This window comes from Pristis pectinata, chromosome 8 (genome assembly GCF_009764475.1).
Source record: "Pristis pectinata isolate sPriPec2 chromosome 8, sPriPec2.1.pri, whole genome shotgun sequence".
Lineage (NCBI taxonomy): Eukaryota > Metazoa > Chordata > Chondrichthyes > Rhinopristiformes > Pristidae > Pristis > Pristis pectinata.
Window position 1 is genome coordinate 69,824,822 of NC_067412.1, and position 72,089 is coordinate 69,896,910.

A 72,089-nucleotide genomic window follows, 5' to 3' on the forward strand; every position below is an offset into this window, starting at 1 on the left:
TCACTAAGCCGCTGCCCCTCCATGTACATTACTTTAATTATTCATTCAAGGGATATGGACTTTGCAGGCTGAGCTAGCATTTAATTGACCATCCCCAATTGCCTATCCATCATCAAAGATCCCCGAACCAACCAGCACAACCTTAATCACTAAAGTTTAGCAACACCATGACCACTTTGATAACTTTGCACTAAAATGGACTTTTTTATTCTAATTGTGTTCTTTCTTGTAAAAATTATATTTAATTTTTGTTTACTTTATGTTTTTCTTGTGAATGCTGCTTATATGATGCTCTGTGTCTGTGATGCTGCTGGTAGTAAGCTTTTCATTGCACCTGTGTGTACATGTACATGACAATAAACTCGACTTTGGCTTTGATTTTAACTTTGACTTTGGAGGAGGTTGTGCTGAGCTGCTTTCTTGAACTGCAGTCTTTGAGGTGAGGGTAAACCCACAATGCTGTTAGTGAGAGTGTTCCAAGATTTTGACCCAGCAATGGTGAAGGAATGGCAATATATTTCCAAGTCAGGAGGGTGTGTGATTAATCAGATTATTCTAATGATTGATACTGAAGCAAGTCCAATTTACAATTGGTTTGTTAATTTACCTCATTCTAATCATTGTCAGGATTGCATCATAGGCAGGATTATGGGATGTATTGATGAATTTAATTCTCTGTTCACAAACAAACTGCTGGTTTGCCCTTGGTCTCTTTCACAATTTTACTCCTTCATTCTAACGTCAAAATCAAATGACTTTCTCATCACAAACCAAACAGCTGGGGAGAAGAGTAAGAAACCTCCTGGATAGCACAATGATATCACCTGTGTGTAAACCTGGAGATACTATCATGGTAACCCATGAGTGTCATCAATTCGGTGAAAGACACTCTTTGGTCTGCCCGAAACTGGTTGGTCTTCCAGCACCGCGAGATGTCCGTAGGGGAATGCTGCCGGCTGGCACATTCCAGGCTGCAGGAGTACGTGCTGAGTGATGCACTGAAGCTGGACGCAGCCAACACAAAGGCTTGGTGGGGAAGGACTACAGTTTAGGGTTCTTCTGCCACTGGAGAGGGAGGGGCAGGGACAGGCGAGAAAGCCCCTAAATATTGTAAATACGGGACTGGGTAGTTTCCAGGGAGCCACACGTGTGGCATCGGTGCTGTTTTCTATATAAAAAGGTAACACTAATGAATGATCTGTACAAGAATGTAAAGGTTTGCACTGTTTTGTAATTGTATATAGTTTGTCTTTTATTATGAATAAAGTTTATTTTGTATATTAAAAAAACCCATGAGATTCTTGTTTAATCATGCAGGCCTGCAGGCAACTCACTATTGTGAAAGGAGTATGGTTTCCTGCTTTCAACAGCAACGTGACTGAATTGAGCACAATGAGATAAACGTGTGAATATATGAATAATTCATTGAATAGTACAGTTATAGAGATACTGAACAGAAGTAGGTCCTTCAGGCCAATGACACTGCTCCAACCTTCAACTACACATTTATGCTAATCCTACATTAACCCTATTTTATGCTCCCCACATTCTCATCGACTTCCCCCAGATTCTACCACTCCTCTATACACTCGGGGCAACAGTGGATAATTAACCTATCAACCAGCACATCTTCAGGGTGTGGGAGGAAAGTGGAGCAGTTGAGAACACCCATGTAATCACAGGGACATCAAGCAAATTCCACACAGACAGCTGGTCTCTGGCACTGAAAGGCAGCAGCTTTACCAACTGTTCCACTGTGCTGAGAAGAAGTTGGGCACTCAACCCCTCAAACACATTCTGTCATTCAACAGATTTACTGCTATCTGCTTGTAACCTGAACTTTGCTTTCCAGTTTTCTCCCATTTGTTATTAAATTACTATCTACCTCTGCCTTTAAAATGTTCAAGGACTCTTAGTCAGCACGACTTTGTGCGTGGGAGATCATGTCCAACGAGTTTGATTGAGTTTTTTGAAAAAGTAACCATGAAGGTCAATGAGGGAAGGGTAGTAGACATGGTTTCTATGGACTTCAGTAAGACCTTTGATAAGGTTCCACATAGTAGGCTGCTATGGAAAGTTAGACCACATGGGATCCAAGGAGAGCAAGATAATTGGATACAGAATTGGCTTGATGCTAGGAAGTAGAGGGTGATGCTGGAAGGTTGTTTTTAAGACTGGAGTCCCGTGACAAGTGGTGTTCCCAAGGGTTTGGTGCTGGGCCCATTGCTATTTGTCATCTATATCAATGGTTTGAATGAGAATGTACAAAGCATAGTTAGTAAGTTTGCAGATGACACTAAAATAGGTGGTGTCATTGACAGTGAGGATAGTTATCAGGATCTACTGAGGGATTTTGATCATCTGGGTAAGTGGGCTGAGGAATGACAAATGGATTTTAATTCGGATAAGTGCGAGATTTTACATTTTGGGAAGACAAATGAGGGTAGGACTTTCACAGTGAACAGTTGTAGAACAGAAGGACCGAGGAGTACAAGTACATGATTCCCTGAAAGTAGTGTCACAGGTATACAGGGGGGTGAAGAAGACTTTTGGAATCCTGGCCTTCATTGGTCAGGATTTTGAATATAGAAGTTAGCATTATATGTGCAGTTATACAAGATGTTTTTGAGGCCACATTTGGAATATTGTGCTCAGTTTTGGCCACCCTGCTATAAGAAATATGCCATTAAGCTGGAAAGAATGCAAAGGAGATTTTTGAGGATGTTGCCGGGACTCAAGGGACAGAGGTATGGAGAGAGGTTGAGTTTTTATTGGAGTGTGGGAGAATGAAGGGTGTTCCTCTAGAGGTGTATAAAATAATGAGGAGCATAGATAGGGTGAATGTGCATAGTCTTTTACCCAGGGTGGGAATCAAGAACTAGAGGGCATAGGTTGAAGGTGAGAGGGGAGAGATTTAATAGGAACCTGAAGGGCAACCTTTTCACCAAGAGAGTAGTCAGTATATGGAAAAGGTACTTTGACAGTACATGGATAGGAAAGTTTAGAGGGCAAATGGGCAAATGGGACTAGCTTAGATGGGAATCTTGGTTGGCATGGAGCAGTTGGGCCAAAGGGCCTGTTTCCATGCTGTATGACTCTATGACTCTTGCCCCACTTCTTTGAGGAAGAGAGTTCCAAAGACTCGTGAACCTCCCAAAGAAAAATATTCACTTCATTTTACATGCAGATTTCCAGGTAGTGAGATCCCAAAGCATCAGGGAAGGATGGACTGAGCACACATGACAAAAAAATCAGAGTATATTATAAATGCTGCAGGACTGAAAGATGTTGGTGTTCAGAAGGATTTTCCATTCAATATTGCTCAGGCATACACAAAGTATTTCAACCAAACAACTATCTGGGGGAATACCTACCTCACTCTTGCTTCACACCAGTCACAATCCAATTTATTTTATTTCAAGCACAGTAGTGTAGTGGTTAGCATTACGCTATAACAGCACCAGCGTCCCAGGTTCAATTCCAGCCGCTGTCTGTAAGGAGTTTGTACATTTTCCCCATGTCTGCGTGGGTTTCCTCCAGGTGCTCCGGTTTCCTCCCACATTCCAAAGATATACAGGTGAGGAACTTGTGGGCATGCTATGTTGGCGCCAGAAGTGTGGCGACACTTGCGGGCTGCCTCCAGAACACTCTACGCAAAAGATGCATTTCGATGTACTTGTGACTAATAAAGATATCTTATCATACCTTACCTTACCTTACTTTACCTTACCTTACCTTACCTTGTTGTTCCTTTAATCCTTAATCCTTTAATAGTTTAATCCTCATGAATTATCAACTCACTGATGACCAGAGTTTGGAATGTACACAAGTAAAATCACTGTCTTTTCCTCTCGCTCCCTATGTAACATTCATAGAACATAGAACATAAAACATAGAACATAGATCATAGAACAGCACAGCACAATACAGGACCTTCGGCCCACAATGTTGTGCCAACCTTTAAACCTCGCCTAAGACTCTCTAACCCCTTCTTCCCACATATCCCTCTATTTTAAATTCCTCCATATGCTTATCTAGTAACCTCTTGAATTTGACCAATGTACCTGCCTCCACCACCGCCCCAGGCAGCGCATTCCAAGCTATTTTACCCAGAGGGTGCCCCAACCACCCTCTGGGTAAAATAGCTTCCTCTGATATCTCCCTTGAACTTTCCACCCATTACTTTAAAGTCATGCCCTCTTGTATTGAGCATTGGTGCCCTGGGAAAGAGGCGCTGGCTGTCAGCTCTATCTATTCCTCTTAATATTTTGTACACCTCTATCATGTCTCCTCTCATCCTCCTTCTCTCCAAAGAGTAAAGCCCTAGCTCCCTTAGTCTCTCCTCATAATGCATACTCTCTAAACCAGGCAGCATCCTGGTAAATCTCCTCTGCACCCTTTCCAATGCTTCCACATCCTTCCTATAATGAGGCGACCAGAAATGGACACTGTACTCTAAGTGTGGTCTAACCAGAGTTTTGTAAAGCTGCATCATTACCTCGTGGCTCTTAAACTCGATCCCACGACTTATGAATGCTAACATCCCATAAGCTTTCTTAATTACCCTATCCACCTGTGAGACAATTTTCAGGGATCTGTGGATATGGACCCCCAGATCCCTCTGCTCCTCCACACTACCCAGAATCCTGCCATTACCTTTGTACTCTGCCTTGGAGTTTGTCCTTCCAAAGTCTACCACCTCACACTTCTCCGGATTGAACTCCATCTGCCACTTCTCAACCCAGCTCTGCATCCTATCAATGTCCTTCTGCAATCTTCGACAGTCCTCCACACTATGCGCAACACCACCAACCTTTGTGTCATCTGCAAACTTACCAACCCACCCTTCTACCCCCTCATCCAAGTCATTAATAAATTCAGTACCCTTACCACCTCAATCTTCTGTTCTTTTATATAAAAGAGAGACAATTCAATTTTTCCTGGAAGTTCTACCATCATTCATGTAAATCCATTTGGCAATTTGTAACAGCATTCATGTATATATTGTGTATTGGAGAACAGAATCATTCTCAGTTATCTTAAGTGCCAGCCAAGGTTCCATGTAAGATTCTATATGTTCAACACAAGCTGTTCACACTCAATTGTATTGCTCAAGAAATGGAGCTGATACTTTTCCATTTTATATTGTTTTGTGAACCTGTGTTGCTACTCTTAATGATTTAAGACTCTGTACCCACAGACCTCTTTGCTCTAAATGATTTAAAATCTTATTGTTCCCATGCTATCTTTTGAAATGCACCACATCACATTAATCTGTCCTTTGTGTTTAAACACACTTATTCAACATATTTTTTTCTAAACACAGCATTTCAAAGCGAAAGTTTTTAAAAAATTTGGTACATTAATCAGACCAGGATAATTATAATTTACTTAAAGGTATAGTTAAAATATTCAAAATTGATTCATTGGGACAAGGCAATAATGAGGACCATGTCACATTCTTTGCATGGATTTAGTACAAGGATGATCAAATAGTGTATTTGACCCAAACCTAAAATAAAGACTTGATTTTAACTTGTGGTGTGAATGAGACTGAAGGGTAAAATGCTTGCAGTATGTCACAATAACATGATGAGGAGATATTATCAACAAAATACATGGAATTCTCTTTGAATTGCGATAGCCATCAGGCAAATAGCCGTTTTCAAGGTAGTATGGTTTCTTGTTTTCAACAGCAATGTTACCAGCACAATGAGAGGAACATGTGAATATATGAATTAAAAGCAGAAATTGGACACTTTACTCCTTGAAACCGCTCTGCTCTTCAACAAAATTATTGGCTGATCTGCTTGTGACTTCAAATCTGCCTTTCAATTTCACCCAATAAACTCTCTGCCTCCTGTTTATCAAGCAACTATCTACATCTGCCTGCAAAATGTTCAAAGGTTCTGCTTCCATAGTCCTTGCAGGAAGAGAGTTCTAAATATTCCAGACCCTCACCTTAAATCTTTGAACCTTTATATTTAAACAGTGATCCCTAATTCACAACAAGGAGCCCTCTCTTCACATCCACCCTGTCAAGACTTAGTTGTATGTTTTATATAATACAATCAAGTCACCTCTTATTCTTACAAATTCCAGCAGGTAGAAGCCTATTTCTTCAAACTTTTCTCATTGAACAATCTGCCCTTTCCAGCTAATAGTCTAGTAAACCTTCTCTTAACTGCCTTCAGTGCATCAACATCCTTACGTCACAAAGGAGACCAATGCAGTACAAAGCAGTCCAGATTTTCCTGGTGTAACTGAAGTATACCCTCTCTCCTGTTGGATTCAATTTCCCTCAAAATAAATGTAACATCCTATTAGACACTATGAACACAGGAAACAGGAGCAGCAGCAGGTCAACTTGGAAGATTGAGCCTGCTCCTCCATTAAACAAGATCATGACCTCTTAATCTGGAATTATGCTGCCTAATTCTAGATTCTCCCACTTGGGGAAACATCTCCTCGGCATCCACCATGTCAATTTGCTTTAGAATCTTATATATTTCAAAAGGATCTCCTCTCATCCTTTGAAACTCCTTTGAGTATAAGCCCAATCTGCTCTTTTTTCTTCATGTGGTACCTCCTTCACCTGTGGTATCAACCTAGTGTCCCTTCTCTGCACTGCCTCCAATTCAAGGATATCCCCCATTAATTATGGAGACCAAAACTGCAGGCTGTACTCCAGATGTGACCTCACCACCTCCCAGAAAAACTGTATGAAATCTTCCCTACTTTTAGACTTTTTGCAGCAATGCCAACATTCCGTCAGCCCTCTTAATTACTTGTTCTATCTGCACCAAGACCTCCAGATGCCTATGTATTACAACATTTTGTAGTCTTACTCCAATTCCTTTCCTAATTCCTGCTGTATTTGTACGCTAGTCCTGTGAACTCAGATACCCAGATCCCTCTGCTCCTCAGGACTCTGCCGTCTCATCTTTTTCATTATTCCTGCCAGTGAACAATTTCACATTTTCCCACCTCACACTCCATTTTCCAGATCTTTGCCCACTCTCTTAATCTATCTATAACCTGAAGGTACCTTCCTTCTGTACTCTTTACAGTTTACTTTCCAACCTATCTTTGTGTCAGTAGCAAAGTTAGCAAATGTCCCTTCACTGCCTCCAACCAAGTTATTTATATAACTGTAAAAGGTTGAGGCCATCACACCCATCCCTATGGCACACAATTCATTTATGTTGTTAACTGAGAAAAGTTTGTTGTTTGTTTTCTCTGTTCATGATTAACCAGCCCAACTTGTATTCACACCAATACATTACCTGAAGGGTGCTCAGGGAGCCACACCTACACTCACGCACCTCATTGCACTGCAGGTGCAAAGCTGGTATCTCCAGAAATACCCTTACAAAGATTATAATTATCCATTCATACTGTAGATGTAATTTCATTATCTGCAGCATACCTAAAATGAATTTACTCTTAATCTGCTAGGTGTAGAATTTACAGGGGCATAAACTTAGTCCACACCAACTTTGAGAGACAGATTGACAATGACGAAAGGAGAAAAACTCCCCGATTTTTTAAACTGCTTTATGGGATATTCCATGAGCACCCAAGGCGACAGATACCCCTCAGCTTAAAACGTTGTTCAACAGATATTGTCCATGGAATTGGATTGTATAATACCATTCAATTTAGCACTACAAGACTCCATTTGTGCACAATTTACTTTGTAAAACACGATAAGGCATTTTTCTTCTGGTATTTATTGCGCATGTCAGACATACATAAAATTTCTAGTGATGATGTTAATCACCTGGAACACCAACTGACACTTGTGCCTCCATGTGATGCAGTGTGTGACCACCAAACACACAATCTATGCAACAGAGGAAGAAGATCTGTGCCACTGGAAGACACCTTATTTATCAACTGACTGCAGCCTTGTTGGGGACTAAATTGGAGGAGACCTCACTGGGATGCCTCTGGATATCTATGAGGGTGAATGATAACATTCATCTCCACTGGTCTGTCCAACAGTGTATCTGTAAGCAAATATTTGCACATGAGTTAATCCCTGAGACCGATGGGCATGGATGTGTGCTTGGACTGTTCTGCCTGTAGGGACGAAACTCACGGTAGTGAGCCTTTTTAGACCATTCATTTGAGTCATTAGTGGCTGATATAGCTATATTTTGTGTTTGCAACAGTCCAGTGGATCTGGGATGTTATAGAAGCTCCCTACTCAAGTGGTGGAGAATCCTCTCCTTTTCTTTGTGCCCAGGGCAGGAGAGGGATGCAAATTTGCCCAGGTAGTGAATTTCCAATGTGTCAGGGAGGGGTGAGCTGTGCGCATGTGATATAAAACAACAGGGTATATTACAAATGTTGAGAAATTGAAAGATGTTAGTTTTCAGAGGGATGTTGTCTGGTACACAACTCACTGCATGTTACCATGTAGGTTCAGCAAGTAGTTAGGACAACACTAATATGTTGGTCTTTATTGCACAATGATTTGAGTACAACTAGAAGGATGTATTTGTCCCTGAAGGGACCACATCTGGAGAATTGAGGACAGATCCAAACTTCCGAACAAGGTGCAACAGATGGAGCGCACATTAAATTCATCAGAGTGTTTCCAGGGACAACTGGTTTGTCGTAAAATGTGAGATTAACCAGATTCAGACGAATGTCTAGAATATGTGATTGCCTGTTCTCTAGAGGTTGCAGGCAATCACATACTCTAGACTGATTTCCAGACAGCAGTTTGTGTTAACGTTTTCCAATGCCTTTGAGGTTATCTGAACTTATGTCAATGATAAAAACAAAATCACACACCTATAGCAATGACACAACAAAATTGTAAAATTAACACTATCTCCCTCCATTAATTCTCCTTTCCTGTGTGCACAGAGATAGCGTGACAGTGGGCATGTTAACTCACTATGCACCTGTTGCACTTGCAGGGCAACATTTGTGATTCATGCACCAGGACTCTAAGATCACTTTGCACTGCAACATTTTGTGGTCTCACTTCATTACCATTTAACTATTGCTTCATCTGCATACCATCCCTTTGCATGAGGAAACCCAGATCCCTCTGCGTTTCAGAGATCAGTTGTCTCTCTTCCTGGGCAGTGTCTTTATTCCTGCCAGGTGACAATATCACATTTTTTAAAATTACACTCCATTTTCCAGATCTTTGCTGAATCACTTAATCTATCTGTACTCTTTCCTAACCACCTCATATCCTTTGCATCATTTATTTTCCTACCTAAAATCAGAAAATGTTGAGGTCACAGCATTCACTTTGTTTTATCTCACCAACCAAAAGAGCTTCCTTATATGTTCTCTCTGGAATAAGATTGTAAAATATCAGTTAATTTCACAATATAACTTTTATTTGCAACACATAATAGCAACTTTTCCTTTTCTGTTTATTGTGCATGACAGACAAATAGAAATCTTGCAGTGATGATGTCAATCTCCTGGACTGCTAATTGACACCTGTCTTTCCAGGTGATGCAGTGTATGGCCATCAATCGCACAATCTGTGCCACACATAGGAAGAAGATCTGTCCCACTGGAAGAAGCCCAACATGTCAAATGGCTGCAGATTTGTTGAGGAATAAGTTGGGGAAGAGCTCATTACATTTAGCTGAATAAGTCTTGCAGCCAGCAAAGGTGAATAGTGAGGTTAAGGTTTCCTTTCCCTGCTGCCAGTACTCATTCCCATCAACCTCCAGCACAACCAGAGCAGGAGGAAGAGGATCTGAAGCCACATCCTCCCTCACAGAGGGGTCTCAAGGAGGAGATTGTGAAGGGCCTTGGCCAGAAGAGACTAACTAAAGAATCTTCCAGAATCAAGCCTTCCATCTCTACTTGTCTGACTGATAGAAACAAATATTTGCAAATGAGTTAATCATTGAGATCTGCCAACTGCCACAGATGGGCATGGATGAGTGAAATAAAAGATGCAGTGTCAAGAACTCCACATGCAAGTATTGTACCTTATTTGCAAACAAATTAGCATATGCTCGCTGAACATGTAAATCCTTTTACCACTATGAAATGATCCTTCTCATGACTGCTTTGTAACTAGGTAGCTTGCAGGTTCACAGTTCTGGACCTTCCACAATCCCTGCCATTGATGCACCATTGGAGCACTTATAATACCACTATTTAAAATAGGAGCAAGAGGCAGAGTAGGCAAGGTTAGCCTGTCATCAGTTGTTGGAAAAATGTTGGAATCTACCGCTATGTGCTGAGACAATAGACTTAGAATATCAAATTACCATTAGACAGAGCCAACATGGTTTATATGCCTACCCGATGTATATTTTCCAGAGCAATCAAATTATTATGCCATTTACTTGCAGAGCACAGCTGCATTGCCTCTTGAACAGGTGCAGATAGAAATTTGCTTTGGGAAAACTCTTGAGTTACCCCCTTCTTGCTAAACCTCTGTCATAATGTATAATGATAACAGTAGAGGATTAGAGGACTTTTCATGGTTCAGGTGATGCCACTTGGGATCTCACTGTTACTGGAAAAAGTTAAAAAGTGAAGTAAATAGTTTATTTACTGAACTACTGCCCCTAATGCATATCAGATCATTTGAGTATTTGATACTTATTCAAGTCAAATCTATGACTGGTATGTTTATTGACCTTTGTCTAATTATTTTCTCTTGGTATCATAAACAGAATTATTGGTGCATTTCTTCTTCCCCTTCCCCTTCCCCTTCCCCTTCCCCTTCCCCTTCCCCTTCCCCTTCCCCTTCCCCTCAGGGATGAGGGTGACTTGCTTTCATTCTGATTTTGTAGATTTTAAAGCAGCTAATGAGCCCAATATGGGAAGAACAGACTCTTCCACAGATAGGGGGGAGGTGGCTGTAAGGGAGGAGGAGGGAGGGAGGAATGGGCGTGAATTAGTTTGTGAGGTGACATGCTCTTTCTGCTGCTTACACAGAGCTTTCATGTGCACCTAATGCATCGCTTTGAGGTCTCAATGCCATCCAGAAGGCTCCTTCTTCAGTTTGGACTGGTCATGGACCAAAGGTTGCAGGAGTCAGTGGAGATGTTGCATTTCTTTGAGAACATCATTGAATATTATTTTCTATCTGTCTGATAATCTTCTCCCCTAAAAGAGCTGAAAACAGGCTGTTTATTGTCAGCCAATAAATTTGTTTGAGATGAAACTTGTCTGTCTCCTATTTCATTTGGGACTCACACTAGTCTCATTCCAGTTTAGTTTATTGCACCTTATCACAAATCCTTTTATTCCTTTTAACATCATGAATTGTGCTGCCTCTGCTTAAATGCATCTCTTCTGAAGGCAGCAGTGATGACCTAGTTTTGGAATCCACACAAATAAAATCATCATCTCCAGATTCATCCTGCCTCATAATCTTAAGGACTTTTGACAGGCCTACCATAGACTCCTTGTTTCTAGGCAACAGAAATACAGAATGGTTTGTCTTTCATAATAGTTCTGGAATATCTTCATAGATCTGTCTTGCATTTTCATGCTGCTATATTTTTGCAAAATTGGTAATAGAACGTTGCTTGATAATCATGTATTTTAAATAGTGAGAGATTGAAAAGTGTTAGTGTTCAAAGTATTCCAGTTGTCTACAAATCACTGAAAGTTAACATGTAGGTTCATCAAACAAATAGGAAGGCAAATGTGTGGTTGGTCTTTTTTGCAAGACGATTTAAGCAGAAAACTGCTTTATTACATGGAGCTTTAGTGTGAATGTGTCTGGAATATTGTGTCCAGTCTCCTTACCTAAGAAAAGATATTCTTGCAATAAAGGGAGTACAATAAAGGATCACTAGATTGATTCCAAGGATGTACAACGTTCTTAACTGGTTTGAACTGGTTGGTATAGACTTAATTTCTCCATTGGTTGGTGTCCAGAACCAAAGATCACAGTCTCAAAGCAAAGGACCAGCCATTCAGGACAGAGCTGAATAGAAATTGCTTCACACAGAGGCTGGTGAATCCTTGGAGTTCTCTACCAAGGAGGTCTCTGGAGGCTCAGTTGATGGATATTATCAATACAGAGTTCAGTAGTTTTTTTTAGTTATTGAGGGAATCAGTGTTAGTAAAAGATCAGCCATGATCTGACCGAACAGAGGAGCAGGCACAGACTCCACTATATTTCTTAAGTTCTATTAAAAACATGTGATGTTAAGAACTCCTCATGTAAATTTTGAATTTATTTGCAAGTAAAATGACTCTTGCTCCCTTAAAGTACAAATACTGTAACCACTGCCAAATGATCCACTCAGGCAGTACTGTAACCAGGAAGCCTGCAGCATTCTGTCATCCTGGGCCATCTGCTGCCTCCACTATATACAAGTTGGTCCACCAGACCGATGCATGGCTCTTGAAATACAATGGCTATGCCCTGAATCCATGGAAACAGTTATAATAACACTATTTAAAATAGGAGAGAAATAATAGGGAAATGTAGAGGAATTAATCCATCATCAGTTCAAGCAAAAATGTTGGAATCCATTTTTCAGAACATGCTAATAAGGTATTTAAAAAAATGTGCCACGATTATAATGAGTTGATTTGGTTTTAACATATCTATTCCAATGCATAGTTTGAAGTGCAATGAAATTCCTCAACCATTTCCTTTTACGTGCAGATGTACTACCACTCAGGTAGGTGCAGGTGAAAGTATTGATTCTTGGGATGTCACCATCTGGCCAGAATCCTTCACACAGTCTTTCTTCAGACTCCTCTCTGAATCCTTTCTCCCTCTGCTATGGGAAAATTTGAGAGCTCTGGGTACTGGCACAGAAGAGGAGATGAGGCCTGAGGCAGATCATATTGAATGGCGGGGTAGGCCTTAGGGGCTAATTGGCTAACTCTTGCTCCCATTTTCTTATGTTGTTATGCTGGAGTTTGGAGAACCACTGATAAAGTTCCTATACTGAGGCTCCCTCCATACACTCTGAAGCTTCAATAGAGATGATGAACTTCAGCAGTAAAATCTGATAGCTCCAGAAATGGGAATTGGGATTTTGCCATGTGCTCATCCCACACTCAATGCTCCTAACACCCTGTCACCGGCTTTTTAACTTGATGTTCTTGAAGCAAAACACTGCTGATGCTGGAATCCTGAAATGGAAATTCTGGATACAATCTGCTGGTCTGCTATAGAGAGAGAAACATAAACCGCTTTTTCTTCTCCACAGATAATGCCAGACCTACTGAAGTTATCGAGCATTTTCTGTTTTATTATTAAATCAAGCTTCATTGGTTATTGATTCAGCTGCAGATAGAAGTTACAGACTGGTTAGCACCCATAGCTAATCCATGCTATTTGAAGTCAGCCTGCATATTTTAAAGGGGAGGTTCATTGTGAATGGACCAAATGATGGAGAGTATCTTGGATCTCTGTCTGCTCTGGGACATATTAAGAAATGGTACTACTGAAAACAGAATGGAATTGATGATTATGTAATGTAAAACCTTTCTTTTATGGTTCCAACACAAGCAGAATTGCTGCATGGGGCCTAAAAGGGCATAGGCCTCTGCTGTCCGATCTGCTCTCCTACCTCTTACAGCCCAGGGCTGCCTGACTTTCTTACAATTCCCGCTCTGGTCTGGTCAACCATCAGTGGTGAAAGCCTGACCCTTCATACAAGAAGGGCCTCTCACTGTCTCTCCCAGAATTTATCTTGTGCCATATCCTTCGCCAGACTTGATGGAAGAGAACTGGTGGACATGAATCTGTTTGCTTTAATTACTTAGATTGTTTACCTGCCAAAGAAAAATAAAATTGCCCAAAGGAACCTTGTCTGATAACTTGACACAATTGGTGTTAGATCTGGAGATGATGTTGTCCAGAAGGTTCTTCAGAAGTCAAGAATGAGGTGAAAATCTTATAGTTTTCAGGACCAGGACCAGAGGGCACAATCTTAGAATTAGAGGGTACAGTTTCAAAACAGAGATGAGGAAAAATTTCTTTAGCCAGAGGGTGGTGAATTTGTGGAACTCCTTGCCACGTACAGCAGTGGAGGCCAGATCAGTGGGGGCGTTCAAGGAGGAGATAGATAGATATCTAAATAGTCAGGATATCAAGGGATATGGGGGTAAGGCGGGAAATTGGGATTAGAATAGTTTTTTTTCCTTCCCCCATTCCCCATTTCTCATTTCTATTTCCCTTTCCTTGGAGCAGACTCGATGGGCCGAATGGCCTGCTTCTGCTCCCTTGTCTTGTGAGTTACAGACATTTTATTAGGTGTTTATCATAGTACAAGTCAGACAGGGTTAGCCTGCACCAGCAAGCAAGGAAAGTCACTGTAACGAGAAGTAACAAAGGAACAAAGTAAAGAAGTAACAATGCTTTCCTTTTCTGGACCAGTTTAGATAAGAAACCTGTTTAGCAGGTACTGGCTGAATCACATTTCAGCTTTGCAGACAAAGAAACAACAGAAGTATAGAACCCAATGTACTATAAAAAATATACAAATATACAAAAGTTTGAGTAACAAAGTTTACAGACAAACAGGTGATTATGCAAACATATAAGCAAGTGTAAAGAAAGCTAAAACTACAGGGATAAACACAATAAAAACAACAATCTGACCCTAATCCAACATTGGTGAAGATTTCTTTACATAAAATCTCAGGTGATTCAATGGAAAGGTAAGAAAAAATCTTAAGAAGTGATGAAGCATCATTAAAAATTTCACAACATATCTGCCAATCTTTTTCTTCGTTGAAAATAAAGTTCTGATTGGCTACCATAAATCCACATTTCCAGCAAAGGCTTAGAAATTGACTCAGGCTGGGATTTTCTTTGGCATTAAAACCGTGCCGTGGGTCAAACGACCTCTGCCATTATCTAAGCCATAAGGAGAGCATCAGATCAAATGGTGGTGTATCTCTTCATTGTCTGTTTGCTCAATGTTTGGGGCTTGTCCATCTGGAAGTTTCTGACTCCATGAAAGAAGTAAGTCATAAGAATAATGTGATGATCTGTGGAGGGAACAAATAAGGAGTGCAAGCTTACTCTATTGGCAGCTTACAATCATGAGTAAACGTGGACTGATAAGGAAATGTGATGTGAGAACATGGGTTAAGTAAGAGCATATCAGAGCCTTCATTGATGTTTGTATTAATGCTGGCCACAGATGTTGTGAAGACAGGTCAAATGATGGCCAGTACTCTCTAATTGATTTTGACCTCTGCCAGTCTACTGGTTGCAGAGATTTCATTTAGGATCTGGGCATTACCAGCAAGGACATAGATGCTGCAGGACCCATTGAGTTCCTCCAACTTTTTGTGTGCTGCTCTCTATTGAAGAAGCAACTGCAATATCACACACAACAAGCATCTATTACATCTCAGTTATTTGGAAACTGATCCCACTAAAGCAAACTGAAGCAACATTGCATTGGAATGTAACTGTTAAACTCTTAACATCTGGAATTTTGTGGAATTTTTAAGAGACCTCTCTGACCTGAAAATAAAAATTCACTTGTTTTATTTTTATTTACATGCATGAGAGTTTTGAAAAAGCATCTAGAACCATAGAACCATAGAACCATACAGCACAAAACAGGCCCTTCGGCCCACCATGTTGTGCCGTCCATCAAACCACCCTCACACTATCTAAACCTTTCCTCCCACATATCCCTCTATCTCACATTGCTCCATGTGCCTATCCAACAAACTCTTGAACCTGTCCAATGTATCTGCCTCCACCACCACCTCAGGTAGTGCATTCCATGCACCAACCACTCTCTGGGGGAAAAACCTCCCCCTGACATCTTCCCTGAACTTCCCACCCATAACCTTAAAGCCATGCCCTCTCGTCTTGAGCATTGGTGCCCTGGGAAGGAGGCGCTGGCTGTCTACTCTATCTATTCCTCTTAATATTTTATATACCTCTATCATGTCTCCTCTCATCCTCCTCCTTTCCAGTGAATAAAGCCCTAGCACCTTAAGCCTCTCCTCATATTCCACACGCTCTAATCCAGGCAGCATCCTGGTAAATCTCCTCTGCACCCTCTCCAACGTTTCCACATCCTTCCTATAATGCGGCGACCAAAACTGAACACAGTACTCTAAGTGTGGTCTAACTAGAGTTTTGTAAAGCTGCATCATCACTTCGTGGCTCTTAAACTCAATCCCACGATTTATGAAAGCTAACATCCCATAGGCCTTCTTAACTGCTCTATCCACCTGTGAGGCAACTTTCAGTGAACTGTGAATATGAACCCCCAGATCCCTCTGCTCCTCTACACTGCCAAGTGCCTTGCCATTTACCTTGTACTCTGCCCTGGAGTTTGTCCTTCCAAGGTGTACCACCTCACACTTCTCCGGATTGAACTCCATCTGCCACTTGTCAACCCAGCTCTGCATCCTATCAATATCCTTCTGTAAGTTCTGACAGCCCTCCACACTATCCACAACACCGCCGATCTTAGTGTCGTCTGCAAACTTACTAAGCCAGCCTTCCACCCCTTCATCTAAATCATCTATAAATATCACAAAAAGTAGAGGTCCCAGAACTGATCCCTGCGGGACACAACTAGTCACTGCCCTCCAATCCGAGGGCACTCCTTCCACCACAACCCTCTGCTTTCTACAGGTAGTTGTGTTCATGTCTGGTTGATAAACTGAGATTCTATTTACATTCTATTTACTTGAAATCAATTGAATCTGTGACCATCTGCTTAAGCATTCACATCTTTGGCAAAGAAAGAAGAACAAGGGACCTTCAAACATTAATAATTATATATGATTATTTATTATTATATGTTATCTAAGTTGTTAATAATTGATTCAGTAATAAATGCTTTCAGGGATGTTTATAAAGCCAAATGATTTTTTTCCCGTGAATGAGCTAAGGTGAACAGATCAGTTGATAATGAAGAGTTTCATTGTTGCCTCATCCTCAAACTTTTCTGGACGTGCGTACACACACACACACACACACACACACACACACACACACACACACACACACACACACACACACACACACACACACACACACACACACCCTGGAAGTCTTACACCTGGGGCTATCCACATTCTTAGCTTATGATTATTTCCTGCAGATTTGCCACATCGGCTGAGGACAGAGCAGCTGTGATGTGGGGGAGCATGGTGGAGCACGATATTGAAGGTAAAGATTAGAAGGGAAATGATCAAGAGGATGAAAACTCAGAGATTGTTGTCAGTGGAGTTAGACATTGTAAAACACCCTCTCCACACATCCACTTGTACTCCTTGTGCCATGTTCGTAGGTGGATGAACCTCATTGTACACCTGTATGAGAAGGGAGTATGTCAGGGCTGCAGAAGATAGCCTGCATCTCTTAGAAGCCAGTTTGCACATATCTTTTTACCCCTTGTGTGTCCAGAGAGACAAACATTCATTGTTTCTGTGCAGAACATAAAGATCACACTGGTGTAATCAATTGCAAGAGGCATTTAAGAGGCATTTAGACAGACACGTGAACAGGCAGGGAATGGAGAGATACAGACCATGTGCAGGCAGACGTGCAGGTTAAATTGGCATCATGGTTGGCGCAGATATCACCGGCTGAAGGGCCTATCCCTATGCTGTACTTTTCTATGCTCTACATTCCATTGAATTATAACAAATACGTATAAAAAGGACTTAATTAACCATTTGGCTCTATGTGGGATGTTTTTAATATAACAGACATAAAAGGGCTATAGGCTTGTTCCTAAAGCAATATACTCTGTGACAGCTTTGGAAAGGCACCTGGCTATGAAAAGAAATGTGGCTATAACTAGTAAGTTGACGACAAGTCACCTGCTGAAGGTATGTGCTGCTGATGGTTGAATCAAAAGGATATTTTCTCATGATCAAATACTGACCAGAGGCGGGGGTCTATTCTCAGATTGGTCAGAAGTTACTTGCCAAATGTCTAAAGTCTAGTCAAGAAAATGCTTGTCTCCGATGTGTAATCTTAGAATTGAATGATACAGATTACATGAGATTATAGAGCCTTGGAATCATAGAAGGATACAGTACGGAAACAGACCTGACTGCCCACTGAGTCCACACCGACCATCAACAACCCATTTACACTAATCCTACATTGCTCCCATTTTTACTCTCCCTACATTCTCATCAACTCTCCCCAGATTCTACCACTCACCTACACACTAAGGACAATTCACAGTGGCCAATTAACCTACCAACCTGCATGTCTTTGGGATGTGGGAGGAAACTGGAACACCCAGAGGGAACCTACATGGTCATAGGGAGAATGTGTAAACTCCACACAGACAGCATCAAGCTCAGGGTTGTGCCTGGGTTTCTGGTGCTGCAAGACAGTGGTTCTACTCGCTGTGTCATTGTGCCACCTACCAAAGATTAATACTCAATGTATGAGTTGTGATTTTAAGTCATCCTGAAACCCTCTGTCCAGGTGACTTCCTTTCGTAAGTTCATAAACAAGTGAAAAATGGATTTGAATGTTACTTGATTATTTCAGGGCATGCAGAGTGATTGAATCTCACAGCAATTGGCTTGGAAACAAGATTTGCTGGACTGACTCCAAAACTCCAAGGGTGCAGTAATGTTCTGGTGAATGGTATTCATTTGATTATAACCTCCAACAAACAGTTCGCATTGGTCTAGAAGGATGGATGTGAAAGGAAATTTGGAAAGAATCAGAGAAACTCAAGTAGGGAAAATCCTGAGGTCTAAGAGCCTGATTGCACAGATAAGCCTAATAAAGGCAAGGAATGTCTTCGGCAGAGAAAGTAGAACTTGATATTATGGGTGATCTAGGGAAATGTTCAAATCACACCTTTGTAACTGGGGAGAAACAGTCTTTGTTAGTTGACTGAATTCAGTGGCATTTATGCTTAACTTTAACACTAAACTTGGGCTGCATGGTAGTGCAGTAGTTAGCAATGATGCCTCACAGCTCCAGAGTTCAATCCTGACTTCAGGCATTGCCTGTATGGAATTTGCAATGTGTCCCCGTGAACCCATGGGTTTCCCCTCAGTAGTTTGTTTCCCTTACAAATCCGAAAAACATGCAGGTAAACTGCCCCTAATGTTGGTAAGTGGCTGGAGAAGCATAGGGAGAAGATGGATGTGTGAGAATGAATAGGTTAGAGAGAAATAAATGGAAAAACGAGTTTGTTGGGAGAGTTAGCATTGACTGAATCCTACATTCCCTCCAGTGTATGAACGAGAGAAAGTCTTCAAGAAATTGTGTGAATGTGAGAGATGCCTGCCACCCTGGCTATTCCCTTTTCTCTCTTCTACCTTCTGGGTGAAGATAGAGGAGCTTGAAAGCATGGTCATTCAGGCTTAAGAACAGTTTCTTCCTCACTGCTATCAGACTTCTGAACCAATCACTTCTTTCACATTGCCTTCCCTGTGCTGCTGCCATGTTCTCGGACTCTTAATTCTACCTGTCTTGGTTTTCTTTTACTGTCACTTTAGCATTTCTTTTTGCACTACTTCAGATTGCACAGCAGTCTTTGCACCATTCTACTGTTATGGGCTTATCACTATTTATTTTTATATTTACTATTACCATGTATACTGTTTACTCTGTCAGCTTCATACGAGCAAGGAATTTCATGTATCCTGGTCTATATGACAATAAACTAATCTGAATATGACTCTGAGATACATGGGGCTTCACTTGTCTGCTGCTTGAGTTCAGTATCTTTTATGCTGAGAGCTGAAGGCTATGCAATGAGAAATATGAATAATATGGAAGTAGGAACAGGAAGGAAAGGGATGATGACTTTTCGCCTTTCTCATGAACATAAGAAAGAACGGTACAGGAGGAGACAGAGGTCGAAACAAAAGTTAGATGAATAACGGCTGTGTCATGGGACAGCTGAAGAAGTGACCCCTATCCCAGAAATAAAAGTTTTCTTGAAGTGTATATGATTGTGTTTTAAACTGTTTTGCTTAACCTTTTGAAAATGAGTCATTTTCTTAACTTATTTGAAGTGCGTGGGTCTGTGAGGTCAAAGGCTGTTGGGAGGAAACTTGAATTAATTCTACATTCTGTATTTTATTTACAGTTGTAAACCCAAAAGAGACTGAAGAAAGAGCATCAACTGGGTTTGCTCACAAGAACATGCTCTGTATCCTTCTGCGTCCGCAGTTCTTTCTTTCTATCTTTCATACCATCTGGTAATAGGTATTTATTAGAATCAACATTGGATGGAATAAGGACAGCATTCCACAATGGCCATGTGCAAGTTAGATTAACGTCGTGAGTTAAACAAGAATCTCTAATTGTGAATATGAGATTTCCATATATTAAAAATTGGTGGCTAATGAACAATTTCAGTTGGAATTTTAGAGACAATTGTGAAGTAGTCTTAAACATTCTTTTCCTTAAAGTGGATGTTTTCTTCCTTTGTGTTACAAAGGTATTGGTTATATTGGTAATTGGTAATTGATTTTATTAATGTTGACTATGTGGGAGTTTTAAAATTCAAAAAGGAATGTAAGTGAATGGGTTAATTTCAATTACACTCACAATCCATAAATTGAAATGCTGCTAAAGTGAATAAACCTACAGAGAGAGTAACTATTTTGATAGGCAACTAATTTGATTTGTTTGATTTTGAATTAAATTCTTTTCTTTTTAGACAGGTGATTATGATTTAGGAGCTACAAGATGACCCAACGGTTTCAGTCATGTCATAAATTTAAGCAATTTTCTGCAAATTTCTTGTGATACTTTGGAGATTTTGTCTGTCAGTAAATTGGACTTGCTATATTCAGGGCTGTTACTGTTTTCTGGAACAAGACGTACAAAGGAAAATTTACTTTCAGTCTAAGCAGATGATCAAACGTTCATTGCAGTTTAAAAAGATGTACATTGGGGTTTTGTTGCATATCAAGGATTAAAGTTTTAATTGGGAAAACAAAGCTGAACCTTGACAAAACCTGTCAGTCAAACCACAAGTTGTTTATTTAGCAGTGGGAAGATGAACAAAGGCACAATTTAGGGATAGATTTGAAGGTGTTTGGATTTAAATAATACAAACACCTCCAAAACTATCACAAGATTGTGCTTGTAACTTAATGTCTTATCAGTTTTATGGAAGTGTTGTAATGAATGGTAAGGACTTGCAGATTTGAATAAGATGAAATGTTATATTTTAGATCAAGAATGGGAATTCACTCCACTGATTGGGAAGTTTTCCCAAAAGGGATATGAATGGGATTAAATGACCTGAATGCCGAAATATAGCTCACTGATGGTTAATTGTTTGATCTTGGAGATGAAGTCAGGCAAGGTGTAATTAAATATAAGTAATTACTCTTTATTTCAGAGAAGTTTCTGTCCTTGTATGTTAACAGCATAAGAGAACTTCATTTGATAACTAGACCACTGCCTGAGATATAGAGAGGTAAACATAGAGAGGCTACCATTCAAGGAGTAGTTCAATCTACAGAAGAAGAAAGTGATAACTGAAACAGAAATGTATTTTTGAGAGGAGATAGGACTAAGATAGGGAAATGATAGCAGGTGACATCTTGAGGATATCAGTTGTTGAGTGAATACCTTGACGAAAACAAATAGCGGCCTCATAAGTCAGGTTAGAGGATTCATGAGGAACGTGAAGAGAAACTCTCCAGTTTCAGAAAGGGAGGGGCAATTTGAATTCAGAATGTACCTGAATTCCTCCAAACAGTGTGCCTGGTCAACACTATGGGACAGAGGTATCAGGATAGCTCTATCAGGTAGGTTTACCTGACCAAGTTGCGAAGTACCTAAAAGAAGGATTATAATGATTTATTTTTGTGGAACAGGATGTGATGCAGATAGCTGATATGTCGGAATTGAGCAAATGTGCTTGCCCTGTTAAGCAAGTTAGACCTGGTTTTGGTAATTGAGCTGGCAGCCTGGGGAATGCAAATATTAGATTTATAAAAAGGATTTGATTAAGCCGCTGGGCAGGCACTGTAGTATAAGGGCAGACACGGTAGTGTAGTGGTTAACGGAACGCTATTACAGCACCAGCGACCCGGGGTCAATTCTGGCCACTGTCTATAAGGAGTTTGTACGTTCTCCAGGAGTCTGCATGGGTTTCCTCCAGGTGCTCCGGTTTCCTCCCACATTCCAAAGACGTACTGGTTAGGAAGTTGTGGGCATGCTATGCTGGCACTGGAAGCATGGCGACACTTGCAGGCTGCCCCCAGAACACTCTACACAAAAATACATTTCACTCTGTGTTTTGATGTACATGTGACTAATAAAGAAATCTTAAATTATATTCCATAATGCTCCTGACTTGTGCCTGGTAGATGTTGGAAAAGCTTTGAGAAGGTGAGTTACACTTCACAGGGTACCCAGCCTCTGATCTGTTATTATGGTCATTGGCTTTATTTGGCTGATCAAGTTGAGTTTCTGGTCAAAGGTGACGACCAGGATGTTGATGGTAGGGGACTTGACAATGGCAATGCTAATGAATACCAAGATAGGTGGTTCAACTCTCTTTTGTTGGATTTGGGCTCCTTGATGCCAAGGTTAATCAAATGCAATCTTGATGCCAAGAGCATCACCTTGTCCACAAGACAAGTATGCCAGTGAATAAGTTGCAGTTTGTGCAGTAGATGTGCCTAACAAGATTGAATAACTTGGGATATGTTTATGGTGTCAGATGTGGATGTTAGTATTAGAGGAATAGTAATTAGATAGATGAGGGTGTTGTGAAGCACATGAATGTTAGGTATGAATCATGATCAACAGAGATTGTTAGAAGAATGACTAGGGTTTAGTATGGAGTGGTGTGTGAGGCTAATAATGTAAAGGCTGGGAGTGCGATTTTGTTAATGTTCATTAACTTTGACCATGTGTTTGATAGTAATTCATTTCCAGCACAGCATCCAGCTTCATGAAAGAAGACATTGACCACACTGGTCACCTCCAGCCATCATAGTGAGTGACATGATCTTCTAGACTCCTAGACATTGAGGAGCTTGCCCCTCCCCTCCGTCTTGTCACCTAAGGCAACCAGAGCCTTAAGAGAATATTCGTGTCTATGCTCCTCTGTATCCTGGTATGACTTTCTCCAACCTTCCCAAAGATTCAGAATATCATCCAGCAATCAGAATATCTTCCAGACATGAGCTGCTCCCCTTTAAGACATGAAACCATTGTTTTAATCAGCTCTAGAGAATTTGCGTGACCCTCAAGGTTGTACTCCATGAGTGGATGGGATTGTGTTTGATTCAGCCCGTTACCCAGATGTACAGCTTGCTGTTCTCCCCACCCCAGTACTAATCCCTGAGACAACTGTGTGGGTCGATCATCCTGGCCTTCCTGGCCCTGGAATTGGGTGGCTTTGAGTAGCAGTGACTTGAGTTCAACTGGCATATCATTGAAGCCCCAGTCAAACAGCCATTGATAGGAATCAAGCTACCAAAATGGGAGAGGCTTTGAGAATTTTTTAATGTCACACATATACAGAGACAGCTAAATGTTACCAAAATTGTTCTGAGTAACAAAAAATTAAAATTAATTTATTAGAAATGATAAACTCAAATAACTAATGGGGATTCCTCTCTTGTTCCATGTCCTCCAGGTTCAGGTGGCACAGAGGCAGATTCCCCAGTGCAATTCTGGGGAATCCCAGTACAACTAAGGCCCACTGCTGAATTTGACACTGACACCTTTCATTCAGCTCACTTTGGACTCACTGCAAGCTGCCTGAGTTCGAGACACAGCTGCATGTGAGTGACTGAATACCAGCAGTTCCCTTTGAAACTGCTCACCACAACCAGCTCATTCCTATATAATATGGAGTAAATAGCACTGGCCTTGTGCTTGATATTTAATAATGGGACAGGAGCAGAAACCTTCAGCGCAATCTGTATCCAGTTATTGTGATGAACAAGGACTAAAACTGGCACTTAAAGTGCATTCTGTTCAAGCTATGGGTTCTATGCTGAAATACTTTTCTGTGTTTAATTATTTGGTGTCATTTATCTGCATATACTGTATGTGACAGTATATTCAGGGTTAGCTAGTTTAGTTTTTTCCAGATTTTCGCTCCATCGGACAATTAATTAAGCTATTCAATAGAAAGTAAAGACCAAGTCTAGTTAGAAAGATGAGACTTTGTCATAAATAATGCAAGGCAGAACATATAACATTAAAACAAGGAATGGATAGAGTATTTTCCTTTCATTTTGACATTTGATTATTTTTGTAGTTTTTTTGAGAATTATTAATTTGTAGCGGTTGCTACCGCGGAATAAAACAAGACTCTACTCGGAGGATTGCCAAACAGAACTGGTTTATTTTCCCGCCTTGCGTGGGCCCTTTAAGGGAGAATGTTTCCGCCCAAAACAACCGGCAATGACGTAAGTCCTACGTCATCAGGACTTTCCCGCGCGCGGGTTCTCCCCGTCGCTCGGAAAGACGAGGCCTGCCGCCATCTTGGGCCTCGTCGCTCCAACGCAGCGCGACCCGACTGCCGAGCCGGTTCGCCTGACTAGACGGTGAGTCGCCACACAACCCCCCCCAGAACCGGCGAGACAGTCCCCAAGGTCCGTGGGCTGTGCCAGCTGCCGCTTAGGGGGGCGGCCTCTGCGTCGCGGCGTGGCAACCTTGACAGGCTGTTGCAGATCCAAATGGGCCGGTTTGAGGCGGTCCGCCGTGAAAACCTGTTCCCTGCCTCCAATGTCCAAAATAAAAGTGGATCCGTTATTCCATATGACTCGGAACGGTCCCTCATATGGTTGTTGCAATGGCGCCCGAGGTGTGCCCCTGCGAACGAAAACAAACTTACAGTCCCGTAGTTCCTTGGGCTGGCAGGATGGGGCTTGACCGTGCCGTGAGGTGGGAATCGGGGCCAAGGCGCCAAGCTTCTCGCGCAGTCTTTGTAGGACTGCTGGGGGTTGTTCCCCTTGGTCCCGAAGGGCAGGTATGAAATCCCCGGGGACAACTAGTGGCGCCCCGTATACAAGCTCAGCTGACGAAGTGCGGAGTTCTTCTTTGGGGGCAGTGCGTATGCTGAGCAGGACCCAAGGCAGCTCGTCAACCCAGTTAGGACCCTTCAGGCGGGCCATCAAGGCCGATTTCAGATGGCGGTGAAAACGTTCCACCAACCCGTTTGATTGAGGATGGTAGGCTGTGGTGGTGTGCAGCTGCGTCCCTAGCAGGTTCGCTAATGCAGCCCAGAGACTGGAAGTGAATTGGGTGCCTCTGTCTGAAGTGATGTGGGCCGGAACGCCAAAATGTGAGACCCAAGTTGTGAGCAGCGCCTGGGCGCAGGAATCAGTTGTGATGTCAGCCAGGGGGGTTGCCTCAGGCCACCTCGTGAACTGGTCCACGATGGTAGGGAGGTACCGGGCTCCTCTTGAAACCGGCAGAGGGCCCACGAGGTCGACGTGTATGTGGTCGAACCTCCTACAGGTAGGCTCGAACTGCTGTGGTGGGACCTTGGTGTGTCGTTGGATTTTTGACGTCTGGCAGTGCGGACAAGTCCTGGCCCACTCACTGACCTGTTTGCGCAGGCCATGCCAGACAAACTTGCTGGCGACCAGTCGGACGGTAGATCTGATGGACGGGTGCGCCAACCCATGTACCGAGTCAAAAACGCGTCTCCGCCAGGCTGCAGGGACTATAGGGCGGGGCTGACCAGTCGCAACGTCACAAAGTAGGGTCCGCTGACCTGGACCAACCAAGAAATCTCGGAGCTGCAGACCCGAGACTGCGGTTCTGTAGCTGGGCAGTTCGTCGTCGGCTTGCTGTGCGTCAGCTAGGGCCGTGTAGTCGACACCCAAGGATAGGTTGTGGATGGTTGGTCTGGAAAGTGCATCAGCAACGACATTATCCTTTCCAGAGACATGTTGGATGTCAGTTGTGAACTCGGAAATGTAGGATAAATGTCTCTGCTGACGAGCTGACCAGGGATCGGAGACTTTGGAGAAGGCAAAGGACAGAGGCTTATGATCGGTGAAAGCGGTGAAAGGCCTGCCTTCTAGAAAGTATCGGAAACGCCGGACCGCCAGATACAGCGCTAGAAGTTCCTGATCAAAAGCGCTGTACTTCAGTTCGGGTGGTCTAAGATGCTTGCTGAAAAATGCCAAGGGTTGCCAGCAGCCTTCGAGTAGCTGTTCCAGTACCCCACCCACCGCGGTGTTGGACGTGTCTACCGTGAGGGCAGTCGGGACGTCAGTCCTGGGGTGTACCAGCATCGTGGCGTCTGCCAGGGCGTCTTTGGCCTTAACGAAAGCAGCCGCAGCCTCGTCAGTCCAGGTGATGTCCTTGCCCTTACCAGCCAGCAGCGAGAACAGAGGGCGCATGATACGGGCTGCTGCAGGGATGAAACGATGGTAAAAGTTGACCATCCCAAGGAATTCCTGTAGGCCTTTGACTGTGTCGGGGCGGGCAAAATGGCGGATAGCATCCACCTTGGCGGGTAGGGGTGTTGCCCCGTCGCTGGTGATTTTGTGGCCGAGGAAATCGATAGAGTCAAGTCTGAATTGGCACTTGGACGGGTTGATCGTGAGGCCGAAATCGCGGAGGCGGGAATACAGCTGGCGGAGGTGGGAAAGGTGTTCCTGGCGGTTACGGCTGGCGATCAGTATGTCGTCCAAGTAAATGAACACAAAGTCCAGGTCTCGGCCTACCGCGTCCATCAGCCGCTGGAAGGTCTGCGCAGCGTTCTTAAGGCCGAACGGCATCCGAAGGAATTCGAACAGGCCGAATGGGGTGATAATGGCAGTTTTGGGGACGTCATCCGGATGGACCGGGATTTGGTGGTATCCCCTAACGAGGTCCACTTTGGAAAAGATGCGGGCCCCGTGTAAGTTCGCTGCGAAGTCCTGGATGTGAGGGATGGGATAGCGGTCCGGGGTGGTGGCGTCATTCAGCCTGCGGTAGTCGCCGCAGGGCCTCCACCCTCCGGTGGCTTTGGGGACCATGTGCAGGGGGGAGGCCCAGGGGCTGTCTGACCTGCGAACAATCCCCAGCTCCTCCATGTGACGGAACTCTTCCTTTGCCAGGCGGAGCTTGTCTGGAGGTAATCGTCGTGCTCAGGCATGAAGGGGTGGCCCTGTGGTAATGATGTGGTGTCGTACCCCGTGTGTGGGCCTAGAATTTGTAAACGAAGGTGCCAAAATCGATGGGAATTCGGCTAGGAGCTTGGCGAAATCGTCGCCAGAAAGGGAAATGGAGTCCAGGTGCGGGGCTGGTGGGCTGATTTCTCCCAGGGGATAGGTCCGGAGAGTGCTAGAGTGGACTAACCGCTTCCTTCGCAGGTCGACTAACAGGTTGTGGGCCCGAAGGAAATCGGCTCCTAGGAGTGGTAGGGCGATGGTGGCAAGGGTAAAGGTCCAGGTAAAACGGCTGCCGCCAAAGTGTAATTGAAGCGTACGGGTGCCGAAAGACAGTATCGTTGTACCGTTGGCGGCATTGAGTAGAGGACCTGGTGGCCTGTCACGAGTGTCGCGGCCTGTTGGGGGCAAAATACTGACCTCCGCTCCAGTATCAACGAGGAAACGCCATCCAGATTTCTTGTCCTGAATGAAGAAGAGGCTCTGTCGGCGGCCAGCCGCCGTAGCCATCAGCGGCGGCTGGCCCTGGCGTTTCCCTGAAACTTGCAGGGTGGGCGGCATCAACGGGCCTCTGCACCCCACCTCTGATGGTAGAAGCACAGCTGGTCACCCGTGTCGTCGTCTGAGTTCCTGGGGCGTGGCTGCTCGGTTGCTGGGGCCGGGCGAGGCAGGCGTTGGGCTCGCGGCCTGGTGATTTAACTGACGGACGAACCGCTCTCGCGCTTGGCCCTCCACAGGACATCTGCCCGGGCGGCCACCTCACGGGGGTTGCTGAAGTCGGCGTCAGCGAACAACAAGTGGATGTCATCGGGGAGCTGTTCGAGGAAGGCCTGTTCGAACATCAGGCATGGCTTGTGTCCCTCGGCCAATGCCAGCATCTCATTCATTAGGGCGGATGGGGATCTGTCCCCCAGGCCATCCAGATGAAGCAGGCGGGCGGCGCGCTCACGACGGGAGACGCCAAAGGTCTGGATCAAAAGGTCTTTGAAAGCCGGGTACTTATCTTCCTCCGGAGGGGACTGGATGAAGTCTCCAACCTGGGCAGCTGTCTCTTGGTCCAGAAAGCTAACCACATGGTAGTACTTCGTGGAGTCGGAGGTGATCTGCCGAAGGTGGAATTGCGCTTCGGCCTGGTCAAACCAGACGCTGGGCCGAAGTGTCCAAAAGCTGGGCAGCTTGAGGGCCACTGCGTTGGCTGCTGCACTGTCGTCCATTTCGCGGGTCCAAAAGCCATTTGGACCGTCGGGGTCACCAATGTAGTGGTTGCTACCGCGGAATAAAACAAGACTCTACTCGGAGGATTGCCAAACAGAACTGGTTTATTTTCCCGCCTTGCGCGGGCCCTTTAAGGGAGAATGTTCCCGCCCAAAACAACCGGCAATGACGTAAGTCCTACGTCATCAGGACTTTCCCGCGCGCGGGTTCTCCCCGTCGCTCGGAAAGACGAGGCCCGCCGCCATCTTGGGCCTCGTCGCTCCGACGCCGCGCGACCCGACTGCCGAGCCGGTTCGCCCGACTAGACGGTGAGTCGCCACAAATTCATGTTTATTACGCAATCCTAGAATTTAAAGACTTAATTTTAACCCATAGTGTGAATACAACAAGTTGAGGAGACGGTTTGAAAGAAACCACCACAATATTGTCATTAGACGCACCATGAGATTTTAACTTCCATTTCCAATACAGATGATGAGCTGCTTCCTGAATTGTGCTGGAGTCAAGAACCCTAGCAGCTTTAACAAGAGGAATTAGGGAACAGATACTGAAAATCTGATCAGTCAGTATCTGTGGAGAGACAGAAACTGAGTTAATATTACAGATGGATAACCTGAAAGCATCCAGAGCTTCATCACTATGTAGGCATTGCATCATCCATTACCATTCCGGGATAACAAAACAGAAAATGATGGAAACACTCAGCAGGTCAGGTAGCAGCTACAGAAAGGGAAACAGATTTAACATTTCAAGTCAAAGCCCATTCATCAGAACTGGGAAAGAGAGAAAAGGTTTGTTTTAAGTTGGAGAGAATGTGTGGGGAGGGATGAATAGGACAAATGAAATATCTGTGATAGGTTTGGGCCGGGGTTGCTGTGGGGATGGGCTGTTAATGGGGCAGTTAGATGGTGACAAAGAAGTACAGTGTATTGCTAAAATAGTAATCCTACGGGGAAGCCAAAAAGATAGAGCAAATACCAGAGATGGCTGAGTCACAGCATCAGTGGCTGGTTCTGATAGAGACAGAGAAAGCAAGTTATTGGATGTTGGAAAAATGCAATGTGTCCAGACAGAAGATCAGATGCTGCTCCTCAAGCTTGCATTGGGCTTCATTATAACAGTGCAAGAGGCCACAGATGGCCAGGTCAGAGTGGGAATCTGATTGAGAATTAAAGTACCAGGTCACAGGAAGCTCAGGGCACCCCTGTGGACTGAACACAGATATTCCACAAAGCATTCAGCCATCTTAAGATAAGATAAGATATCTTTATTAGTCACATGTACATCAAAACACTACTGAATGCAGTAAACTCAATTGCAAGAAGTGCAAGTGAATCACTGCTTCACCCAGAAAGATTGTCTGGGTCCCAAGATGGTGAGCGGGAAGAAGTGAAAGGGCAGATTTTATAAATCCTACAGTTGCTTGGGTGTAATTTCGACTAACTGCAACGAGATTCCACCACTGGACACATTCCACCCTCCTTCCCGTGCTGCCCCCTGCCCCCTTCAGCATTTCGAAGGCACTGTTTCTATTTTGACTCCCTGGTCCATTTTTCCATCCTCACCAATCAATTCCCATCTTACAACACTTTCCCACGCAATGGCAGAAGATTACATTTCCTGACATGTATTTTGATTTTTTTTAAAATTTTAATTGATTGATTGATTAATTGATTGATTGCATTGTATATAATTCTATATAACCAAGGAGTCAGATTAGTGCTCAGGTATCTTATTTCACAAGTATTTCCTACAACTCTCTTACCAAGAACTACAGATAGCCAAGCGTAAATATGATCTCATTGTATGTTGTAATCTTAATAGTGATTCACATCAGTTTGTCATTAAATAGTACTCATGGTGTAGTTTCTCATTACATCATTTGCAATTACCTGTGAGGGCAGACAATGGCTCAGTTTAAGGCACCATTCACAGTTTACTTGGTATTTCATTAGAACTGCCTGAAGATTTTGATGCACAAATCAATATACTTGTTGCTTCATTTACATACTGGGCACAAATTTTCAAGATTGATGGGTCCACTATTTGCTAACAACCATGTTTGTTGTCTGAGGGGTTTGTTCATGGCAGATATCATTAAAGCTCGCCAACGCTACATAAAGTTAGCCTGCACTACCTGAAAGGAAGGTGCATCATGTCTGCTGCAGGCACTGGCAGTTATTCTGGAACTGATTCTGACCTGGAAAACATATGCAGGAGAAAGAGAGGGAGATTGGAGGCCTTGAGAATGGGAGCAAAGGACGAGTCAAGTCCTCTGCAGGAGACCAGGAGCCCCACCAGCCACATGTGGTAAAGCCAATGTCAGTTGATACCTGTGGCAGTCAATGCAGAGGTGAAGCACTGAGAACCTGGATGCAGAATCTTAAAAAATAACCTCATATGTAGTCAATGTCAGTGACCCTGCCTTGAAATGCCATATCCCACCAAATGGACAATTATCCTTCGGTAACATTCAGTACATCATACCCACGTCACTAGGTTCTGACGAAGGGAAATATTAACCCGAAATATTACTTCTGTTTTTCTTTCCACAGATGCTACCTGAGCTGTTGAGCGTTTCCAGAATTTTCTGTTTGCATGTTAGTTTCCAGTATCTATGGTTTTATTCCTGATTTACTAACTATAGATAGTGTAAGCATACACTATTTATTTATATACCTCTTATTTTCCACCCTGATCCTCACCACAGCTCTAACTTTGTGTCAGGAGCAGCAAACAACTTGCCAAGCAAACAAAAGCAAAGGTGAAAGCACTGCTACTCAATTCAGTACTCTCAGCCATAAGGTTAGACACTGACACAATGCACATAACAAAAGACCAGGGCCATATGTCTTGTGGCCAGGACAGGAAGCAGGTATAGCACATGAGCCAGTTTCTCAATGGATGAGGTTACGCATGAAGAGTTTAATGGGTCAGCATTTGGAAAATTGCTGAGGTCAAACCACAATTCCTGCTGGATAGACTGCATGGAGTAGCAAGGAACATGGGGTTGACTAGCACCAACTTTCCTTGTGGTTTCCCCCAGATGTTGAAGCCCATCTTTTCCAGCATGGCTGTGATGGACTGCTCTGTTAGCACATATTTTTCCATTATGGTTGTGGCTTTTCACAGACTATTGCAGATTGTCACAGATAACCAACAGATTATTGTCTTGCTGAGGTAAGGCCTCTGGAAGGAGTTAAGCTCACATCTGCTGTCCTTTCTCAGGATGAAGGCATTTGTAACACAAGTAAGGCTGCACTTCCCATAACGCAAATGACTCACATGCAGTTCCTTACTGAGCTTCTGGTTGGAAAATCATTCCCTGAAAACCCTGCTAAGATATGGCCACCTCTTATGAACCCATCTCCCCTCTTCCAGCTGCCTGTCCTGTTCTGTGTGCTTCCAAGAGAAATACTTACCAATGCCCCTCACCTGGGAGCAGTTGTGCACAAATCTCCATACCACAACAAAGTCCATCAGCATTTGGCACATCACTCTCTGTGGACCTGAGCAAATTTAAAGAATGCCAAAAAGCATGAAACCTGTGGAGAATGACTACAACAGTCAGTGAAAATCTATCAGCACCTAACCTACAAATAAATGATGATCCTTTTAAACAGCATTGTTGGTGAGGGGCAGCCAGTTTCCCTGTGCAAGATTAAGGTAGCAGCTGGCTGGCTTTCAGTTCTGAAATGGTATCAGTGGTATCAAGTTGATGATTGACTACCTGCCCAGTCTACATTGCTCAAGTAGCCATTAGCACTACCAACAATTGCTCCCATCAATATTCTCACCAATAGGGCATCTAGCACAGCATGTGCCACCATTGTGTTCACACACAACTTGGACACCTCGTCTAAACTGATTGGCAATACAAAACACCCAATTTCTAGAGTGCAACTTCCACTCATGACACTCACTCAGACTGGAGTGCAACTATTAGGTCAAAGTATGAACTGGGAACTTCTATCATCTTCAAAAACTAGAAGAGAAACACAATTTATGTTAGATAACCATGCATATGGGAAACCTCTGAATTGTTTTGTTTGGGTGTTTTTCTAGAATTTCTTTTTTTATTTAAATTCTTTTTTATATATTCTTTTATATATATATCTATATATATCTATATATATATATAAATTTTATTTTATATATAAAAAGAATTTAAATAAAAAAGGAAATTCTAGAAAAACACCCAAAAACAATTATATATAATTATAATAAAATATAATAATATATGAAAAGTCTATGTATAATAAAATTTCTATATATAATAAAATTCCTTATTTAAATTTCTTAATTTAAAGCATTTTGTGCTAACGCGCTAAGTCCTGAACATTTATTACTGATTAAATAAAGGTGTTTATGAAGTATCAACGGTGGCCCTTTACGATTGACGAAACAAAGAGGTTATTTAAATGTAATCAGAATTGTAGAGATTTTATTGCTAATGCTGTTTAACCTGGAGTTTATGCAAGTTGGGGCAAAGGTGTACCTCATGCTGGCTGTTCTAGTACAGAGAATACGGTTCATGCAATTTCAATCCAGGAAGTAGTGGCGAGCTGCAGTTCTCAAATCAATCAAAATGGCGCTCTTTAAAGGGTTACTTCCTACAGTTTTGCGTTACCATGGTGTTTATCGTCAGGTAAACTTTTTTCAACATTATATGGAAAAGTATTATAAATGTGAAAGTCAGGGTTGTTGTGAATCGAGTGGTTTCACTGAACCTTCCGGGAGGATGCAGCGCAGCCCGGCTCTGATCTCCTTAGTGGAAGTGGTTCAGACCCGAAACCATCCTGAATACGGGGGCTGCTGTGGAATCTGGAGCAACAAACAATCTGCTGGAAGAACTCAGCGGATGGAGAGCATCTTTGGGGGGAAAGGAATTGTCTGTGTTTCAGGTCGAAGGTCCCAGTCCTGATTCAGGGTTTTGACCCGAGACGTCGACAATTCCTTTCTCCGCTGCAGATGCTGCTCAACCCGTTGAGTTCGTCCAGCAGATTGTTTGTTCCTCCATGGATATAACAATTTCCTTGTAAGTTGCAGCACTCTAGATTCTGGCTCCAGTCACAAACCTACCCACATTCCTGACCCCTGGTGTCCCAGACCTTGGCTCCAGACACACACGCTTAAGATCTCAGCTCTGCTCGCGCACCTGGCCCATGGTCCTAACACCCTGAGCTTCCCCACCCCTCAATTTCAACTTCAGCCACACATAGGACTGTTGATACTTCTCTACCTGCCAATACAAGGCATCAAATGCAATTCATCTTATGGCAAAGAGGATTTATCAGACACCACAGGAGAGGGTTCTGGAGGGACAGGCTATGTTTTCCATCACTACCAGTAATACAAAGCTGATATCACGAGTACATAGATCCGTGAATGGTCAATGTGTGACTAACGAGGACCTAGTGTATTTCAATGACACCTTTCATTTTCAGAGAGAAAAAGCCCAGTTTGTTCAATCTCTCCTCATAGTACCACCAACTCCCTCTATCCCAGGAATTAAACTGGTGAATGTTTGTTTTATTCCTTCCATCCCAAGTGTACTTTTCCTTTGGTGGGGAGACCAGACCTGTACATAACATTCCAATTGCATAAGTTGTCTTTAATCCTCTTCAAATGAAGGCCAATGTGCTGTTTGCTTTCTTAACTGCTTGAATGTTATGTTTTGATGATTCATGTGTAAGGACATCCAATTCCCTCTAAATGCCAACACCCTTAAATCTCTCAACTTAAAAAAAATCTTCACCTTTCTCCTTTTTTTCTGCCAAAGTTGATGACCTCATATTTTTCCACAAAACATTCCATCTGCCACATCCTCACTCATTCACCTGGCCATCCAGCTTGACATCATCAACACGTGGACATGTTACATCACCGTAAATTGTGAACAGCCATTGATCCTTTCAGAACCCACTTGCCGCAGTCTCATTTAATCCTACTTTTTGTTTTCCTCAGTCCATGCCAGTTTACCATACCCAATCCTGTGTCCCTGTTTTGTTTAGTAACTTCCTGTGCAACACGGTTTCAAAGGCCTTCTGAAAGTCCAAATGCACCACATCCATTGGTTTGCTCTTGTTTATTCTGCTGGTTACACTCTCAAAAGCCCAATATTTTAGTCAAACATGACTTTCTTTTGATAGTTCGATCCTGGTTCTGCTCAATCCTATTATAATTTTTTGGTGCCAGATACCACTTCTTCAATAATGGATTCTCGCATGTTCCCTACTACTGATGTCAGGCTTTCTGGTCTCTAGTTTCCTGTTTTATTTTTCTTGCCTGTCTCAGATTATGGGCCTACATTTACCACCTGCTAATCTATGGAACCATTCTAGGATCTAAGGAATAACTGTAGAAACCTCTCCCTATGTTCTAGGTTATGAATTAGAAGGGATAACATTACTTTCACCTTTTTGATTATATTTTGTGCCACGCCTGACAACTATATTTTAGTGATCTGTGTACCAGGACACCTATATCTCTTTGGGTCTCCACTTAACCTACTGACATTTCATACTAATTTTTTTTTCTCCCATCTGCTCTGCTTACTGTACTAGAAGCACTGTGTTATTAGCAAACTTGGATTTAGTTTGTACTCATTGCTGAATATAATTATATATACTCTGTCTTTTATTGATTAACCATTCTACGAACTGGGTTGATAATTGGTGTCCAGTTCAATGAACTTTCATTTTAGCTAAAGGGCTGAATTGCTCTTGATCCAGTCTGCATGTGCATCCATCTCTCTTGGGATATACAAAGCCAATCCAACCTTGTGCAGCAATGCAGATCCCATTGTCTGGGTGCTGTGTCGGTTCCGTGAAGTAACCCTAGTGCTGTCAGAAGGCCTTTTCCACTGTTTCTAAATGTCCCTGATTATCAGAGACATTTAGAGACAGCTGGAAATTATAAAATTATCCATTCATTTAAAAACATGTGAGTTGATCAAAATCATTAATATTAATTAATGAAGTTTATTGATATAAACACCTAGATTCAATAAACTTTTTATTGGAGTTTAGTGACCCATACAAATGAATGTGGCCACACTAGATGTGCCAACTATGTTCGGAGGGCCAGATATGGTATATCCAACCCATTGACTCAGGTTTCTATGGAACTGCCCCTGGACAAAATAACAACTTTTAGAAGAGATTTGGACAGGTACATGGATTGGAAAGATTATGGGCCAAACACTGGCAGGCATCTTGGTCGACATGGACCAGTTGGGTCAAAGGGCCTGTTTCCATGCTGTGTGACTCTATGACCATGGAATAAGATTGCATCTGAACTCCAGTGTGCTCTGTACCTCTGTCCTGCAACACCTGAGCACAGACATCTAAAGTGTGCTGATAAGCACACTACTCTGAGTCTTTGTTCTCTGTGGACCAACAGCTAGCCATTAGCCTGATCCAGCTCCTGGGTTTTTAAAATGAAATCACATTGAATGTTTTCTAGAAATCCATGTGATCTATCTTCATAGAAAATACCCTGTCAACTAACTTTGCTACTTCCTCAAAAATTCAAATCGGTTCTTTGGACTGGTTATTCCTTTACAAATTCATGCTGACACATTGATCAACTGAAATTCATCTACATGCTCAGATACACCCTTGGTGTTTGTAGACTGTGGTAATTTCTCTGAAACCAGATAAATACAACTTTAATTGTTGTGTAATCTGTCCCACACATTTTTTTAAAAACAATTCCTTTAAGTATGAGCAATTAGTTTCCTTATTGCAGTGGGAAATCCCTAAATCTGTTTGGATAAGACTTTATTTTACAAGGTAAATGGGCGGGCATGGTAGTGTGGTGGTTAGCATAATGCTTTACAGCGCCAGCAACCCGGGTTCAAATCCAGCCACTGTCTGTAAGGAGTTTGTACATTCTCCCCGTGTCTGTGTGGGTTTCGTCTGGGTGCTCCGGTTTCCTTGCACATGCCAAAGACGTACGGGTTAGGAAGTTGTGGGCATGCTATGTTGGCACCAGAAATAGGGCGACACTTGCGGGCTGCCCCCAGAACACTCTAAGCAAAAGATGTATTTCACTGTGTGTTTTGATGTACATGTGATTAATAAAGAAATCTTACCTATCATTGACAAAGACTAGAGTTGGAGATTATAAACTCAAGGCGGTTGTAGAGATATGTTAGGAAAAGCTCCAGTATCAGAGTCATTGAGTTGTGGAGCACAGAAATGAGCCCGTTGGTCCACCATGTCCATGCCAACCCTTTGCCCATCTGCATTATTCTTATTTGCCCACATTAGGTCTGCATCCTTCTATGCCTTGCCTAGTTAAATGAATGTCTAAATGTCTCTTAAAAATAGTGTTTCTATCTGACTCCACCACCTCATCTGGCTGTAAGTTCCAGATCTCAACCAGTCTCTGTAAATCAAAACTTTCAGTACTTTAGTTAGTACCTTACACTTGATGCTTTTAGGCAAGAAGGAATCCAAAGTGGGTGCTACCTCACAGCTCCAATGACCTGCATTCAGTTCTGACCTCCAGTGCTGTCTGTGTGGAGTTTGCACATTCTCCCTGTGACTGGGTGATCTAATTTCCTCCCACATCCTAAAGATGAGCATGTTGATAGATTAATTGGCCACTGTAAATTGTCCCTAATGTATAAGCATGTGGAAGAACCTGGTAGGAGTTGATGGGAATGTGGGGAGGATAGGTTACAGGGAATGATTGGTTCTGTGAGCCAGCATAGACATGATGGGTCGAAATGGCCTCTTTTTTATCTCATAAGGAAATATAGGGCAGGAATGAATGGTTAGAGATTAGTATAGGTCAGGAGTTGGAGTTATAGACAAGATGAAAATTATGGATACTTACGTAAATTAGTTTATTATTGTCACATGTAAGATAAGAGAAACACACAGTGAAATACATCTTTTGCGTAGTGATTTTGGGGGGCAGCTCGCAAGTGTCACCACGCTTCCGGCGCCAACATAGCATGCCCATAACTTCCTAACGTGTACGTCTTTGGAACGTGGGAGGAAACCGGAGCACCGGGAGGAAACCCACACAGACACGGGGAGAACATACAAAATGCAGAATGAAGTGTTATAGTTACAGAGCAAGTGCAGTGCAGACACAATAAGGTGCAAGGCCATAATGAGGTAGATTATGAGGTCAAGAGTCTATCTTAGCGCACTAGAGTCTTATAACAGTCTTCATCAGTCTTATAACAGTGGGATAGAAGCTCAGAATCAAAATCAGGTTTATTATCACCGACATATGTCGTGAAATTTGTTGTTTTGCAGCAGCAGTACAATGCAGTACAGACATAAAAATCGCTATAATTTACAAAAATAAATAAGCACTGCAAAAGAGGAATAACGAGGTAGTGTTCATGGGTTCATGGACCTCAAGGAGTTGTCAGGCTTTTGTATCTTCTGCCCGATGGGAGGGGGGGAGGGAGAAGAGTGAATGTCCAGGGTGGGTTGGGTCTTTGATAATGTTGGCTGCTTTACCGAGGCAGCGAGAAGTATAGACAGATGTTCCACGTTTGTAAATTTTGTTTTATAATATGTATATTTTATAGACCTTAATCCAGTTAAATTGGAGAAACATTACTTCGCCAGTCCAGATCAAAGGATTAGATCACCTCGTTCTGACAGTAAAGAGCATTGAAGATACTGTTGCCTTCTACTCTAGAACACTGGGAATGCAGATTGTCACTTTCAAGGTAAAGTTACTTTTCAACAGTTTTGCTTGATTGCCATTTGTGCAATTCTAGATTTCTTCTACAGCATTTGTCCCAATGCGGTTAAATATATCTATAACTGAAAAGTCTTTCCAAATTTAGAAAAATTGTTCTCATAATTCTCTCTCAAATTCTTATAAATTTGTCAAATGGTTCACAATCTTACTTGAAAATTTAGTTAAAGCTTAATTTTTCTCTCAAACACATATACCTCCTCTCTTTTGCAGTTTATCAATTAAATTATAGAAACATAGAAAACCTACAGCACAAAACAGGCCCTTTGGCCCACAAAGTTGTGCCGAACATGTCCCTATCTTAGAAATTATGGTCAGATCTGAGTGCCTCTGGCAAGGTCAGCTTTTATTTCTCCATGCCTCATTGCTCTTGAGGTCATGGTGAGCTGCCTTCTAGACTGCTGCTCTCTTTTTGGTGAAGGACTCTCACTATGCTGTTGAATTTTGACTCCGTAATGATGAAGGACCTATGATATGTTTTCAAGTTCAGGTGGTGTGCAACTTGGAACTGAACTTGCAAGTGGTGGTTTTCCCATGCATCTTCAGCCCTTGTCTTTGGTGACAGAGGTTGCAGGTCTGGGAGGTACTGTTGGAGTAGCTTGGTCGAGTATCTGTAGTTCATTTTGGAGATGATATGCACTGTAGTCATTAGGATGAGGCATGAGGTTACCATTCAGTTGGGTTGTTTTATCCTGGATGGCACTGAATTTCTTCAGCCTTGTTGGTACTGCCCTCATTCAGGCAAGTGGAGGGTGTTCTATCATGCTCCTGATTGGTGTCTCGTAGATGATGGAAAGGCTTTGGGATATCAACAGGTAAGTCATTTGCCTCAGGATGCCCAGCTTCTGACCTTCTCTTGTAGTCATGGTATTTATGTGGCTAATCCACTTGAGTTTGGTCAATGGTATCCCCCAGGATATTGATGGTGGGGTCTCAGTGATGGTAATGGCATTGAATGTCAAGGGCAGATGATTAGATTCTCTTTTATTGCAAATGGCCATTGCTGGCACTCTAGTGGCACTAATGTTACTTGCCACTTCCCATGCCAAACTTAGTCTTGCCTGCATACAGGCAGGGGCTGCTTCAGTCAATGAGGATTTGTGAATGGAATTGAACATTGTGCAATCATCAGTGAACAAACCCGCTTCTGACCTTATGATGGAAGGAAGGTGGTTGAGCCTTGGACACTGCTCTGAGGAACTCCAGCAAGGATGTCCTGAGGCTGGGATGATTGATCTTGAACAACCATGGTGATCTTCCTTTCTGTGAGTATGATTCCAACCACTGGAGCATTTTTCTTTGATTCCCATTGAGTTCTGTATTACCGTGCACCTTATACCACACTCAGTCAAATGCTTCCTTGATGTCAAGGGCAATCGTTCTCAGCTCATTTCTGGAATTCAGCTGTTTGATCCATATTTGGACCAAGGCTGTGATGGGGTCAGGAGCTGAATGGTTCTGGCAGAAACCAAACTGGGAATCAGTGAGTAGGTGATTGGTGAGTTAAGAGTCACTAAATAGCGCTGTTGTTAACTTCCAACAATTTGCTGCTGATTGACAGCAATAATTAGCCAGATTGGATCATTCTGCTTTTTGTGAACAGGACATATCTGGGCAATTTTCCATATTATTGGGTGGGGGCCAGTGTCGTATTGGAACGACTTTGCTCAAGGTGCAATTAGTCGTGGAAATGCAGGTCCTCATATGTTCTCTGGCCCATAGGCTTTACTGTATGCAATGCTCTCAGCCATTTCTCATGCCGTGAATAGAGTTTGGCCTCTGTGATCACTGCAATCTCAGGAGAAAGCCGAGATGGATTATCTCTGCAGTACTTCTGGCAGAATATGGTCATGAATGCTTTAGCCTTTTCTTTAGCGCTCACATTCTGGGCCCTGCCATCACTGAAGATGGAAGACCATGATGCAATAACTCATGATCAGTAGGGTAAAACTAACCTGTCTCATGAAGGTCAAAACCCAGCTCACGTTCCCTATTATGTTGGGGTGAACAATCCAACGCTTGGTGAATTCTGCTTCACAATGGTAGGAAGAGCCGACGTGGAAGGATCTGGTCTGGTATGGCAATTCAAATGTGCAGGAACACAAGGAGCTGCAGAGAGTAGTGGACTCTGCCAAATACATCATGGGCACATCCCTCCCCAACATTGGTGGTATCTACAGGAGGCGCGGCCTCAAGAAGGCAATATCCTTCATCAGATCCCCACCATCTGGGTCATGCTATCTTTTTGCAGCTATCATCTAAATACTCTACATCTATAGGTTCCACCCTATCAACTCTCCCTGTCACAAAGAATTTGTCAAACATGATTTACCTTCATAAAATCATGTTGACTAGGTTTGATTATGTTCAGCTTTCCTAACTAAAGAGCTATTTCCTTTCCTTATTTCCCCACCTTCTCTGTTACTGAAAACTAACTTGTTTTTCTTTTTTTCCCAGTTCCGACAGAGGGTTCCAGACCAGAAACATTAACTGTTCCTCTTTCCAGGATGCTACCTGACCTGCTGAGTGTTTCCAGTATTTTCTGTTTTTATTTCAGATTTGCAGTTTTTTTGAGTTTCTGGTCCAAAGATCAATGCAAAGCGGTTCCTTTGGATTGGAAGAGGCAGAAGCTGCGTTTGACCCTGAAACCTTCAGATCTTTTGAAAGTACAAGGGGCTTAACTGCAACATTTGTAAAAGTATCAATTTTTTTGGCTGGAGCAGATAGAGATCACACTCAAACCTCTTCCACCACTTAGTAACATCATGGCTGGATCTGCACCTTGTCCGCTTTCCTATCCAAACTCCTATATGGAAATTCCCAAAGTGTACACAATGATCTTGCTTTGAATATACTCGCAGACCATCAAACAGCACTCTGGGATAAACAATTCCAAAGACCTACAATGTAAGAAAATAGTATTTTATGATCTACCAGTCAACCCCTCTCCGATTCTATTTGGTCTCCATAAGATAATGCCCTTTTACTAAAATGTGGGGACTCTGGGCCTGTTGCTTCCTCATCAAATAATCTCCTCCACCCAGTAATCAACCCAGTGAGTCTATGATGTGATACCTACAATGTAAGTCAATCCTTCCTTGAGAACAGGAACAAAAACTCTATGCAGTCTTCTCAGAAATGCCCTATACAATTGCAGCATTAGATGAGGAAATGAAGTGTCCTGTACAACCCTGTTGTCTTCAATACCTTTGCTATTAATATGCTATGTAAAGAGAAATAACTATCCAGCAAGCCCAACCCTTTCACATAAACAGGTCTCTGGTCCTCACCCTTACATGGTATCAGTTGTTTGTTTAGAGATGGATCTAATTGTACTTTAATCTCATATTTAGGGAACTTCTAACATAACCTTTCCATTTGGGAGAAGGTGACTCACTGATTTTACATCATAAGTTACTGCTTCCTTATTATATCTCCTTCTTTACTACAACAAACCTTAATTTGAATAAAGCAACTTTAGCAACCAGTGAATATTCCAGGATACTTGCATGTTAAATGCTTTTAAAACATAGTCGTCATTGTTTTGTGTCATGTGCCAATTTGTACACAGCAAGATCTCACAAGTAGTAATGGAATATAGCTCCTCCCAGGTTATGAATGCTTGATTTATGTGCCGTCTGTACATATGAACAAGCATTTAGGAGACCAGCAGGATGGATTTGCCAGCTGCTGAGGGGCTGCAGCATCTTCTGCCTTGGAAACTCAGTTCGAGGCAGTACCATTGCAGCCTGCAGACAAATCTGAATTATTGAGTTAAACACCGTGGTTAAACTACATGTTGCCCTTGGTTGCCCGATGTTTTTATTTAAGTATATGGCCAGGTAGCTGCACTTCCAACTTGCGAACTGTTCGAGTTATCCTGTACCTCCCTGGGGAGGACCTGTAATGACTAGACCACCTATTTAAAGTTTTGAATAAGAGATGAATGTTAGGCAAGACAGAAAAGAATTTCCCTGATCCTCATATCTTTAATGTTCACCTGAGAGTATCAACAGGACTGTGATCATGTCCAATAGATAAGACCTCTAACAGTATAGCCCTTCCTGATTGCTCCATTGACAATTCCAACCTAGGTTGCCGAAAGAGCAAGACTTGAACACTAGTTGGCTGAGTGGTGGCTAGCAAGTTATTGAAACTTGATATTTTGGTAAAATGCTTTTTCCAAGAATGCTGGAAATATTTTGTTTGGTGTACTTGCAACAGGGTAATCGCAAAGCACTTTCCTTTGGGAATCAGAAATTCAACTTGCATGAAGTTGGGAAGGAATTTGAGCCAAAAGCACACAAGCCTACAGCAGGATCCATCGATCTTTGTTTAATCACAAGCACACCTATAAGTAAAGTGATTGAACATCTTAAGGTTAGTCAAATACTATTTAATTCATGCATTAAAGGAAATGAGTTCTACGGATGGAGAACCTGATAAAAGGCCTGAAACATGGTTTAAAATTTTAACTAATTGCAGGAACAGGTGTTTAGGAGTATTTTCCCTTAGGCATTAAATTGGAACTGCAGTTCTAGATGGAGCTTTCTTTTTGAGTGGAGATTTTGAAAATAGAACGACTCAAATTACTTGCTTTCTTGATTTCTATTTATATATTAACCGGTGAAAATGGGGGCATGTTGCAAAGTTGCACATTAATGTGAAATGGTTATGAAATATTTGAACATCCCAATAAAATTTGGAAATTTGCCTAGTATTATTCCTTGTATGAAATTTTGCTATGTGAAACCTGATTTAAACTTAAGATGCTTATTTTATACAGAAGTGAAATGCTTTAATAGATGTCTTGTATGGACTATGTCTGCTTTCCATTACCTTCACTTTGGCATATTGCATTAAATTACAGAATTATTCGATGAGCAACTTACACAATAAACACTCTTCATAGTTTGCCATTATCCCTTTGTAGTATCTTTGAAAATAACATGTGTTTCTTAATATTTTTTGTATAGGTTTGTGGAGTTAACGTTGAGGAAGGTCCTATTGAGCGAACTGGGGCAATGGGTCCTATTACCTCAGTCTACTTCAGAGATCCAGACAATAATTTAATTGAAGTTTCCAATTACCATTCTGACCAATAGTAATCACAACAGCAAATATTATTCAAATCTGCACAAGAAACAAACCTACAGGATGAGCTGATTGATCCTTTACGTTTAATAATATGGACACAATTCCGGCATCAACGTGCAATGCAGTAGCACAAGCAAGGATATCAATTTAGAGAAAATGTACATCGTGGCCTACCTATAAGGTGATAGAAAGAGGATAATTTCAATATTTTTCAGCATTTTTATACTTATTGGAGTACAAATATTTTGTGATTACTATACATGGCAAAGGATCAGTAAAGATGTATATGCAAAACCTCATATTCTGAAGATTCATAAATGATCATTATTATTTTACAGTCTTCATTTAAGAAAATTATGATCTATCAATAAATAAGAAATAGATAAATACTCTTGACTTGCACGAGAAGTTAATACACTAGCTCTTTGCTTCTAATATTTGAATTCAGTTCCAATAGATGAGAAGAAAATGTTCCCTCAGGATGATTGTTTTGGCAAATTGAAATGCTCATAAGATTGTTAAATAGGGTAGTCTCTCTATGGAAAGACATTTAGTTCCCTGGGTCACTTGCAAAAGAACAGCAACCAGTAAGCTCATAGGCCTAAAGATTTGTTAGCTGATGTTAAAGAAAATCAAATACTTTTGTAACTGAACCCAGCAGCATACAAATATAATTCTCATCCAGTAGACTTGGCGATGATGGGTCTTCTGCTCCTCTAAACAGATAGTCTGGTATGGCAAGTTACCCTGTAGCTGAGTTTGGGTGGGTCCTGCACTCTTTGGATGCACTGTTGATATTCAGCAGCAGACTGAAGTGGACTGGGGAAACAGGCTAATGACTAGGAACACTTTGATTTGAAAATTTGTTTTTCTTCTAAGTCAAATAGAAAAATAGGGGGCTATGTGGGAGGGAAGGGTTAGATAGATCTTAGAGCAGGGTAAAATGTCGGCACAACATTGTGGGCCGAAGGGCCTGTACTGTGCTGTAGTGTTTTATGTTCAAATATCATCTATTGAAGTTTACTCCTTGAGCATTTAATCTAGGCTATTTACAATGTAATTTGGAAGATCCACTGGATTGTTAGATAATGCAAATGCTTTATTTGAAAGTCGCAATAGAATTAAGATCTCAGTCTGCATTTTATTTTCTGATCTCTGCAATGCATTTCTTATTCACTCTTTTGAGGCGAGCCACTTTCTTAGACCACTGCAGTCTGTGTGAGGTAGGCATTCTTAATAGCGCCAATAGGTAAAGAGCCCTCTATTTTTGACTGAGCAATAACTAAGAGGTAGAAATAAATTTTCAAGTCAAATTAAAACAAAACTTCTGAGTTTTGATGGAGGTAAGGTTATTGAAGCAGCTAAAGCTGAACACTATCCTGAGGAAATGAGGATTCTGGTGCTGAGATGATTGGCCTCCAACAACCACAAGCATCTATTTTCCTACAAGGTAGGAATCCACAGAGTGGAGAGCTTCTCCACATATTCATGATAACTTTCATTTGGGTTCTTTGGTGCCACATTCAACAGTGCCTTAGTGTCACCCAATCCTCTGGGATTCAGTGGTTTTTTATGTTTATATCAAGGCTGTAATGAGATCAGATCTTTGCAGACAATAATCTGCTAACTTGTAAGCAAATGACTGTGGCTAGGTGGTATTATTGATGACATCTTCAATTACTTTGCTGATTGAGACGAGGTTGATGGGCCAGTGATTAGATTTGTCCTGTGTTTTCCTGACAGAGTATACATGAGCAATTTCTCACTTTGTGAGTGGATGCCTGCATTGTTGCTGGAACACATTGATGAGAAGCATGACTTGTTCTGGAGTGTAGTACAGTCAAAAGATTTCAAGGGCCATGGCTTTTTTTGCATCTAGGTGGTCAGCCATCTAGATACATGGGGTAAGTCAAATTAGCATCAGTAATGGAGGTGACTTAAGCTGGTTGCTGAGACTGATCTTTCACTGGTCCCTTCAGGGTGAAAATGTAAATATTCCAGCCTCATCTCACCTGCCATTATTGAGGATGGGGATATTCTTTGGATCTGTTTCTCAATTTAACTGTTTAATTATTCATGACCATTCATGGTGAGGTGTGCTAACACTGCTGAACTTTGATTTGGTCCATTAGTTGTGTGATCACTTAGTCCGTTGCATACCACAGCCACTGACTAGCATGAATATAGTTCTATGTTGTAGCTTTGCCAGTTAGCACCTTGTTTTTAGCTATGCCTGTTGCTGCATATGGAAAGTCCCTCGACTTCCTCATTGAAGCAGGGTAGGTTCTCTGGCTTAACTGTAATGGTACAGTGAGTGATACAACAGTCAGGGTGGAACATAATCCTGCTCCTAGTTCAAAAAAGTGCAGTATTTACCAGCAACAGCTATATGTTGTGATTAATCTAAAAACAATGTAATACTGTACATTCCAGGTATGCAGGTAATGATGGTTTGATTCAGATTTGTGAGACTGACACCTTTGATTTATGCATGATCTCATCACCAAGTAGATGAATTCACATGGGCTCTATTCAAGGAAGCAGTTGAGATGTTTATGCAAATCAAGCTTCCTCAAGTATGTTTAAGCTAGCTGGTTGAAGTACCAACACAACTTCTGAAAACAGGAGAGACAAAACAAGTTGTCAAAATGGAAAACAAGGCAACTAATTTGAAGAATGACTATGAAAATAACGGCTACCTTACAGGAATCCAGGTCCTGAACAAAAATGAATTGGCAGAGGCTGTTCAGAACTATTCAGCTTTAGAGCAGAAATTTGGTAAGTAAGGATTTTAGTCTCATTCATCCAGTGGACATATATTCAACAGTTTATATGCACTGTAAGAACAGGCAATGCAATAAACCATTTTATCTTGCATTTCCAATTTTATTCTTGTGTTTTGATCATATTTACTATAAGAACAGAATTCTTTAAAACTTAAACTTTCTTAATTACTTCTGTTGTATGTGTTCCAGGTAAAGTACATGTCCAGTACAACCTTCACAATATTACATTTGGAGTACACATGGGTGATGGATTTAGCTACACATCCTCGGGTGCTCCAAACCATCACTGCTGCTTTGGGTCCTAACATCATTCTTCTTGACTCTCGGTTTATCTGTAAGTATCCAGCCTTGGATGTCCCTCATGAAAATAATGTTGCCCCATTTGTTGCCTGGCATCAGGACATCAGGTGCGTCAGGGATTGCAGTGCAGAAACAAAAAGACTGGAACATACTTTTCTAAGTAGAACTATTCGTAACTGTTATCAAACTTAACTTCCTGCTGTTCTTTATCTGCAGGTATTGGGGGTTTGAAGGAGGTTCTGTGGCATCTGTATGGTTGGCCCTTGACGATGTTGACCAGGAAAATGGAGTCCTGCAAGTTATTCCAGGTTAAATTTAAAGACTTTTATTTACATTTTTCATTGCTTGGGTTGATAAATAAGAATTTTGCCACTCAGGTTTTTGTCAGGCAGTTCAATGATGTCTGAGCTGAACTTCATTTGCACTTATCTGGCTTTGTTCCATATCCTTTGATTTCCCTGGATAACAAACTCAGTTTTAAAAATGTGACTTGGAATTCACAGCTTTTCAGATAAATGATCCAAAGTGAATTTCTGCCTTTGAAAATTATCTCTCATATTTTCCTCACTTAGTCTATTTTGGCTTGTTTTCACACCTACACTGTGCGTCCTACTTTAATGCTAACTGCAAACTTGAATATACAACTATCTGGAGGAAAAACAATTGGCCAGTTGGAGAAGACTCCCTTTATCCCTGCTCTTTGTGTCCAACTTTTAAACTTATGACATAAAGTTATCTCCAGTTCTGTGCCATCCAAATTCATGTACACAACAGTTTAGATCACGTAGCCCAATGGCCTTCTCAAAAATGTCATTTCCTGACAGACTCTTCAAAACCTGATCACTTGATCAAGTTTTGCTTGTTTAAGTGCCAAGTTGCACTTTCCAGGAAAGGATTCCAGTAATTTCCCTAAAAGTGATAGTACAATTCTGTGAATCCTGGAAATGGGAAACGAAAACTGAAAATAGCAGAAATACGCAGCAAGTCAGGCAACATTTGTGAAAAGAGAAACAGAGTTAACACTTTGGGTTGATGACCTCTCATCAGAGCTTTTCTTCATATTTTTCTAAGATACTGCACTTGGTCTATGGTTACCTGTTCCCTCCCCACCCTGCCTCCCCCCCACCCACCTTCCTTTTTCAATAATGGAGTGTGAATTGCAATTTTTCAATCCAATCAAACCTTGGAGATCAAAAGAATTAGAATTATTTTCTAAAGGGCTAATATTATGCTCAATGATATTTTCAGGAAGCCACAAGCAAGGGTTACTAGAACATCGAACAAGTGCAGTTGCTGGGAATATGTTGACATCCAATCAGGAAATTCCTGAGCACTTGATTGAAGGAGAGAAGGCTATTCCATGTCCTCTCAAAGCAGGAGAAATGTCGGTGAGTAGAATTCAAGAATCAAAAATACAAATAATTTAGGTGGAAGATTTACAAATTTTCCACCATACATTTAAATTTTATAACCTATTTTTCTAAAAAAAAATTCAGGTCCACGATGGTTTGACGGTTCACTTCGGTGAACCCAACTTTTCAAACAGACGTAGGTGTGGCTTTGTGATCCGTTATGTCCCCACCACTGCTTATCCTGTTGACGTAAGTATTTAACTGCACTCTTTAAAAAAAAACGTGAAATAATCTTCACTTCTCAATAATCTGTATTTTCATTATATTTGTTAACCTGAAATCCTTATCAATCTACATACTGTAATTGAAGGTTAACCTCTGAGACACTGATGTGGCAATTCAAGAGAAAAGCCAGTGTACCCATGGACCTTAAATACAATCTCCAAACCCACTTCATTCTATTCTCATTGCTCCTTGCCCATTTTGAGAAGTGGCCCAAATGAAACTCAACTGCATGACTGAGCCTCTTTTCCTTGTCAACTGATTTAAGCAGAAATACTAACAGTCAGGAACCCAAAGGAAGGGTTAATACCCCAATCATCATTTGATATTGCAAAAGGGCAGTACCATTGGAAAAATGAGATAGAAATGCTAAATGTTAAATTAGGTTAGCTAGGTTTGATGGGGAACATGGAAGCCTGCAATTAACACTTGAACATTGGAACAAATCCCAAGTAATGAAACATCAAGTGATCATAAATCCATGAATAAAACAAACCAGATTAGACAAGGCTAATCAAATTATTGGTTCACATCTGATTCATGAGCCAGTACCCATATGTGTCTGTGCAATGTGCATTTGCACTAAACATCTTGTTAGATGTAATTAATAATGCTGATTCTTGCTTTTTTCTCAGGATCCAGACAGGCCTCGTTCTTTCCCTGCCACAGTACTGGTAGCAGGAGAAGACAAGTTCAAACACTTTAAAGACCATGCACCAAGTACCTTTACCAAAACATTTTGAAAATGTTACAGCATTGTCAAGTGATTACTGTTTAAATTTTGTAACTATTCAAACATTTGCTGTAAATCTATTTGTTGTCTCTCAACTGGAGAATCATTAATATTTATGGATAAGAGTTAAGAATTGAAGTCTTGTTATTGATATACGAAGTTGTGATTTTCTACAAATTATAGAACTGCATACAAATAGTTAATAAAAATATTCTGGATATGGTAATGTGATTGTTGTCAGCTTTCTCAAATCTGAAGTTTTGCACAATTTATATGGTCTTAGTGGAACCTGCTCCAGGAAATAATGTCTGCCAATCCCTTAGGAAACCCAATGCAGATATTCCTGGAAAATATATATGGTCAACATGTGCTCACTTATCATAGCACTGCCTGCTGATAATGTCATGTCCCACAGAAGTTTGAGGGAGTTTGTGGAGTCCCAACCCATGGCTCTATCTGAGTCATCATTGGTCTTTTAAAGCAAGCAGAGTTTTTGCTCTCTACAAGGCAGTTGAAAATCTCTCAGAAAAACAGAGACCTACCTCATTGGCTTAGAAGTATTTTGTAGAACTTTAGAATAAAAACAGAAAATACTAGAAGCAGGCAGCAAATGTGGAAAGAGAAACAGAGTTAATGTTTCAATTTGAAGACCCTTCATCAGAACAGAGCAGTCATGAGGTAGGGTCTTCGAACTGAAATATTAACTGTTTCTCTTTTCACAGGTTCTGCCTGACTTGCTGAGTGTTTCGAGCATTTTATTTTGATTTCATATTTACACTGTCTGCAGTTTTTTGTCTCATTTTAATTTTGTGCAGAACTTAATCTGCTGCCTTTTTCAGTGTAACTAGGTTGACTAATCAAAGCTAAATCTCACACTACATTAAACAATAATGTTTGTCAAGCACCATGATTTTTGACAACCAAGTGCCATTGCTGAGAACGTGGATTGGTTGGTGCCAGTTTTGTAGACACCAGTTATGCAAAATTCAATTATATCTGGAGTATCGACAAGTAATTCCAGATGAAATTGCGAAAATCACAAATTTGGACACAGACTTCTGGTCTCGAACCACTTTAAAAACCTAACATTTTCCCAGTGTCAGGTGCACATTTAAAGATATCACTGGTTGTTTACCACATGCTTATGCTTATACCAATATAAATTGGAGCTCAAAGCTCCACACAATGACCATCACAGAACCGTTGCAGTAGAATGAGAATTCCCCACTGTTATTAAAAGGAACCCTGTGCTGATATTGGAGAACCTGACTAGACACTTCAGAATTTACTGCAGACTGCTTAGACACCTTCCAAAATCAATAGGAGTGTCCTTAAACCAACAATAAGTGTTTTATCCCAAATTTAGTTGCTGAGTGATACATTCAATAGATGCATCAGTAGTCTCAGCAGATTTAGGATAATGATTTTTGCCCCTGCAAACGGAGTGATTTAGTTCTCACCATCACCTTTCAGGCAATAATGGTGTTCTAGGGGAATGAAATGGGAAGCCTCTTCTGATATCCTACAGAGGCAAAACAGAAGATAGTTGTACCTACTCCCAAAAAAGCCCTTATGGTAATATAGCAGCACAAGTGGTAATGAAGATGTCCATTTTTGATCATATCAAAGGAGACATAGCAATCACAATGAAGCATTGTTAGTGAACATATGTGGCAGAAACAGTGTGGCTTCTGCTCATGAGTTGGTTTGTGCCTCTTTTCCTCATGAAGAGACAATGAACTCACAAGGCCTTACCTCCTGTATACATGGATTCCTTTCCATTCCTTCCAGTCCTATCCTAAATGAGATGAAGGTCATTGAGAAACCTTATCATTTGTAGGCCAGACCTTTGTATGGTAATGGAGGTATTAAAATGTCAATGGTGTGGTAAGGTATGGTGTCACACAAGAAATTCTGCAGATGCTGGAATCTGGAGCAATACACAAATAGTTCTGGAGGAAATCAGCAGGTCAGGCAGCATCCATGGAGGGAAGTAAACAGGTGACATTTCGGGCTGAGACCCTTCATCAAGACTGGAAAGGAAGAGGGCAGAAGCCAGAATAAGAAGGTAGGGGGAGGGGAAGGAGTACATGCAGGCAGGGGATAGGTGAGTTCAGGTGATAAGCGCGTTCAGGTGAGAGGGGGGAGGTAGGTGAGTGGGGGAGGGGGAGAAGATGTAATAAGCTGAGAGGTGATAGGTGGAAGAGGCCAAGGGCTGAAGAAGAAGGAATCCAGTAGGAGAGGGCAGTGGACCATGGAATAAAGGATGGGGGAGGGGAGGAGAGGAGATGGCAGGTCATCAGGGTGGCGGAAGGGAGCCATGGGAATAAGGGAAGACTTGGTGGGGTGGGAGGTGGGGGGAGAAAAAGACTTGGGGGTGGGGGGGGTTACCAGAAGTTAGAGAAATCAATGTTAAGGCCAGCAGATTGGAGATGCCCAAGGTGAAATATGAGGTGCTGTTGCTCCGACCTGCGCCTGGCCTCAACGTGGCAGTAGAGGAGGCCATGGATAGACATGTCAGTATGGGAATGGGATGTGGAAGTGAAGTGGGTGGCCACCAGGAGGTCCTGGCTGTTGCAGCGGATGGAGCGAAGGTGCTTGACAAAGCGGTCACCCAATCTGCGTCAGGTCTCACCAATGTACAGGAGGCCACACCGAGAGCACTGGATGCAATAAATGACACCCTCATTCACAGGTGAAGCGCTGCCTCACCTGGAAGGATTGTTTGAGACCCTGAATGGTGGTGAGGGAGGAGTTGTAGGGACAGGTGTGGCACTTGGTGTGGTTGCAGGCATAAGTGCCCGGGGTTATCGGTGGAGAGGGCCAAGCGAACAAGGGAGTCGGGGAGAGAGGGGGTGAGGGGAAGATGTGCCTGGCGGTAGGATCCCGTTGGAGGTGGCGGAAGTCGCGGACAATGATACGTTGGATGCGGAGGCTCGTGGGGTGCTAGGTGAGGACAAGGGGATCCCTGTCCCTGTTATGTCGGTAGAGGGAGGGGGTGATGGCAGACATGTGGGAAGTGAAGGAGTTACGGGTAAGGGCAGCATTGATGGTGATGGAAGGGAATCCCCAGTCACTGAAAAAGGAGGACATCTCTGATGTCCTAGAATGGAAAGCCACATCATGGGAACAGATGCAGCGGAGGTGGAGGAACTGAGAGAAGGGGATGGTGTCCTTACAAGTGACAAGGTGGGAAGAGGTGTAGTCAAGGTAACTGTGGGAGTAAGAGGGTTTGTAGAAGATGTCTGTGGTTAATCTGTCTCCAGGGATGGAGACAGAGAGATCCAGAAAGGGGAGAGAGGTGTCGGAGATGGACCAAGTGAATCTGAGGGCAGAGTGGAAGTTGGAGACAAAGTTGATGTTGGAGTGTGTGTGTGTGTGTGTGTGTGTGTGTGTGTGTGTGTGTGTGTGTGTGTGTGTGTGTGTGTGTGTGTGTGTTTTAAGAACAAAACATTTTTACCATTTCAGGGATTCTCATTCCTAGAGGAAACAACTGTAACCAGCTCCTGCCAGGCTCTTCAGATGGTGACTCTGGCAGCTCTCCTGTATAGATTCTCCTCTTAAAGCTCTGGCACACAAGACCTATCAGCTGCCACAAATTTCATGGATAAGGACTTTAAAGTAAATCACAGAGCTGTCTCCCTCTCCTCAGCAGCCTCTCTCTCCTTAAAGGCAGCCATAATTATGTGTTACTGCTGCCTGCTGCCGTGAAAAGTATATCTTTGAGGCAAAGTCTTGTCAGCACTGTTCTGTGGAGGGCAGTCCTAATGGCAATCACACATCTCCCACTTCCACACATCTTTCTGAGTATAAACCACTCTAATATGTTCCAAATGTTCTTTCGAGCAATTTTGTGTTTTTTTTGATGCAAACTTAATTTGGCATCAGTGTTAAATACAACAATCTTTCATTGCACCAAGCAGATGAAATCCAATTTTCAGACATGTTCCATTTATTTGAATTTTATTTCTTCAGACCAGTATAACTGGAGGTCAAGATAAATAGAATAAAACTGAACATTTTCAACCATCCTTTCTGTTTAAAACTTATCCACTTTTGGTCAATAAGGATTGGGTAAAACAATGCACTCACACAATCTACAAGGTAATTAAAACAAGCTCTTTGTTGCTAATGTAATTTGTGATTCAAATACTTCTTGGACTCACAGTCTTTTAGAGGCAGTGAACATGAGAAGTTGGTTTCCTTGTAATAGTTTGCTAAGCAGCAGGGAGGATTTCTGTCAGGTTATAATGCCCTATCACTAACTTGCTGAAATTTTCTGAAACATTTGCACAGACAGGTTCATGGTTCTAAATCTTCTGGGACCCACTTTAGAAAGGCACCAAAAACCCATGCTGGGGTTACGGTGAGTGATTAACCTGCATCCATTTAATAAAAATTTGTTCTGCTCACTCATTTACATTTGAATTTACAGCTATTGATGGTATTATTGATTGGATTACCACCTTAAGAAAGAGAAGCCAAATTTCAGTGGACTAGTTAAAAATAACTTGCATGTCATAAAGGGGAGATGTGATATAGCTGCAGTAAGACTGGAAAATTTTGCAGAGATTATGACTCGTCAAAAGACCCATGACTCAACACGAAGATTTTCTGTTACTGGATTGGAGGTCTGGAAGGAAGAAATTGGGAATAGAAGGGTACTCCTGTATCTGCAGAGAACCAGGAGATATTAACAAAGATACTCAGAAGGGAATGTTATCTACATGAGGTGCTCCCTCAAAGAAGGCAATATCTGTCATCAAAGATCCCCACCATCCAGGCCATGCCATCTTCTACCATCTGCAGAGAACCAGGAGATATTGACAAAGATACTCAGAAGGAAATAGTCAATATACAGGTCAATGAAAAGAGTCAAGCCCTAAGAACCTGAATGTAGCACCACAAGAAGTTGAACGAAGTTATCCAAGCTCAAGGTTAGTCAATGTGTCATCAAATGCCGTGGGCTTCCAGCACGTTACTCACCTGAAAATTCTTACTTACGATATTACTCTCCTACCCATAACTTCTTTCAATTAGGACTTGTATCTAATATTCATGGGTTAGTCTTACATGTTTTGCACTGTTGGAAGGTTCACACCCACATCTTACAGCTTGCAAATGTTAGCAGCAACTACGATAGGTACACCATCCAGACATATTCCATTCACATGTTCTTGCTAGTGGCAAAATAATAGAAACTATCTAGTGGAGAACAGACACGCCATCTAGAAAGTTCAGCTGAGGGCTTTAGCATGGCAGTCTTCAGCAGAAGGCTGAAGGCTTTGCACAATGAAAATGCTATAGTGCATTGCCAGATTTGCCAAAATGTCTATAATGGAATGCACATGTAGAAAATGAAATGGACACCAACGATGGTCCTGTGAATCACTCTGAATGAGAATCCTCAGCTGAGAAAACATCAAGATTTTGGATGACATTTGGAAGCTTTGGAGTGGAAGGTAGTATTATCAGGATAGATGCAAGGAAGATGAAGAAACTAGGAGTATGAAATAAAGGATATACAGTGATGGGAATGGGAGGCAAGGTAATCAAGGCATCAAGAGGAATCAGTGAGCTTAAAGTGTATACTGGCGGTTAGCCTATAACAGAAACAGAGCTTCTACATTTGTGGAAAAGGATAGGAGATTCAGAGATGGACTATGTGAAACCAAGACTGGAAATACATTACAGCCTTTCAAACCATGAACCAAACAATTTATCTCTGCTTATAACCCACAGCAGAAAATTCATCCACTTTAAACCTCTCAGGCTAATTTGCCTGAGAAACTGTGAGAAATTTCTATCCTCAAACAACTACTGTATATTGGAAGAAATAAGCTTCATAAATTTAAAATAAAAGAAACTGCAGGTGCTGGAAATCTAAAATAAAAACTGAAAATGCTGGAAACATTCAGCAGGTCAGGCCATATCTGTGGGAAGAGAAACAGAGTTAACATTTCAAGTCACAGCCTCTTCTCCAGCTTCATAAATTGATTGATCCGTTTCGCCTTAGTGTTGTGCTGCCTTATGTTTTACAATTGGAAGATCATCAGCAGTGATCTTGAAAATTTAATGGATTTGCCTCCTACAGGTTATTCAAGTACAAAACCTTCCCGAAACATGTTTCAACCTAAGTAGGCATTTTCTTTGTACATAGGCTTGGGCTGGCAGTTCAAGTACCATACTTCGGAAAACAAAACAGGAGGTCAGGTAATCAGGAGTTGCCATCAATCTAAAATAAGAATGTACTAAATATTTCCAGCGAAATAAATAAAACTAAACACTGTGCTCAAGGTCATGATTTTTAAAAATGTGATCCTGACATTTTTCAGTAATATTTCTCATACCTTCTCATCTCAAAGGTCAGTGGCATGAATCCAAAATATATTATAGAAATTATGGTTCTTGATCGTACCTTTTAATAATTAGCTACATCTTCTTCCAAACATGTCACATCCAGTGTGGGTAGAGTGAATTACCAATCTCACCGGTTTGAGATTTGTTAATTATTGACACACTGGTTTTATTTGTATTAAATGCAAAGGGATAAGCACAGGTGGAAGAGAAGGAAGAGAAGGCCTGATAAACTACAGATCTGATGGTCAGTGTTTCAGTCTACCATAAAAAAAGAATGAGGTACTTTAAATGCAAATAAGGAAATGATATGTGCGTCCCTGATTAAATTTCTTGGAAACTTATGCAATGTAGGCAAGAATAAATCGAAACCCTTCAGTGAGTCCCAAATGAAATGTATTGTGGATGTTTACCAATGCCAATTTAAACTGTGATATGCATCAATATGTCTTCATTAATCTGATTAATCTTTAATGTTATTTAGCTGGAGTTAGCTATTAATAACAATTTAAGTACCTTTTCATTAAGAGACATGGTGCATGATGCTGCTGTTCGACAATAAATATATTTGCAGGTGGTCTAATTTGAAGATGGATCACCTAGCTGCAAATTACCATAACAGATCAACCTGTCAATGTGCTGAATGACTCTACTGTAATAAAATGTCATTCACTATTACTGACACACAGAAAAATGCAAAGTTGTAATATGATATTTGGATTCTGCTCACTTCCCATGCTTTACAAGGTTCCATTTGGGAAACCAGAAATACGAGACAAACTAGAAATATGAGACAATGGTCAGAAATGGTACTCCTGACATTGCTGTTACTGATTGAACTCAAACCTCACTACACTTAACATTTCAAGCAATCTGTACAGCCCCAATCTGGCAGGATCTACTGAATAAGTTAGAGAAAAAAATTGTCCTAAAAGCAGCAGATCCTAGATCTTAGATCCTAGAGACTGGTGCTAACCTCACTGGAAGTTTGTTGAAGGTGAGGTGCTACAGTGTGGTGAGGAAGAACAAGAAACATGAGAGGGCAATGATGTAGCCTGTTGTAGGCTTGTTGGTTGAGTGGGAACATGGCTTGCATGCCATTATGGAGCAAATTTCTAGGGACAGCTGAATTTAAAGAGAGTGTTCCACAGTCCCTCCCAATAGAGGGAGTCAAGGGCATCAGTGAGGTCAAAAAGGCCATGTTTTGTGGCTGATTTTGGTCCCTGAACTTCTGAATAGACAGAATTCACCTTGTGATTCAGGGAATAGCTCCTTGTCCACTGGAGGAGGCAGTTAAGGAAGACCCCTGTGATGACTTTCCCTGTGGTAGATATCAGGGAGACCCCTGTGCAGTTATCATAGTTGGACTTGTCCCTAATCTTGAAGATGGTCATAGTTACAGCATCTCCAAGGTCCCCAGTCATATCCTCCCCTTCCCAGATGTGGACGATGAGCTTGTGCACTTGTAACTGAAGTTCTCCACCAACTGAGTTACACACCTTGAGTGGAGATACTGTCTGCTCCTGAAACCTTGTTATTTTGTTAGTTGGGATATGGCCTTTCCAACTTCTTGTTAGTGAGGACTGGTTCACCACCCTCCATCAATAGAGACTCATGATGATACTCTGGAAAACATGGAGCACTGTTCCAGTGCAGTGCATTGACACAGCTGGTAGAGCCACTGCCTCAGAGCTCCAGTGACCCAGGTTCAATCCTGACCTCCAGTGCTTCCTGTTGAAGTTTACATGTTCTTACTGTGATGGTCTGGGTTTTCTCCAGATGCTCCAGTTTCCTCCCAAATTCCAAAGATATTCAGGTTCGTATGTTAATTGGCCACTGTATATTGCCCCTAATAGGCGAGTGGTGGAATATGGGAAAGTTGAGAAGGATGTGGTTGAATAAGATCGAATTAGTGTAAATAGGTGCTTGATGGTTGCTGCAGAGTTTGTTTTTCTAAAATTATATTTTATTCATAATATACTTTACAATATACTTCATTGTACCATCAGTTTAATATATTCTCTTATAATGCATCATCACCAGTCATATTTAGATAAGATTTCTTTATTAGTTACACGTACATCGAAACACAGTGAAATGCATCTTTGCGTAGGGTGTTCTGGGGGCAACCCGCAAGTGTCGCCACGCTTCCGGTGCCAACATAGCAAATGATGAAACCATGAAGCATCCATAAGGCTGTTATACAGGGCCCAGCCCTGTTTTTCTATTACTTCAAAAATAAATTTTAGTCATAATGGAGAAATATATACAAGTACTAAAAAAACACAGAGCATGGCTCTTTACATTTGCAGTGCCTTTCAGTCTATACATTCACAGTGATAACTGCTCTATACATTGGTAGTGTTCACACATGTGTATATAGCACCATTGCCACTCATATGGCCTCCTGGGATAATACACACTTCAAGTGTTTGACAGGCTTCTACCCCAGACTTGGCCCCTCAATGTCTAGTAGGAAAGGGCCCTAGACTGCTACCCTTCCACCCCACCAAGGACCCATCCCTGGTGGGCATGGAATTGGTGCGTCAAAAGTTTTAATTCCCTGTTGTATCACGGTGGTTCTATAACTTCCCATATCTTGACTGCCACTTCTTGGCAAAGGCAAACATTGGTGATAAAATCCACCATCTCCTTCAAAGCCCCTACACAAGCTTTGAGGAAAGCAATGTTTAAAGATCAAGACATCCAGACCTAGCACAAAACTCATGGTCTAGTGGGCAATAATGATCCCTTCCTACTTGCCTGTTTCTGAGACCTGCACCACCTTAGGCAACTACCTCAAGGCACTTGAAAGATATCACCAACACTGTCTCTGCAGAATACTCCAAATTCATTGAAAGGGTAAATGAACCAACACCAGTGCCCTTTCCCATTTCAATATTCCCTGAATTGAGGCCTTAATTACAGTCTGTTGGCTCCATTAGGCAGGCCGCAACATACAAATACCTACATAAGACTCCCAAAATAGGCACCCTATATCAAGTTCTGTCAAGGTAAGGGACTTCCAGGCAAAGAGAGGAAAAGATTCAGGGATTTGCTCACAACTTCCTTGGAAAGAAAAATGCAACAACCCCACCAATTCTTCAACTTCACTGAGTAAATGGCAGAAGGAGTGTCTCATCTCAGAAATTATCCTCTTGTCTGCCTTGTGAGGCACCTCCTCTTCCATCCATGAAGATCTCATACATTGGCCACTTCAGTCACCTCAGAATTGACAAAACCACTAGTTTTCTTCAATCTTGAGGCACTGCTTAGGAAGAAACCACAATTCTTAAAGGGTTCAATAGGGTAGAAATAGGAAGAATGTTTCCCCTGGCCATGATGTTCAGAACTTGGGGTCACAGTCTCATAATAAGGATCGATTATTCAGGTTTGGGATGAGGAGAAAATTCTTCAGTCAGAGCCTGGTGAATCTTTGGAATTCCCTGTCTGGAAGGCAATGGTGGTTCAGTCATTGTTTGCATTCACAACAGAGATCAAGAGAATTCTGGATATTGGAGAAATCAAGGGAAAAGGGGATAGTGCAGATAAATGGTGTTGAGGTAGAAGATCAGTCAGGATCTTACTGAATGATGCATTAGGCTTGAGGGGCCAAATAACTTAATCCTGCTCCTAGTTCCTACCTTATTTCATAATGGTTCACAGACTGACAATACAAGAAGAAAACAAGACCTCAAAAGGCTGCATGTCCTCTCCCGCCTCATTTGAATGGCTGCCTTTACTCTCACAGTGGATGGAGATCAGCCTCCATAGGATTGGAATCTCCACCTGTCTCTGCATTTACAACAGCACAGTAATATAATTACCTGTGCAGAAGCCCTTGCTGAGGACTTTCAATAATGACAGCAAATCAGAGTGTCATATTCTGTAGTGAAATGCCTTTAACTTGAGGTCAAAAATTATAACAATATAGTGTATAAGCTGACACTAGGATCGCCTTTCTGACTCTCATCCCCTCCTTGTTCTACCCACAACCATTCTAGTAGTCAATCCACCAACTATCCATGAGAAGCAAGTTACCATGAATGAAAAGTTCACTTCCCTGACTGCAATCTCATTGGTCCACTACCAAAGACTTTTGGGACTGGCTGGTTCTCTTCTCCTGATTGCAACTTGTCTTGAATGCAGTGACCCTGTCCTGACTGTAGGAGCTCTGTCCTAACTGAAGACCCTCTCCTGAATTTGACTTTACTGTAGTCAAAGTCAAGTTTATAGTCACATTCACAAGCAGATGTATGCACAGGTGCAATGAAGAACTTGTTTGCAGCAGCATCACAGGCACATAGTGTCAGATACACAATATTCACAAGAAAAACACAAATTAAAAACATAAATTATACAATTATACAAATAAATTATACAGATTATACAATTTTCTTGTATAATTGTACAAAATTATACAAGAAAACACAATTAGAACAAAAAACAACATTGCAGTGCAAAGTGGTGAAAGTCGTCATAGTGTTGCTATACCTAGGTAGTGATTAGGTTTGTGCAGGTTGGTTCAAGAACTAAATGGTTGAAGGGAAGTAGCTGTTCTTGAACCTGGTGGTGTGGGATTTCAGGCTTCTGCACCTCCAGACCAATGGTAGCTGTGAGAAGATGGCATGGACAAGATGGTGGGGATCTTTGATGATAGATGTTGCCTTCTTGAGGGACTACTTCATGTAGATACTACTGATGGTCAGGAGGGATGTGCCCGTGATGTACTGGGCTGAGTCCACTACTCTCTGCAGCTTCTTATATTCCTGTGCATTTGAATTGCCGTACCAGACTGTGATGCAACCAGACAGGATACTTTCAACAGTACATCTGTAGAAGTTTGTTGGAGTGTTCAGTGACATGCTGAACCTCCATAACCTTAATGGTACCTGTAGCTCCTTAGCAGTAGTCCTGTTCTGACTGTAGATCTTGTACAGCCTTCAGTTGCCCTAGCCTACCTACGGTAACTTTGCCCTGATTGTAATGACCCTGTCATGACTGCATGCCCTGTCCTGATTGCAGTTGTTATTTTAATGTTACAACATGATCATTTTAAACTGTCTGCCAGGTTCTCAAATACAATTTCAGTAGTTACTTTGGATTACTTTACTTCAAAATATTTTGGATGCAAAAGAATGGTTCTCTAGAGCAATACATTTACAAAGGGAACACATTTTAAGTGCTAAGACAACAATGAAATTTCAGGCGTCTTCATTGAAGCAAGCTGGCTCATGTTAATATTGTAAAAGCTTCCCTGGACAAACCCCAAACATCAAGATGCCTCTGCTTTCTGACCTTATTGTGTAGGGCTCTCTCTTTGAATACACAAAGTCCCTAGGTGGTCAGACTTGCCAATTCTTCACTCTTACACAACCATTCTGTTTCTCACAACCTATGGCCTGCATTCAGAGCCTTTTGGACCTTGGTTGCCTCAAGCCTGATGAGAAGGGGAAACACAATTTTTCAGCCGATTTCTGGAATATATAATAAACAGCATAATGCTAGTTCAATCTTCTTGACTGGTTAATGTAAGTACGGTTCCAGCAGGCATCACAAGTCACATGCCCACTTTTCCTTTGTTTTTACTGTGGATAACGAGTATTTCAAAGCAGGAACTCACAAGGAAACCAAATAAATAGTAACCTCTGATATACACAGCTAAAGGAATCCTGAAAATGAACAAGATTTATTCATTTTTATTATTAAAAAATCACCTATATTTTGCGCTCAACCATTATATTCTGTCATTTAGAATTTCTAGTTGCATATATTCACATCAAAAACTCTGCAGCTCATGATTTTTATGATATTGACTTATAATCAGGAATGCACGTTAGTGTCAAATCAATGACTGCATCAATGTTTTAGAAACTATAAAACAAATTTTACCTGTTTCCAAGTTTGTGAAATAAAAGTGAGTGCTTACAAATATTTATCTAGGTTGATGTAACACCTTTTATAGTATTATATGAAATTACACACAATATTTCTTTAAGGAGTTTCCAATTTGAAAAGGTGAGTCACAAATAAGAAAATAACTACATAAGAAAGAAGCCCTGAATCTAAGGATGATTTATGAAAGGACAGTACAGAGCTGGGGTTTGTTTCTCCTGTGTAATATGGAACATCCAGGATTTTCTCATGTCCGTGGCAACCATTTGTGCAGGAGGTTAGGGAACTGGAGATGCAGCTCGATGACCTACATCTGGTCAGGGAGAGTGAGGAGGTGATGGAGAGGAGTTATAGGCAGGTGGTCACACCGGGAACTTCGGAATCAGGCAATTGGGTCACAGTCAGGAGGGGGAAGGGAAAGAGAAGAGTCAGGTACTAGAGAGTACCCCTGTGGCTGTACCCCTTGACAATAAGTACTCCTGCTTGAGTACTGTTGGGGGAGACAGCCTACCTGGGGGAAGCAACAGTGGCAGTGTCTCTGGCACAGAGCCTGGCCCTGTGGCTCAGATGGGTAGGGAAGGATGAGGAGGGCACTAGTGATAGGGGACTCTATAGTTAGGTGGGCAGACAAGTGATTCTGTGGATGCAGGGAAGAAACTCGGAAGGTAGTTTGCCTCCCAGGTGCCAGGGTCTGGGATGTTTCTGATCGCGTCCAAGATATCCTGAAGGGGGAGGGAGAACAGCCAGAGGTCGTGGTACATATTGGTACCAACGACATAGGTAGGGAAAGGAATGAGGTCCTGAAAAGAGACTATAGAGGATTAGGAAGGAAGTTGAGAAGCAGGACCTCAAAGGTAGTAATTTCCGGATTACTGCCTGTGCTAAGTGACAGTGGATATAGGAACAGAATGAGGAGGAGATTAAGTGTATGGTTGAGGGATTGGAGTAAGGAGCAAGGATCCAGTTTTCTGGATCACTGGGGCCTCTCTTGGGGCAGGTATGACCTGTTCAAAGAGGATGAGTTGCACATGAATCCCAGGGGGACCAACATACTGGCGGGGAGGTTTGCTAAGGCTACTGGGGAAAGTTTAAACTAGAATTGTTGGGGGGTGGGATCCATACTGGAGAGACTGGGGAAGAGGTGTTTGGCTCTCAAATAGAGGAGGCTAGGACTAAGTACCATAGGCAGGTGATAGAGAAGGGACATGTTCAGACAGACTTGAGGTGTGTCTATTTTAACACAAGGGGTGTTGTAAACAAGGCGGATGAGCTTAGAGCTTGGATCGATACTTGGAGCTATGATGTGGTGGCCATTACGGAGACTTGGATGGCTCCGGGGCTGGAATGGTTGATTCAAGTGCTGGGTTTTAGATGTTTCAGGAAGGACAGGGAGGGAGGCAAGAGAGGTGGGGGAGTGGCACTGTTGATCAGAGATAGTGTCACGGCAACGGAAAAGGTGAACGTTGTGGAGGGATTGTCTACGAAGTCTCTGTGGGTGGAGGTTAGGAACAGGAAGGGGTCAATAACGGTGCTGGGTGTTTTTTATAGGCCGCCCAATAGTAACAGGGTTATTGAGGAGCAGATAGGGAAGCAGATCCTAGAAAGGTGTGAGAATAACAGAGTTGTTGTGATGGGGGATTTTAATTTCCCAAACATCGATTGGCATCTCCAGACAGTGAGGGGTTTAGATGGGGTGGAGTTTGTTATGTGTGTTCAGGAAGGGTTCTTGACACAGTATGTAGATAGACCTACAAGAGGAGAGGCTGTGCTTGATTTGATATTGGGTAATGAACCTGGTCAGGTGTCAGATCTCTCAGTGGGTGACAGTGATCATAATACTATCTCCTTTACGTTAGCACTGGAGAGGGATAGGAACAGACAGGCTAGAAAGGTGTTTACTTGGAGTAAAGGGAATTATGAGGCTCTCAGGCAGGAAATTGGAAGATGATCTCTGGGAAAAGTACAGAAGATATGTGGCAAATATTCAGGGGATATTTGTGTGGAGCTCTGCACAGACATGTTCCGATGAGACAAGGGAGTCATGATAGGATACAGGAACCGTGGTGTACGAAGGCTATAATAAATCTAGTCAAAAGGAAAAGAAAAGCATACAAAAGGTACAGAGAGCCAGGTAATGTTAGAGATCTGGAGGAGTACAAGGCTAAAAGGAAGGAACTTAAGAAAGAGATTAGGAGAGCCAGAAGGGGACATGAGAAGGCCTTGGTGGGCAGGATTAAGGTAAACCCCAAGGTGTTCTACAAGTATGTGAAGAGTAAGAGGATAAAATGTGAAAGGATAGGGCCTACCAAGTGCAGCAGTGGGAAAGTGTGTATGGATCCGGAAGAAATATCGGAGGTACTTAATGAATACTTTACGTCAGTATTCACCACAGTAAAAGATCTGGGAGATTGTAGTGGGGACTTGCAGCAGCCTGAAAAGCTTGAGCATGTAGATATTAGAAAAGAGGTGGTGCTGAAACTTTTGGAAAGCATCAAGTTAGATAAGTCGCCTGGACCAGATGAGATGTACCCCAGGTTGCTGTGGGAGGCAAGGGAGGAGATTGCGGAGCCTCTAACAATGATCTTTGTGTCATCCATGGAGATGGGAGAGGTTCTGGAAGATTGGAGGGTTGCGGATTTTGTTCCCTTATTCAAGAAGGAGAGTAGGGATAGCCCAGGAAATTATAGACCAGTGAGTCTTACCTCAGTGGTTGGTAAGCTGATGGAGAAGGTCCTGAGAGGCAGGATTTATGAACACTTGGAGAGGTATAATATGATCAGGAATAGTCAGCATGGCTTTGTTAAGGGCAGGTCCTGCCTTACGAGCCTGATTGAATTTTTTGAGGATGTGACTAAGCACATCAATGAAGGGAGAGCAGTAGGTGTAGTGTATATAGATTTCAGCAAGGCGTTTGATAAGGTACCCCATGCAAGGCTTATGGAGAAGGTGAGGAGACATTGCAGTGTGGATCCAGAACTGGCTGGCCCACAGAAGGCAAAGAGTGGTTGTTGAAGGGTCATATTCTGAGTGGAGGTCGGTGACTGGTGGTGTACCTCAGGGATCTGTACTGGGACCCTTACTATTTGTGATTTTTATAAACGACCTGGATGAGGAAGTGGAGGGGTGTGTTAGTAAGTTTGCGGATGACACAAAGGTTGGAGGTGTTGTGGATAGTTTGGAGGGCTGTCAGAAGTTACAGAGGGACATAGATAGGATGCAGAGTTGGGCTGAGAAGTGGCAGTTGCAGTTCAACCCAGATAAGTGTGAAGTGGTTCATTTTGGTAGGTCAAATATGTTGGTGAAATATAGTCTTAATAGTAGGACTCTTGGCAGTGTGGAGGATCAGAGGGATCTTGGGGTCCGAGTCCAAAGGACGCTCAAAGCGGCTGCGCAGGTTGACTCTGTGGTTAAGAAGGCATATGGTGTATTGTCCTTCATCAATCGGGGAATTGAATTTAGGAGCCTTGAGGTATTGTTGCAGCTATATAGGTCCCTGGTCAGACCCCACTTGGAGTATTGTGCTCAGTTCTGGTCGCCTCACAACAGGAAAGATGTGGAAGCCAGAGACAGGGTGCAGAGGAGATTTACAAGGATACTGCCTGGAATGCGGAGCATGCCTTATGAAAGCAGGTTGAGGGAACTCGGCCTTGTCTCCTTGGAGAGACAGAGGATGAGGGGGGACCTGATTGAGGTGTATTAGATGATAAGAGGTATTGATAGGGTAGATAGTCAGAGGCTTTTCCCCAGGGCTGAATTGGTGGCCACAGGAGGACATAGGTTTAAGGTGTTGGGGAGTAGATATAGAGGAGATGTCGGGTAAGTTTTTTACTCAGATAGTGGCGAGTGCATGGAATGGGCTGCTGGAAATGGTGGTGGAGGCTGATATGATAGGGTCTTTCAAGAGACTGTTAGATAGGTATATGGAACTGAGTAAAATAGAGACCTATGCGTAAGCCTAGTAATTTCTAAGGTAGGGACATGTTCGACACAGCTTTGTGGGCTGAAGGGCCTGAATTGTGCTGTAATTGTTCTATGTCCTATGTTCTATGTATATCCAACTGCAGCTACTGGCTAACCACATATGGAGCTGGAGATGTGAATGGATTCAAGACGGACTATTGGCAATGCTGTGATGTACATGGATAGCAAGTTTAGCGAGGTGCTCACACAGCAGGTAAAGACTGCACAGGCAGGAAGGGAATGGCTGAAATCAGGTGGTACAGGAAACCTCTGTAGTCATTCTCCTCTCCAACAAATGAACCATTTTGGTAAATGTTGAGTAAGGTGGCCTCTCAGGGGATTGCAGCATCGGCCAAGTTCATGGCACCACCATGGGTGGCTCTGCTACACAGGAGGGGAGGACAAAGAATGGTGGAGCAACTGAGGATTCCCTTATAAGGGGAATAGATAGATATTTCTACGGACATGGATGTGATTCCAGAATGGTGCATTGTCACCTTGGGGCTGGGTTCAAGGATGTAGAGCATCTTGAAAGGGCAATGTGAACTGCTAGTGTTGTGGTACATATCAGTACCAGCCACACAGGTGAAGAAAGGGATGAGGTCTTGTGAGATGGATTTAAGGAGATAGGAGATAAATTAGAAAGCAGGACTTCAAAGACAATCTCAGGACTACTTCCACTGCCACCTGCTCGTGAGGATAGGGACAGAAGAATAAATCGAGTAAATACCTGACTGACAAAGTGGTGCAAGAGGGAGGGATTTAGATTCCTGAGACACCGGAAACAGTTCTTGGAAAGGTGGGAACTATACAAGCAGGACAGCTTACAGCCAGGCAGGACCAGGACTGATGTCCTGACTGAGAATTTGCTAGTGCTGCTGGGGAGGTTTAAACGAGAATGGCAGGAGGATGGAATGGTCTGTTCTTGTGCTGTACTGTTCTATGTTCTGAGCAGAGTGACTAGGGAGTGAGAAATAAGGAAAGAAGTGAAAGAAAGAACAATAGAATGCAAAATCAAAAACTAAAATTATGTGAGGCATAGGTAGAATAGACAACTGGTATCTTTTCCCCAGGGTTGAAATGTCTAATACCAGAGGGCATGCATTTAAGGTGAGAAGGGGAAAGTTCAAAGGAGATGTGCGGGACAAGTTTTGTTTACACAGAGGTTGGTGGGTGCCTGGAATGTGCTGCCAGAGGTGCTGGTAGATGCTGATAAGATAGAGGCATTTACGAGGTTCTTAGATAGGTGCGTGAATGTGCAAAGAATGGAGGGGTGTTGACCTTGTGCAGCCACAAAAGATTAAATTAGGCGTCATTGGCTTAATTAGTTCAGCACAACATCGTGGGCCTAAGGGCCTGTTCCTGTGTTGTAATAAAAGACTGGGAAATGAAGGCGAGAGGTAATTAGGGCCACTCTATACAAAAAAGGGAAGGTGATTGAAAATGGCAAAGAGGCAAGCCTAATTGTTTTATATCTTTACGCATAAGGGAGATGTGCTAATGGCAGAAGCAGAGGTGTGTTCTGATTTCAAGGGGATCAAAGCTGGGAACTTAATATTCAGGAATATTTTACTTTTAGGAAGGAGTAAAATATTCAAGTAGGAAAAAGTGGTGTTAATAAAGGATGAAATAAATACTATTGTGAAATATGATCTAGAGTCAAAAGATATTGAGCCTATTTAGATGGAGGTGAAAAACAACAAGGGCAAGAAAAAGATATCAGTAAGAGTTGTGCATGGGCCTTAAACACTGTAGGACTGGATATAAGTCAACAATTGGGGCATGTAAAAATAGTACAATAATTATGGAAGACTTAATCTTCATGTAGATTAGCTATCAAGTTGGAAAGGCAAGTACAAGAACAAACTCATAGGCCAATTGGTTCCATAATGTATTGCCCTTGGAAACTATCAGGGAACAGACCCTATTGGATCTGGTAATGCGTAATGAGGCCATTTTCCTCAGAGTAAAAGATCCCCTGGGAAGTAATGGTTGTAGTATGATAGAATTTGCATTTAGTTTGAGAGCCCCCTCAAGATCTTCCTTGTTTCATTCTTTCTCCATTTAGATAATAGTCTATTTTTAGGGTCCTCTTATTGAAGTGCATAACCTCACACTTTCCCACATTAAACTCATTTGCCAAGTTTTCAGACATTCACTCAACCTATCTATATCCTGTTGCAGAGTCCCAATATCCTCATTAAAGGAGATACTAAGAAAATGTCACCAATGCCAAATAATGCCAGAGAATAAAAACTATTACTATCACTAGAGATAAAGTATTAGGCAAACTAATCAGGCTAAAGGCTGATATGTACCCTGGGCGTGTAAGGTTTACCTGTAGCGTTCATCTCATAAGATTCTAAAAGAAGCGATAATAGATCCATTAGTGTAATCTTCCAAAAGTCTTTAGGTTCTGGTAAAGTCCCAGACAATTGTAAAACTGCCAGTGTGGCACTCTTATTCAAAAAAAATGGAGGAAAGCTAAAAGGGTAACCTTATAAAGGGAAAATCTTGCCTGACAAGTTTAGAGGTTTTTCTGAGGCTGTCTCAACCAAAGTGGATAAAGGGGAATCAATAGATGCTTTGTAAATAGATTTCCTGAAGGTATTCAACAAGGTTACTCACAAAAGATTAAGTCACAATACAAAATCCCATGGTTTTAAAGGTAAAATATTGGCATGGATTGGCTTGCAAGCAGGTTAGGAACCTGTGACCAGTTGAAAACCATAGTTATTACTGGCAGGAAGGAATTGAATGTATGATTGCTAAATTGGCAGACAATACAAAAACAGGCTGCAAAACAAATTGCAAGGAGGATACAAACAGTTTATAGAGAGATATTGTTACTTTAAAGGAGTGGACAAAAAGTTGGGAAAGAAAGTATGATGTGGGAAAAGATGAAATTGTTTAGAAAGAACAGTACTAGTTAAACAAAGAAAAACTGCAGAAAACTGCAGCACAAAGGGATTTGGGGATCTTATGCATGAAACATGGGAGCTATCACACAAGTGCAGCAGGAAGTAGAAAAGGTTACTGGAACGTTGGCCTTTATTTCAAGGGTATTGAAGTGTAAACATAGGCAAGTCTTCCTGCAACTGCACAAGGCACCAGTGAGACCATATCTAGAGTACTATGAACCATTTCAGTCCCTCTGTTTAAGGAAAGATATTACTTCTTTGGAAGCAGTTCAGAGAATGTTCACTAGGATGATCCCACGTATGAAGCGATTATCCTTTGAGGAAAGGTTAAACAAGTTGAGTACCGATGGAATTTAAATGTATGAAAGGCATTCTTATTGAAACATATAAAGATTTTGAGGAGTTAGACAGAATAAATGCTGAGAGGATGTTTCATCTCATTGGAGAGACCAGAGCCATCCTACTTTCCTGCCTGTTCCCTATAACCCTTGACTCACCTAGAGTCCAAAAATATATCTACCTCAGCTTAAATATTTTCAATGACTCAACTTCCACTGCTTCTTGGGATTGAGGATTCCAAAACTTCATGGCTCATCCCCATCCTAAATGAGAGACTCTTTATTCTGAAACTATGTCCCCTTGATCTAGATCCCTCCCAAGAGGGGAAATATCATCTCAGCATCCATCCTGACTCAGAATCTTATATTTTAATAGTATCACCCGTGTGTTGGAAAGCAATGCATATTCTGACAGTTAATTCAGACAAAGGCAGGAGCATATCAGAATTTCCACCCTGAATTAATCAACAATTTAATGATACGGGAATATCAGCCTGTACCATTATTTAAGAAGGGCAGCAAAGACAAGCCAGGGAACTAGAGGCCAGTGAGTCTGACATCAGTGGTGGGTAGGTTACTGGGGGAGATTCTGAGGGATAGGATCTACCAGTATGTGGATCGACAAGAAGTGATTTGGGATAGCATGGCTTTGTGCATGGGAACTCATGTCTCACAAATTTGCTAGAGCTTTTTGAAGAAGCAACCAAGAGGACTGATGAGGGCAGGACAGTGGACATTATCTACATGGATGTTAGCAAGGCCTTTAACGAGGTCCTACTGAGAATGTGTATAAGGTATAATGAAAGGTTAGGAGAGTAAAAGATTGTGAGCCCTGAAACGTGAATTAAAGGGTACATCACTATGGCTGTAATCGACTGATTGAAATAGTTGGGCTTCGCTTTGCAGTGCCTTGCTTCAGAGATTTTGTTTGCTTCAGCTAGTTTTCTTCAGCCTTGAGGTATGATTACACAGTACAGTCAGTTCTTGTCTCAGCAAGTCTGCACAATTGACTCTTGTTCCACTAAACTGACCCTGAGCCCACCATGAGAAACCTTATGTATACAAAGATAACCGGTGGAACAAGATGGTCTGAAAAGATTAAGGAACTATAGCTTTAGTAACTTTTTTTTTAAGTAAATTCCTTTGTCTGTAACCAATCATGATGTAGAAAATAAGTGCCATGCTGCCTGACTAATGCACGATCATTCCTTGTATGGTAATTGTTTGCACCTCTGAAAAAGTATAAGAATGTATGTAGATCAACGTATCTCAGAGACCACCCAGTCCGGGACATAGGTGCCTGGCTTGGTGCTCTTTCCTCAGATCAAGTAATAAAGAGATCGAACGAGAACAGTGGCCTTTTGAGTCTTCTCTCAGACCGAATTCGACGCTACATGGAGGCCTTGTCAGGAAGGTTAGATCACATGGGAGCCAGGGAGAGTAGGCTAAGTGGATATATAATTGGCTTGATGGTAGGAAGCAGAGGGTGTTAGTTGAAGGTTGTTTCTTGAACTGGAGCCCTTTGATTAGTGGTATGTCATGGGGATTGGTGCCAGGCCATTGTTGTTTGTTATTTATATAAACGATTTGGATGAGAATGCATAAGGCATGGTTAGTAAGCTTGCAGATGAAGCTAAAACAGGTGGTGTAGAAATGGCAAATGGCATTCAATTCAGGTAAGCGTTGCATTTTGGGAAGTCAAGCCAGGGTAGGACTTTCACTGGGGAGTGTTGTAGATCAGAGGGACCTAGGAGTACAAGTACATAGCTCCCTGAAAGTGGTGTCACAGGTAGACAGAGTGGTGAGGAAGGCATTTGGCATGCTGGCCTTCGTCAGTCAGGGCATTGAGTATAGGAGTTGGGATGTTATGTTACAGTAATACAAAATGTTGGTGAGGACGCACCCGGAGTATTGTGTATAGAATGTAAAGGTTTTTCTCTTGCGTTTGCCTTTAGGATACCGTCCTGATTGCACAAACAGTGTTGGGCCCTATTCATTGTTGTGTGGAATATTTAGGTTGCTAATTTAATCCCATGTGGTAACTTGATATATGATTACCGCACACTGAGAGTTATTTGTCAATTGTTGTTGGTTTCCTGTTATAGGACAGATGTCATTCAGGTGGAAAGAGTGCAAAGAAGATTTACAAGAATGTTGCCAGGACTCGAGGACCTAAGTTATAGAAAGAGGTCGGGCAGGCTAGGACTTTATTCCCTGGAGCATAGGAGACAGAGGTGACCTTATAGAGGTGTATAAAATCATGAGTGGCATAGATAGGATGAATCCATATGTTTTTTCTCCCCCCCAAGGAAAGAGAATCAAAAACTAGAGGACATAGGTTTATAGTGAGAGGGGAAAGATTTAAAAGGAACCTAAGGGGCAACCTCTTCACACAGAGGGTGATGTGTATATGGAATGAGCTGCCAGAGGAAGTGGTAGAGGCAGGTACAATAACAACATTTAAAAGACATTTGGACAGGTACATGTATAGGAAAGGTTTAGAGGGATTATGGGCCAAATGTGGGCAAATGGGACTAGCCTGGATGGGCATCTTGGTCGGCATGGACAGCATGTGCCGAAGGGCCTACTTCCAAACTGTATAACTCTATGACTCTAAGTGGCCAGAATAAAACTCTGCATCAAATTGGAGATTTGAGCAGGAGATGAGAGACTTATTTTAGCAAGATTTTAAATTTAGGGAAAGAAGGGACGAGGTAGGTTTATCAACAAGAGATGGATAGCTTAAACAATACAATGGAAGCAGAGAACCCAAAGTCTTGGAGCAATAATCAAGAACAGCAAGGGGAAACAAAGAAAGTACAAACATTTTTTAAAAAAGAGAAGTTAATCGTGCCTATGCAGGAAAAACAAAGGTTTGTAGCGGCTGCTACCGCGATGTGAAAGCGAGACACTAGTCGGTGGGCTGCAGAACAAAAACTGATTTATTTTCCTGCCTTGCGCGGGCCTTTTAAAAGGAACAGTTCCCACCCACCGAAAACAGAAATGACGTATGTGCTACGTCATCAAACTTTTCCCGCATGCAGGTTCTCCCCGTCGCTTGGGGAAGATGAAAGCCCAAAGCCATCTTGGGCCTCGCCGCTCCGATGACGCGCGACCCGACCACCGAGCTGGTTCGCTTGCTCGGATGGTGAGTCACTACACAGCCCCCACCCCCCCCCAGAACCGGCGATACAGTCCCCAAGGTTCGTGGGCTGTGCTAGCCATTGTTTAGGAGGTCGGCCTCTGCATTGCAGTGTTGGGACCTCGACCGGTCGTCAGGGTGGACCGGGATTTGGTGGTATCCCTGGACGAGGTCCACCTTGGAGAAGATGTGGGCCCCCTGTAGGTTCGCCGCGAAGTCCTGGATGTGAGACATGGGGTAGCGGTCTGGGGCGGTGGCGTCATTCAGCCTGCGGTAGTCGCCTCAGGGCCTCCACCCATCCGTGGTTTGGGGACCATGTGCAGGGGGCGACGTCCAGGGGCTGTCTGACTTGCAAATGATCCCCTGCTCCTCCATGCGGCGGAACTCTTGCTTTGCCAGGCGGAGCTTGTCTGGAGGTAGTCGTCGTGCTTGGGCAGCTACCTCACGTGGGTTGCTGAAATCAGCGTCAGCCAACAGCAGGTGAATGTCATCAGGTAGTTGTTCGAGGAAGGCCTGTTCAAACATTAGGCAAGGCTTGTGTCCCTCAGCCAAGGCCAGCATCTCGTTTATTAGGGCTGAAGGGGATCTGTCCCCCAGGTCATCGAGATGAAACAGGTGGGTGGCGCACTTGCGACGGGAGAGGCCGAAGGTCCGAATAAGAAGGTCTTTGAAAGCCAGGTACTTATCCTCCTCTGGAGGAGACTGGATGAAGTCTCTGACCTGGGCGGCTGTCTCCTGGTCCAGAGAGCTGACCACATGGTAGTACTTTGTGGAGTCGGAGGTGATCTGCCGAAGTTGGAATTGTGCTTCAGCCTGGTCGAACCAGACACTGGGTCGAAGCATCCAAAAGGTGGGCAGCTTGAGCTCCACTGCATTGGCTGCTGCGTTATCGTCCATTGTGCGAGTCCAAAATCCATTGGTCACCAAGGTAGTGGCTGCT

General features: G+C 42.3%; 2 protein-coding genes across 2 annotated transcripts; both read left to right on the forward strand.

Moving 5' to 3' along the window:
* Nucleotides 1-32,817: 32,817 nt before the first annotated feature.
* Nucleotides 32,818-43,936, forward strand: glod5 (glyoxalase domain containing 5). The gene is made up of 4 exons (XM_052021966.1): nt 32,818-32,899; nt 37,811-37,954; nt 42,211-42,366; nt 42,963-43,936. The coding sequence occupies exons 1-4, from the start codon at nt 32,840-32,842 to the stop codon at nt 43,089-43,091; spliced, it is 489 nt and encodes a 162-aa protein (XP_051877926.1). The 5' UTR covers nt 32,818-32,839; the 3' UTR covers nt 43,092-43,936.
* Nucleotides 43,937-44,041: 105 nt separating this feature from the next.
* On the forward strand, nt 44,042-48,701 carry zgc:174917 (uncharacterized protein LOC565650 homolog). The gene is given in 7 exon segments (XM_052021995.1): nt 44,042-45,861; nt 46,059-46,090; nt 46,092-46,276; nt 46,386-46,477; nt 47,418-47,557; nt 47,666-47,770; nt 48,439-48,701. Coding segments are annotated over 7 exon segments (792 nt in total). The 5' UTR covers nt 44,042-45,731; the 3' UTR covers nt 48,547-48,701.
* Nucleotides 48,702-72,089: the final 23,388 nt, after the last annotated feature.

Excerpts from the sequence above, each read along its gene's own strand:
- glod5 (XM_052021966.1), top strand. The coding sequence starts at position 32,840 with ATGGCGCTCTTTAAAGGGTTACTTCCTACAGTTTTGCGTTACCATGGT. Across the intron at positions 32,900-37,810 it reads ACCATGGTGTTTATCGTCAG|ACCTTAATCCAGTTAAATTG; the intron begins GTAAACTTTTTT and ends TATATTTTATAG. Across the intron at positions 37,955-42,210 it reads TGCAGATTGTCACTTTCAAG|GGTAATCGCAAAGCACTTTC; the intron begins GTAAAGTTACTT and ends TACTTGCAACAG.